Source organism: Cervus canadensis, chromosome 11 (genome assembly GCF_019320065.1).
Source record: "Cervus canadensis isolate Bull #8, Minnesota chromosome 11, ASM1932006v1, whole genome shotgun sequence".
NCBI lineage: Eukaryota > Metazoa > Chordata > Mammalia > Artiodactyla > Cervidae > Cervus > Cervus canadensis.
This window is the reverse complement of record NC_057396.1, coordinates 44,486,130-44,557,733: the sequence shown is the minus strand read 5'-3', so window position 1 is coordinate 44,557,733 and position 71,604 is coordinate 44,486,130. Positions and strand designations below refer to the sequence as shown.

The window sequence follows — 71,604 nt, the reverse complement described above, 5'->3', positions numbered from 1 at the left end:
CCAATATTCTTGCCTGGAGAATTCCATGGACAGAGGAACCTGGAGGGCTACAGTCCATGGGGTCGCAAAGTGTTGGACACGACTGAGTGACTAACACTTTTACTTTTCAAATATTCAACACATGAAATAAAAACAATTTAATATATTAGAAAAGAGGGACAGTTTCTTCCAGTTTTTAATATTTTCCAATGTCTTTTTTTAAACTTATCAGTTCACTCTTTGTCCACCTGCTATCCATGGACAATGGGGAGTGCTTTTCTGTATTTTGCAGGAGGGTCAGTGTCTCTTGTTGAAATCTGGGATCCAAGTTGAGAATATCACCAAAGCCATCAGGATATCACAAGCTGAGTGTGATGATGGTACTAGGGCTCAGGACCAGGGTTCTTTATCTGGGAACAAGTTTATACACACTAAAATTCTACTCACTTGTAACAGAGCCTCGTGTATTAAGATAGGAGTCAAAGATAGATTTCAGGATTGGCTCAAGTGTGGGTGTGGTGAGTCAGAATGAAGGCTTCCTCTCCTATTGAGCTAGCACTTTTTGTAAAGTATGACCACTTGAGTGATGGTAAATGTTTACCAATCAATTCTCTGAATAAAAATGACTTGACTTGTACCCATTGCCAACTTCTTTGAATACTCCCATGCTGAGCAGTTTCAAGCAACCAACTGATACCACTGAATGCAGAGCCGATAGGTGATATGTTTGTAACCAGCTTCCTCAAACTGGTACAAACCAGAACCAGGACGACATTGGGCTTAACTACAGCTGGTCCTACATACCAGGTACTTAACGCAGGTGGAACTGAGAGGAGGCACATGAATCCATGCATCCCTCTCCTGTGTTTCCTTCCCACTGGACTGTGGGTATAGTTGCTACCTCTCCTTATGTGTGCTTAATTGATTGGCAGAGGAGGCAAGATGAGTCAGGACTCTCCCAGGAGCAATTAACCAAGCATGACTATTCTCAGAAACATCAGATATGTATTTCAATATGTATTTAATTAGGCTTACATTACATTGAATTTATAGGTCATTTCGAAGAGAATTACTAACCTAATAATGAGCAATATACAATGAGCAAAGGGCCCTTCAAAAATTCCAGGACAACAGTTCAGAGATGAATTTAGGAGACAACCACAGACAACAATATCCTAATTTCTTCCAGCATCTACAAACACCCAAACCCTCAAGCTGAAAGTTTCTTTAATATTGAAATATTGATTCAAGTGTTTTCTTTTAAAATTCTTATCATATTTCATACATTATAGATGTGAAATTGGCATTTTCTTATTTCTCCATTGCTGTAATCATGTATAAAGAAGTCTTGTGTTTTAAGATTTATGCCACTTGAGTATTTTGTCATCATGCTGGCATCTGTTTATTCTCTTCCTGCCCTTCATTCCTTGAAGAGCTTTCCCCTGAATCGAAAGTGTCTTTGTTGCAACTCTTGTCAAGATTTTATTTAATGTTATTTTCTATGAAGTCATTTTGCTATAGATTATTGGCAGTAGGGCTAGACTCAGTTTGGTGAATTGGGTTTTTAGTGTCTATATTCAAAACAATCATTATCATTCTCCAAATTTAAAAATTAAATGCTATATCCCTTATATGGCATATTTATTTAATTATCAAACCAATAAGAAAAATTCCAAAATATCATCCCTAAAATATACTCCCTTGCTGAAGTAAAAGTGAATATATGTCAAATCATAATTCAGGACTTCAAAGGTCAAGGAAACATCCTTTCATTTCTTATGTTGACTGCTATATATAGGTGTGTTAGAGAAAAAAAAAACTGGAAAATTTGCAAATATTCAAAAGAATGCCTCAAAGCTTTTATTTATTTATTTAAGTGTGAAATTGAAAAAAAAAAAAAAATGTGAAAGTGTTAGTCGGTTAGTCATCTCTGACTCTTTTTGACCCCGTGGACTGTAGCCCACCAGGCTCCTCTGGCCATGGGCTTCTCCAGGCAAGAATACTGGAGTGAGTAGCCATTCCCTTCTCCAGGGGATCTTCCCTATCTAGGGGAGGAACCCAGGTCTCCTGCATTGCAGGCAGATTCTCTACTGTCTGAGCCACAAGGGAAGCCCCAAGTAATGTCAAATTTCACATTCTCATGACAGGATATTGGGCCTTGAAAAAGCAGAGACTATAAAAATGTTTAATGAAAATGAAAGAATTAGGTGAAATCTAGACATAGTCTATAGATAATTACATTTGGTGTGTTTAAAGCCTTTTTTATACAAGATTTTGGGTAAATATTCTAATCTTTAATTGCCTTTGATTTTTTTTTGCCCTGGGTATAAACCTTTCCAATCTTCTAGTCCCTCCATGAAATCTTCATTGATGATTTGGGTCTAAAATTCCCAATATGTAGAAAAAAAATTAACTGAAAATATACCATGTACCTATTTTTTATAGTAGACTTTATAGGATATTAGTGAATTAGAAAATATATGATTTCAGAACTCATGTTTTAACTTAAGAAATAGGTACAGACAAAAATAACTATAATATGGAGGCTTCATGCCACTCATCCAAGTATTTGCTAACTTAAGCAGGAATGCTTTGTATTTCAGCTGAATTTATTTTATCAGAATTTCAGCAGAATGTTTATAAAAAATGTATAGACTCTCACCACTCCTACTCCCCTGATCTATACAGGAAAATTCCGTTTCGGTTGAGTCCTAAAATATATTTCTCTTTTTCACTGTTATCTTTATGTGCCCTTAAGAATAAGTTAAAAGACATAATAATAGAATGTTTAGCTAGGAGAATTGAAAATGACATTAATTTAAAATATTCTTTTCTAAACTCTTTAAGAACTTTAGGAAAAATGCACTGGCGTTGGCATTTTTTGGCAGATCCTAACAGTTTTTGGTGTGTTTTAATATTTTTGTGATTTTCAATTTTTCCCATTCCCCACTGAAACAGACATTTAGGCAGTGAGTATTTTATTCAGAAATACCCAATATTTAGCCTTATTTTAACAACATATGCTGATGGGGGAGAAAAATAAAATCACTCGGTCCTGAATCTGTTTGGTTTTTACCCCATAGATAATGGGGTTTAGCATTGGGGGCACCACCACATAGAGGTTTGCTGCTAAGATATGGATGTGATGAGGAATGGTTTTACCCCCAAAGCGATGAGCAAAAAAGGAAAAGAATGCTGGAGCATAGAACATAAGTATGACACAGATGTGGGAACCACATGTGCTAAGGGCCTTAATTCTCGCAGTCCAGGAAGGTATCTGAAACACTGTGCAAAGGATCATTGTGTAGGACATAATGATGAGCATTATATCCAGTCCTGTAGACAGCAGGGCCACAGTCAAGCCATAAATGATGTTGATATTGATATTGTCACAAGCCAGTCTGGCAATGCCCATGTGCTCACAGTAGGAATGGGGAATGATGTTTCTCCCACAGTATATAAGTCGATGTACCAGAAAGATGAATGGAAAACATATGATAAAGCTCCTGACCACAGCTGCTATGCCAATCTTCCCAATGGCTGAGGAGTTTAAGATTGCAGTGTATCTCAGTGGATGACAGATGGCAACATAGCGGTCAAATGCCATGGCCAGGAGAATAGCAGATTCTGCCACAAAGATGAAATGTATGAAGAACATCTGGGATACACAGCTACCAAAGGATATATTCACGGAGTGGAACCAGAAGATGGCCAGCATCTTGGGGACTGTGGATGTGGCGAGCAGGACATCTGCTAAAGCCAGCATGGAAAGGAAGAGATACATGGGCTCATGGAGACGCTGCTCCATCACAATCAGGAAGATCAAGAAGAGGTTACCTACAATAGCAACAATGTACATAAAACAGATGGGGATGGAGATCCAGCTGTGCACATCTTCTAGTCCTGGGATTCCAATCAGGATGTACCACATATCCTGAGGCCTGGTGTAATTATAAGAGGAAGGAGCCATCTGTGACTGCTTATCCCAGACCCAGGACCTTCAGGGAAAGACCATGGGGCAGAGTTAAAGTTTAGGTGCCACCTTAGTCCATGTGATGTCTGATCAGATTTCTTTTCTGATCTGTTATTGTGAAAAGACAGCGAGATAGATTAACAAGCCTAAAATTGTACTGTTGATTCCCTCCATGGAATAATTGAATCGTGTATCCTGGAAAAGATATTAGTTAATATTTAGTAAAAGTGTAATATGTGTCATACTACTTCACATATATTAACTTGTTACACATATTAACTTGTTACATATATTAACCTGTTGAAAATACCTTTATGATAATCCATAACATGGCTACTGTTGTTATCCCTATAAGATGAAAAAGAAAAAAAAACAATTCCAAAGCTTTTAGACTCTTGCTCTAGGTCCCACTGGATTTAAAATCAGCCAGAGTGAATTTGAAAGCTTTGAACTAAACAACCATCTAACACAATCTATCAAAATTAGTTACAAAAGCATGTTATCAAAATTTTCACTGATTATATCCCTAAGTAAAACATGTAAAATTGAAGTATATAGCTTATGGAAGAGGGAAGGAATTAGAGTTTAACAAAATAGGTTTCACGGTATATGCCCTCTTCAACATTAATGAACCACCGACTTGATGCTAAGCCCTATGCCAGGCATGGAGGATACACAAGTGAATCAGATTGATCCTAATCCTTCAATACATTTCTTAAAACTGTAGGATGCACCCTGAAAACTTAAACTATGTACAATGCCAGACTGAGTTGGCTTCTTAGATGGATTTGCCTAGCATTTGGTAAAGGGAAAAAATATTCTATCTCACTTCTATCACTGATTGAAAATTAGACTATATATTTTGTATTTCTAAATATCACCACAGCAGCAAATCACAATGATTTCACATTATAAAGCAAGGGTCCACAGTCCTTCAGAAAAAGAGAAGGGTGTTATTTGTTGATCAAAATTGTCTTTAGTTCCAAAGGAACATGGATAGAAGCAAGGAAGATGCTGAGTAAAAAGGCAGGCTGGGAGATACAGTATGTGTGTGTGTGTGTGTGTGTGTGTATACACATAGACATATAGTTGCAAGTATAGTTATAGACATATGTACAAAATAAGTGGATTACATTCTCCCCTAGTCTCTATTCTCAAATAAAAGTTAGTTAAATTTCTTATTTTCTGAGAAGGCATGTGAGCTTTAGAAACAGATGCCTCTTCACCCCTTAATTCTACTACAGTTCAGAATATTAATCATTGTACAGTATACTTTACTATGTTTATTTTTTATTAAGTATTCAATATCTTGACCTATCATTTTATTCTATTGGAATGTTCCAATTTAAACTATTGGACTTCCCTGGTAGTTCAGATGGTAAAGAATCCGCCTGCAATGTGGGAGACCTCAGTTCAATCCCCGGGTTGGGAAGATCCCCTGGAGAAGGGAATGGCTACCCACTCCAGTATTCTTGCCTGGAGAATCCCATGGACAGAGGAGCCTAGCCGGCTACAATCCATGGGATCTCAAAGAGTTGGACATGACTGAGCAACTTTGTGACTGACTGATTAGAATGTTCCGACTTCTGTCTCTTGAGTTACAATTTAAAATATAAAATACTCAAATAGTCATCCCATTAGGCCTTTTCTTAACTGATATGTGATTCTTTAAAAATGCTGGAATAAAATTGAGATTCTTATGTCTATGGATCTACTTTTTAATTACATAAACCAATTATTCAATCGTTTAACATATAGCCAAAATTAACTGCTTGAAATTTCTTTTAAAATACATTTTTATATTTCAGAGCATTAGTAAAGGTTAATTTTGGAGTGTGTCTGGCACATATCTATGCCAGGGCCATGTACATGAGTGAAGTGTAGTTAATGCGGTGGAGGCTTAGAGCTGGGCTTCATCAGGACATTAGGGATGGGAGAGAGAAGAGTAATGTAATTGAAGGAAACATAGAAATGAAGATGGGAAGGAAGGAAAACAAATTTTCCTATCTTTCTTCTAATGCACTGGTGATCTTTGGGGACATCCATGATCTGCTTTAACTGTAGCCTTACAACCTGCAGTTATTAATTTGTAGGTCTGGTGGTTATGGTATTATTTTGTAATATTACTGATTGCATAATCTGACTGAGCCTGAACATGCGCACACAGGCAGCTTGTGATGAATAGAAACAGTGTAGTTCTAGGGCCACATAGAATTGTATTCAAGTGCTGGTGAAGTCATATTTTAACTACATGACTATTAAAAAGTTATTTAATTTGAAGTTTAGTAAGATATCTACAAATAAACATCAATTAAAATATGAGTCAATCACAGACAGAGAAAATTTATGATTACCTAAGGGGAATGAAGGGATAAATTAGTAGTTTGGGAATAACATACACAGAATACTATATATAAAATAGGTAAACCAAAAAGACCTACTGTGTAGGACAGGGAACTATATTCAATATCTTGTAATAACCTATGATGGAAAAGAATATGAAATGTATATGTTATGCATATAAAACTGAATCACTTCACAGTCCACTTAAAAATAAGCATTGTAAATTAACTATACTTCAATTTTAAAAATGTAAATTAATTCTGTAGTTAGTATTTTATGGTGGTTGATATATAACTCAGATATATTTTTATCCTCAAAATATGAAACTAGGGCACATGCAAAATTATCATCATTAAGACCAAGACAATTGTCACTTTGAAGAATCTTAATTTTCTAGACTTCAGTCTTATGATCCACTAAACAGCTACTGAACTGACTTAAGGTATCCAGAAAGTCCACGACATATTTTCTTTTACTAGACATGTGGTCTCAACTGGTAATTTTCACTCCAAATCTGGCATTTTACTTTTATAAGGTGAAGGTAGTTCAGCATAGTCATGAACACCTGGGCTTAGACATGGAGTCTTATAAAAAAAAAGAAAAAAAAAAAAAAGAGAAAGAAATGGAGTCTTATTCTTGTTCCATCGGTGATGCAACATCTTTGTTACATATAGAAGGCAGTTATAGTCTCTCAGTTTATTAATTTGCCTAGCCCAGAACCTGACATATATTACATATATTCACTAAATTCTATGGGAAAATCCATGCATATATTTACATGCACGTGCATATATACACATTATATTTAATTACTAAGCTTGTTTAACTACTGAACCTTGTTTTTAACTTTTAGAATATAAGCTTAAACTTCTAAACACAACATTCAAATCTTCATATCAAAGAAAGATGACATCAACAGATTTTAAAAGAAAAAAGAATTATTTCTGCTCTTTGCAGAGTGCCCATTTAATGAAAAAACACAAAGAAACTGCAATTGCAGGTCACATGCAATTAATGTCTAATACTTCATAGGTCAGAGTTGAAAGAAATGCAAGATATTTAAGTTCTGGAAAGAATGAGCTGTTTCTGCAGTTTCCTGACATTTTCTTCGCTGCTATCTTTTTCTACATGTTTTCACTGAACATTACTCAGTTTACTTACCTATGCTTTCTAAGCTTCTGAAGATATTTAACTAGTTGAGTTGCCCCAAACCTAATTAGGAAATCTGGAACTGTCTATTTATATCTCCTAAATATCTCTCAGACCCAAGATCACCCCCGGGGGACTGAATTTAACTCCTCTCACAGAGATAGTTTGGAGCTGGCTCTGGTACATAACCCTCAGGGAGAAACATGCTTATTTTCTCTCCCTTTACACTTTGTGTGGCTTTTGCTCTGGTGAGAACTCTTGGGCACCCTAGTTAAAACATACTGCTAAATATCCAAGTTTCCTTTATGTATCAGAGACTCAGACCACAGCAATGATATCTTGTCTCCACGGAGTCATCTGAAAATTTGAGTTGTCAATGCCACATATTGAAGAACTATACACTTTTGAGAAGGCATTTAAAATTGGATTTTGTCATCTTATTTACCTTGAAAATTGAAGGCTCTTTGGCTTCGCCCCTCTTTCATTGGTCACATGGTATGATTTGTCAGCGTCACAGGGAATCTGCCAGCATCACAGGTCGAGAAATACTATTCAGCTATTGCAGAGATCCCTTTCATCCTTTGAGGGATCCAGATGGAGGAGAGAAGAGGTGACAACAAATTCCTTGATAGATGGGAATCAAAACTGACTCCATGCATATGAAAGATATTTGTGGAGGAAGACGTTTTCTCATTACCTTCTTCAAGTGGATCTTTCCAAATAGCCATTATATACTGATACTTAGCAAGGACTCCCAGGAAACATTTTTTTACCTATATAAGTGTAACTTTCCTATAGATATGATGCCTGACCATTAGCTGACTTTGATTGGACAATCAATGCTAAGCTAGTACCTGAATCAGTTACCCAGACATTTTGTGCTCACTGGCTAAGAGAGGCTATATCAGTTTCAGTCATTCAGTTCAGTCACTCAGTTGTGTCCAGCTCTTTGAGACTCAATGGACTGCAGCAAGACAGGCTTCCCTGTCCAACACCAACTCCTAGGGCTTACTCGAACGCCTGTCCATTGAGTCGGTGATGCCATCCAACCATCTCATCTTCTGTCGTCTCCTTCTCCTCCCGCCTTCAACCTTTCCCAGCATCAGGGTCTTTTCCAATGAGTCAGTTCTCTGCATCAGGCGGCAAAAGTATTGGAGTTTTAGGTTCAGCATCCATCATTCCAATGAAAATTCAGGGCTGATTTCCTTTAGGATTGACTAGTTTGCATTCCTTGCAGTCCAAGGGTCTCTCAAGAGTCTTCTCTAACACCACAGTTCAAAAGCATCACTCAGATGGTGACTGCAGCCATGAAATCAAAAGATGCTTGTGCCTTGGAAGAAAAGCTATCACCAACCCAGACAGCATCCTAAAAAGCAGAGACATTACTTTGCCTACAAAGGTCCATTTAGTCAAAGCTATGGTTTTTCCAGTAGTCATGTATGGATGTGAGAGTTGGACTATAAAGAAAGCTGATGTTCTCCTCTAGGAGTTTTATAGTTTCTGGTCTTACATTTCGATCTTTAATCCATTTTGAGTTTACTTTTGTGTATGGTGTTAGAAAGTGTTCTAGTTTCATTCTTTTACAAGTGGTTGACCAGTTTTCCCAGCACCACTTGTTAAAGAGGTTGTCTTTTTTCCATTGTATATTCTTGCCTCCTTTGTTGAAGATAAGGTGTCCATAGGTTCGTGAATTTATCTCTGGGCTTTCTATTCTGTTCCATTGATCTATATTTCTGTCTTTGTGCCAGTACCATACTGTCTTGATGACTGTGGCTTTGTAGTAGAGTCTGAAGTCAGGCAGGTTGATTCCTCCAGTTCCATTCTTCTTTCTCAAGATTACTTTGGCTATTTGAGGTTTTTTGTATTTCCATACAAATTGTGAAATTATTTGTTCTAGTTCTGTGAAAAATATCATTGGTAGCTTGATAGGGATTGCATTGAATCTATAGATTGCTTTAGGTAGAATAGCCATTTTGACAATATTGATTCTTCCAATCCATGAACACGGTATATTTCTCCATCTGTTTGTGTCCTCTTTGATTTCTTTCATCAGTGTTTTATCGTTTTCTATGTATAGGTCTTTTGTTTCTTTAGGTAGATGTACTCCTAAGTATTTTATTCTTTTTGTTGCAATGGTGAATGGTATTGTTTCCTTAATTTCTCTTTCTGTTTTCTCATTGTTAGTGTATAGGAATGCAAGGGATTTCTGTGTGTTAATTTTATATCCTGCAACTTTACTATATTCGTTGATTAGCACTAGTAATTTTCTGGTAGAGTCTTTATGGTTTTCTATGTAGAGGATCATGTCATCTGCAAACAGCGAGAGTTCCACTTCTTCTTTTCCTATCTGGATTCCTTTTACTTCTTTTTCTGCTCTGAATGCTGTGGCCAAAACTTCCAACACTATGTTGAATAGTAGTGGTGAGAGTGGGCACTTGTTCCTGATTTTAGGGGAAATGCTTTCAATTTTTCACCATTGAAGGTAATGCTTGCTGTGGGTTTGTCATATATAGCTTTTATTATGTTGAGGTATGTTCCTTCTATTCCTGCTTTCTGGAGAGTTTTAATCATAAATGGATGTTGAATCTTGTCAAAGGCTTTTTCTGCATCTATTGAGATAATCATATAGTTTTTATCTTTCAATTTGTTAATGTGGTGTTTGACTGATTTGCGGATATTAAAGGATCCTCGCATTCCTGGGATAAAGCCCACTTGGTCATGATACATGATCTTTTTAATATTTTGTTGGATTCTGTTTGCTAGAATTTTGTTAAGGATTTTTGCATCTATGTTAACCAGTGATATTGGCCTGTAGTTTCCTTTTTTTGTGGCATCTTGGTCTGGTTTTGGAATTAGGGTGATGGTGGCTTCATAGAATGAGTTTGGAAGTTTACCTTCTTCTGCAATTTTCTGGAAGAGTTTGAGTAAGATAGGTGTTAGCTCTTCTCTCAATTTTTGGTAGAATTCAGCTGTGAAGCCATCTGGTCCTGGGCTTTTGTTTGTTGGAAGATTTCTGATTACAGTCAGGCAAAACACTCTCTGACATAAATCACAGCAAGATCCTCTATGACCCACCTCCCAGAATATTGGAAATAAAAGCAAAAATAAACAAACGGGACCTAATGAAACTTAAAAGCTTTTGCACAACAAAGGAAACTATAAGCAAGGTAAAAAGACAGCCCTCAGATTGGGAGAAAATAATAGCAAATGAAGCAACAGACAAAGGGTTAATCTCAAAAATATACAAGCAACTCCTGCAGCTCAATACCAGAAAGATAAACTACACAATCAAAAAATGGGCCAAAGAACTAAACAGACATTTCTCCAAAGAAGACATACAGATGACTAACAAACACATGAAAACATGCTCAACATCACTCATTATCAGAGAAATGCAAATCAAAACCACAATGAGGTACCATTACTCGCCAGTCAGGATGGCTGCTATCCAAAAGTCTACAAGCAATAAATGCTGGAGAGGGTGTGGAGAAAAGGGAACCCTCTTACACTGTTGGTGGGAATGCAAGCTAGTACAGCCACTATGGAAAACAGTGTGGAGATTTCTTAAAAAACTGGAAATAGAACTGCCATATGACCCAGCAATCCCACTTCTGGGCATACACACCGAGGAAACCAGATCTGAAAGAGACATGTGTACCCCAGTGTTCATCGCAGCACTGTTTATAATGGCCAGGATATGGAAGCAACCTAAATGGCCATCAGCAGAAGAATGCATAAGGAAGCTGTGGTACATATACACCATGGAATATTACTCAGCCATTAAAAAAAATTCATTTGAATCAGTTCTATTGAGATGGATGAAACTGGAGCCCATTATCCAGAGTGAAGTAAGCCAGGCCAATATCACTGGTTAACATAGATGCAAAAATCCTTAACAAAATTCTAGCAAACAGAATCCAACAAAATATTAAAAAGATCATGTATCATGACCAAGTGGGCTTTATCCCAGGAATGCGAGGATCCTTTAATATCCGCAAATCAGTCAAACACCACATTAACAAATTGAAAGATAAAAACTATATGATTATCTCAATAGATGCAGAAAAAGCCTTTGACAAGATTCAACATCCATTTATGATTAAAACTCTCCAGAAAGCAGGAATAGAAGGAACATACCTCAACATAATAAAAGCTATATATGACAAACCCACAGCAAGCATTACCTTCAATGGTGAAAAATTGAAAGCATTTCCCCTAAAATCAGGAACAAGTGCCCACTCTCACCACTACTATTCAACATAGTGTTGGAAGTTTTGGCCACAGCATTCAGAGCAGAAAAAGAAGTAAAAGGAATCCAGATAGGAAAAGAAGAAGTGAAACTCTCGCTGTTTGCAGATGACATGATCCTCTACATAGAAAACCATAAAGACTCTACCAGAAAATTACTAGTGCTAATCAACGAATATAGTAAAGTTGCAGGATATAAAATTAACACACAGAAATCCCTTGCATTCCTATACACTAACAATGAGAAAACAGAAAGAGAAATTAAGGAAACAATACCATTCACCATTGCAACAAAAAGAATAAAATACTTAGGAGTACATCTACCTAAAGAAACAAAAGACCTATACATAGAAAACGATAAAACACTGATGAAAGAAATCAAAGAGGACACAAACAGATGGAGAAATATACCGTGTTCATGGATTGGAAGAATCAATATTGTCAAAATGACTATACTACACAAAGCAATCTATAGATTCAATGCAATCCCTATCAAGCTACCAATGGTATTTTTCACAGAACTAGAACAAATAATTTCACAATTTGTATGGAAATACAAAAAACCTCAAATAGCCAAAGTAATCTTGAGAAAGAAGAATGGAACTGGAGGAATCAACCTGCCTGACTTCAGACTCTACTACAAAGCCACAGTCATCAAGACAGTATTGTACTGGCACAAAGACAGAAATATAGATCAACAGAACAGAATAGAAAGCCCAGAGATAAATTCATGAACCTATGGACACCTTATCTTCAACAAAGGAGGCAAGAATATACAATGGAAAAAAGACAACCTCTTTAACAAGTGGTGCTGGGAAAACTGGTCAACCACTTGTAAAAGAATGAAACTAGAACACTTTCTAACACCATACACAAAAGTAAACTCAAAATGGATTAAAGATCGAAATGTAAGACCAGAAAGTATAAAACTCCTAGAGGAGAACATCAGCTTTCTTTATAGTCCAACTCTCACATCCATACATGACTACTGGAAAAACCATAGCTTTGACTAAATGGACCTTTGTAGGCAAAGTAATGTCTCTGCTTTTTAGGATGCTGTCTGGGTTGGTAATAGCTTTACTTCCAAGGCACAAGCATCTTTTGATTTCATGGCTGCAGTCACCATCTGCAGTGATTTTGGAGCCCCCCAAAATAAAATCCCTCACTGTTTGCATTGTTTCCCCATCTATTTGTCATGGGATGATGGTACCATATGCCATGATCTTAGTTTTCTGAATGTTGAGTTTTAAGCCAGCTTTTTCACTCTCTTCATTCACTTTCATCAAGAGGCTCTGTAGTTCTTCACTTTCTGCCATAAGGGTGGTGTCATCTGCATATGTGAGATTATTGATATTTCTCCTAGAAATCTTGATTCCAGCTTGTACTTGAAAATAATATCTTATTACACAAGTGTAAATGCCGTTTGGAAGGACAGACACTCAATGTTCATTTCAAATGCATTTCAAATACTTTCCATCCAAAGGTTTTGAAACCATAAATGATGGTTAACAGAATAGTTCCTCCTTGAGGGTTTGGATGTAAAAAAATAACAGTATTTATCTGCCCACTTGCCCTTGGAAAACCAGTTAAGGGAACCAAAGCATGTTAAAGGAAAAGAGATTGAGGAAGAACAATGAGGAATTAGGTGACCATAGGAATTGGCCTCTGAATCTGAGTATCTGGTGGTGATCAGAAGAACAAAGAATATAATCCAGAGGAGGAGGCTATAGGCTCTACTAATAACTCATTTTAATATTTCCAAAATTTGGAAATGCATAGCTCTAGTTGTCCCATTTATCTGAAAAGTTATGCATTTTTGACCAAACGTTTTTGTTAAATAATGATTTCAGAGATATATAATCCCAAAATAGCAGTGAGCCTTTACTAGTTTAAAATCCATCTCCACTAATATCCTACACAGATGAATGAATCATTATTCATGACCCTCAGTGTGTTCAATCTCTCATAGATAGCTATGGGGCTTCCCTGGTGGTTCAGTGGTAAAGAATTCACCTGCAATGCAGGAGACGTGGAGAAACAGGTTTGATCCCTGGGTCAGGAAGATCCTCTGAAGAAGGAAATGGCAATTCAGTCCAATATTCTTGCCTAGAAAATCCCAAGGACAGAGGAACCTGGTGGGCTCGTGTCCATGGAGTCACAAAGAGTCAGACACAATGAGCAACTGAGCACTCACACACAGATATCTATAGTCTGTTACCTGAAATCTTGGGGACATGTGTTTTAGGAAAATAATTTTCCAGAGTTTAGAAAAGTCACAAGATCATATTCTTGATGTTGGGTAATTATATCATTGGGATCTTGATGATTTCTTCATAATTCAATAGATTGACATTATTTCAAAGAGCCTATGAATATTTAGCTATGCAGGGTAAATAAAGATGATAAATATCCTTACATCAGTTCACATCAGGTTTTGCCATCACTTTGGGTCAAGTCGTGCAGCCAAACTTCAGGTATCAAACTTCTGTGGATTTCAAGGGACGTATAAGATATCACGATTTTGTAACTAAGATAGTGATAGAAATTTGTTGAGCTTAAGCTTTCTATATGTTGATATTGAACTGATGGGGATTTTAGCTCTAAATCTGTTTTAGCATTTAAGAGTATCAAAACTGTCTCTGGGGAGCTGTTTGATAGGCAAGATAGAGTCCTGAATGCTAATTCCTCAGTTAGAAATTGAGAGAATTCTCATTAAGCTTTCAGTTTCCTATAGGACCTAAAAAGAGAACAGTTAGAAAGGAACCCCAGAGATTCCTTATTTGGGACCACTAATTTGGACATAACTGGATGTTTTCCTTCTTTTCATTCTTAAGACAATGCTGCTGGGAAATTGTATTAGACAAAAAAGCATAACTATTTCCTTTTCATTAGTAGGATGTATCATTTCTCAGTGATTGGGAGGAGTAATTCTGAAGTCTTAAACTTTTCTCAAAGTAATTTGTTCTGCCACATTGAAGAATATGTTAGTGACAGCAACTATTCTGTCCACTTGTTCTCTGTAAATCACTTTTGTGAGGATCTTTATCTGGGAAGAATCACTAATGTAGTATCTCTTAGATTTGCTACCATAAGGAACTTAAGGTTATTAGGTAACTTGTTCTAAGGAAAAATATACAAGGACTATCTGTAAGGCTTAAAGAGGTTTGTGCTTTTTCTAATATATTGTAAAGTTTGGGCTTTACATAGACAAACTAGCATAGGGGCCAGTGCAACTGCTTATATTAAAAAGAACAAATTTCAATCCTTTATTTTGCCTTTTTTTAATTCAGTATGTTTTATTAGATTTTGTTTAATTAAAAGAGTGATACATGCTCATTATAACAAATCGAATGTAAGATACTTAAAGCAAATGTTAGTCATCTTTTTTTCCTCCTTCCGATGATATCCAATGTGATCAGGATGGAGTCATTTTATCCCTTTGTCTGTGCTTAGAGACATGAAAACTTTATGTAAGTATGTTATCCCAGTTGGGAGATACTACATGTCTTATTTAGCACCTTATTTTTTCACAAAAGAAATCATAGATTTCAATTAAGAAATCATTGAATCCCTAAATCAATGAATATTGATCTATATCCTTGTTTGTAACAGTTATATTATAATAAGTAGATGGATGTATGAATAATTTATGCCATACATAAATTATTTACTATTTGTCTTTCCTTGAATGCAAGTTTTCCTGACTCTGCTCCTAGATGCTAACTAACCATGTCCCGTTCCAAGCAACTCAGGGCTCTAAGACACTCGGGCCTGCTTGTATTTCCAAGTGGCCTCACATCCAAAATGGTAGGGTTCAATATGGTGATATCCACCTCTGTATGAGAGTGTTCCTTTCCATTTTTCCCCTTTGCTTAAGCAAAGGAAGCAGATAGAGGAGAGTCTGAGCCTTTGATCCTCCATAACTGCTCACTTTTAAGCAAAATGAGGGCATCCCTGGTGGCTCAGTTGGTAAAGAATCTGCCTGCAATGCAGAACTGGGTTTGATCCCTGGGTTGGAAAGATCCCCTGGAGAGGGAACAGCTACCCATTCCAGTATTCTGGCCTGAAGAATTCCATGGACTATATAGTCCATGTGGTCACAAGTAGTCAGACATGACTGAGTGACTTTCACTTCACTTGTCTTTCCTTGAGTATTCATATTTGAATGAGGCAAAGTTATCAGGGGAGAAAGATGTAATGAAATACATTGGTGGCTGTTTTTCAGTAGCAAGATAAGATAGACTGACATGGTAATAGGTGGAGAATGAAGATTACAGCTAAAAAAAATGCATCCATTAAGTAATGCAGCATATATCTATGGCTGATTCATATCAATGTATGACAAAACCCACTGAAAAAATAAATAAATAAAAAAATTTAAAAAATAAAAAAAAAAGTAATGCAGCATATAAAATGTATTTGATTAGTAGTTTTTCAAATTTATAGCAGTGTGTTCATATAACATGGAAAATAATTGTTATGGTATTTGGTAGAAATAAATACATAAAACTTAAAGACTGAACAAAACATGACTTGATATGACATATGAAGATGCATAAACACCAGAAACAAACTGTAATCTGACATAATGAGGTTTATTGACTCACTGCAAAGAGGAAGACAGCATATCAGAAGAACCAGAGGGCATTTCCCTAAGAAAATAATAAAGTCATTATAGATTCTGGGTAAAGTTGAGACATAACTAAAATTTAAATAAATCCATTTTTTACAGTTTTATCAAGGTACAGTTGCTATACAAAGACTGCACATATTTAATGTTTACAGTTTTACAACATCGTGTTTTATGCCTAAGAAGGTAAATCTCATGTTGTATTCTTATAACAAAATGAACAAATAAACATACACAAAAGACACAAAGAAACTTTTGGAGGTGACAGGCATGTCTATTACCCTGACTGTGGTGATAGTGTCACTGGTGTATGATATATATCCAAACTCATCAAATAAAGTCATATTTTAATAGGCAAAAGCAAGTACTCATACAGATTCTGATTCAGTAGGAAGACTAGAGCCCAAGATTCCACATTTCTTATGAGTTCCCCAATGGTGCTGAGGTTACAGGATTAGAAACCGCACTTTTGGTAGAAAAGTTTTTAAGATATAAATTTCCACTGTAAAAGAGCTCTTGGCTGAATTGGTAGTATTTTTAAAGTGTTTATCAGAAACATTCTAGAAAATGATGCAATTTCATTTTCCTCCTCTGGAAGTCTCTATTTATTACTCTATCAGATTCTTCCTTTTTCAAATAATTGTCACAAAAATCCCAGGGAACAGAAACATAGCCTCCTGTAGAAAATCCTTTGTATATTTAACAAGATCATTTTAGGAAAATTAGGAGGTATAGTATACAGTGAGTATCTGATTATGAATTTGTTATAGCAGATTATTTTTTTACTAAAATCACAGTTCTAATCCATGGCCATGTTCTGTCATTTGTAAGAATCACTGATCTCTCCCATTCTGGACCTTAACTTTTTGATATGAGAGCTAAATGAATACCAGCTGAGCCAAGACTTTCTAATTTCCTGCACCCTACTTCTGCCACCACACCCCAGCTCTTTTAGTTTTCTCATTATTTGTTATGATTTCATTTTAGGGAGCAGTGTGCAATGACATCGGAGAAGGCAATGGCACCCCACTCCAGTACTCTTGCCTGGAAAATCCCATGGATGGAGGAGCCTTGTAGGTTGCAGTCCATGGGGTCACGAAGAGTCAGACATGGCTGAGCGACTTAACTTTCACTTTTCACTTTTATGCATTAGCGAAGAAAATGGCAACCCACTCCAGTGTTCTTGCCTGGAGAATCCCAGGCATGGGGTCTCACAGAGTCGGACACGACTGAAGTGACTTAACAGCAGCAATAGCAGTGCAATGACATGGCAGTCTACCTATAACAAAAGGAAAAAATAGGAGAACCTATGTTTTTATAAACTTACTGTGACTGTTTTAGAAGTATTTCTTACCCAAGCTGGATTATGCCTTTTAGGCTTTATAATAAAGTCAGGTCAACTCCTAAAAGGTCATTATTTCTCATTGTTTCTTCAGGCCACCAGACTGACAACAGCCCCATGGACTGCTTAATTCATAGATGACAGGTTTTTTAGTCCTTGGAAGCTGGATTTCTAGATTCTATGGAATAATGGCTCTATTGATCCCTCCTAAGAGATTATAGAATTATTTAACTGATTGTCCTCTTTGTCCCTGCACAGATATCTAAGTGACTCTTGTGTTCCTTCTTTTGAAAACATAACTAAATTCTTTAGAAGGGAATCTGTGTTAATTTACATTTGAACTCAGAATCAGTGGTAAACAGACAGTTTCACATTCACCTCTTTAGATTTAAAAGATTCAAAATAAATTGGCTTCTAGCCCAAAGGCAGTGAAGTCTACATATAAAATGTAACAACTAAGTCTGCATATAAAAATAACAAGTGTTATATAAAATATAGCAATTTAAATTAGATTCTGTAAAAGTTAAATCCAAAGTCATATTTTGTTATATGCCCTCTTTACATTCTAGATCTACACTGTTTAATGCAGTAGCCACTGCATTGTCCAATGTAATGGCCTTTTAACATTTACATGTATATAAAACACAATAAAATGGGGCTTCTCCAATGGCTCAGCAGGTAAAGACCCACCTGCAACCCAGGAGACACAAGAAACATGAATTCAATCCGTGGGTCAGGAAGATTTCCTGGAGCAGGGAATGGCAACACAATTCCAGTATTCTTGACTGGAGAATTCCATGGACTGAGGAGCCCAGTGGGCTACAGTCCTAAGGGTTGCACAGTCAGACACAACTAAGCGATTAAGCACATTAACCACAATAAAACAGAGTTGAAAATGTAGTTGCACAGTTGTACTACCTACATTTCAAGTGTTCAGTAGCCATATGCAGCAAGCAATCTACGTTGGTACTTACTACTCTATTTTAGAGAACATCTTTATCATTTTAGAAAAATTATTGTTGTTGTTCAGTCACTAAGTCATGTCTGGCCCTTCACTGCCCTATAAACTGTAGTATGCCAGACTTCCCTGTCCTTTGCCATCTCCCAGAGTTGGCCCAAGTTCATGTCCATTGTATCGGTGATGTCATCCAACCATCTCATCCTCTGTTGCCCTCTTCTCCTCCTGCCTTCAGTCTTTTCCAGCATCAGGGTATTTTCCAATGAGTCAACAGCTTGAAGCAGGTAGTCAAATTATTGGAGCTTCAGCATCAGTCCTTCCAAAGAGTATTCAGGGTTGATTTCCTTCAAGGTTGATTGGTTTGATCCCCTTGCATGCCAAGGGTCTCTCAAGAGTCTTCTCCAGCATCACAGTCTGAAAGTATCAATTCTTTGGCACTCTGCCTTCTTTATGGTCCAGTTCTCACAACCGTACATGGCTACCGGAAAGACCATAGCCTTGACTATACGGATCTTTGTTGGCAAAGTGATGTCCTTGCTTTTCAACACACTGTCTACATTTGTCATAGCTTTCCTGCCAAGAAGCAATCATCTTCTAATTTCATGGTGTCTAATTTCATGGTGTCTTCTAATTACTGCTGTCACCATCTGCAGTAATTTTAGACCCCAAGAAAAGAAAATCTGTCACTGCTTCCATCTCCTCCCCCTCTATTCACTATGAAAAACACTAGTGGACAAATCTGGCCCAGACAATCATCACAAAATTTCTGTCAGTTGGGTATCTTCCCCATTTTAAAGATTAAGTAACTGAATCTCAGATAATCGAAAATGCTTCAAGTTACCCACTTTTGAAACTAAAAGACCAAGTATTTAAATCTTACTTTGTTTCTGTGCAAAAAAACTGCTCAAAAAGCTATTCTGGGCATGTTAAATAGGTTTATACATTTTTTAATACGGTCACAATTATGGCATTACCTATGTCTGTCTTGTTTACACAAATTTAGAAGGAATCCATGGAATGCTTCAGATAGAATCTCCCACCTCCATCCCTAAAAACAGCTGACTTCCAAGACATGGGCTAGAATGGGACTTGTTTGAGATGATTCTCTACATTTAAAGTGTGTTTTAAAATCAAGGATCATGGGTTCAGGGCTAAAGTCTTAATTCCAACAAAGTGTATTTTTGTATTGATATTAGCTTGTTTATTTTTATCACTGCTATTTTGTTTTTTGAACACTGGAATATCTCAGCATATTTTTAGAGAAAAGAGTCTGAGGATTCTGCTACGAATCTGTTGGATCTTGACACTGTAGATGATAGGGTTCATCAAAGGTGGAAAAAGGATGTAGATGTTGCCCATAAGGACGTGGACTACTGGGGAGAGATGCTTGCCAAATCGGTGCACCATTGTAAGGCTAATGATAGGAATGTAGAATACCAGGACAGCACAAATGTGGGAGATGCATGTCTGAAATGACTTACGCTGTTCCTCCCGAGAAGCGATTGCCAGCACTGACTTAAGAATCAGGACATAGGAGAAGAGGATAAGTACAGCATCCAACAATAGTGTGCAAATAACCAGCATCAGGGCATAGTAGCTGTTGAATCGAACGTCTGAGCAGGCTAGGCGGAGAAGGTCTTGGTGCAGGCAGAATGAGTGAGAGAGGATGTGGGGACGGCAGTAGTAGAAGTATTTCAAACGGATGATAGGGGGTGTAATAAAGAAGAAACTCCTACCTAAAATGGTGAGCCCGATTTTGGTAATTCTGGAATTAGTTAGGATGGAGGAATAATGCAATGGATTGCAAATTGCAATGTACCGGTCAAATGCCATAGTCAGGAGAACAGAGGATTCCATGAAGGACAGACCGTGGATGAAATAGGCCTGGGTAATGCAGGAATCCAGGCTGATCTCTTGAATCAACCCCAACAGGATCCCCTGCACTGTGTTCACTGTGGACAGTCCCATGCACAAATCAGTGATGGCCAGCATGGCCAGGAAGTAGAACATGGGTTGGTGCAGGCTAGGTTCTGTCCAGATTACATAGAGCACCAGGCAGTTACCCAAAAGAACAACAGCATAAATGGTGGAGAAGGGAACAGAGATCCAAGGATATTGCTGCTCCAGACCAGAAAATCCAGTAAGAAGGAAGGAGGAGGAGTTCATGTTAGGGCTTACTAAAGCTATCATTCTGGATCTGAGATAATTTTTTTAGGCAGCAAGAAAGTATTTTTCAAAGAGAATGCTCTGATTTCAGATGAGGTAGAATTTCTAAGTCAACAAAATTATGCTAAAAGTTAACTAACTTTACATAATGTAGTCAAGCAACTCTGTCCTTTAGAGGCATATTATCTGTTGGCTGGAAGAGAATGGTGCTCTCCTAATGTCATTTAAGTGTCATTATCCATCCACTGGCAGAGATACCTTAGAAGACACCTGTAATGATGAACAGACTGGAGCAGGAAACTAATTTTTGGGAAGGATATGTTGCCTGGGACATTTTCCCAGGGATGCTGGTGAGATGGTGTACCTATAAAATTGAGAGAGAAGATTCTCAAAAGAATGCTTAGTTTCCTCCTTCCAACTCATAAAGCATTTAGAATGAAGAGCACTATTTGACCTTTAAGTTTCCAAAATCCATTTAAGTAGTCACTCTGCACCCATACTTTTCCATCTGTGTTGTTTCCAAGCATATTTTCCTCCAAACAGTACTTAGTGAAAATGTTCCTGTTTTCTCCCACTGACATAGCCAGCAATTAGTTTTTCAACCTTAGTGATAAGCCAAGAGGAATATTTATGCATGAGACCTGTGGCAAGTGATTTCCCATGAGAGCTCTTACCCTCTGGGATGTTCAACCCATGAGTGCTCCTGTGACTTGGAGACTCAGGTTGAAGACACTTTGCCTCTGACATCAACCGAGAGTTCTGCACCCACTTATTCATTCATGTCATCCATTGGCTAATGATTCATTTAATAGGCACTTATTGAAAGGATGAGCAATTATTTTCCCTTCCTTAGAAACTGCCATTCTAAAGATCAGAAGGTCAATGTTGAATAACTAAGACTAAAGGCCTCTTTGCAGCAGAATTGATTGGCTTGTTTTTCACATTATTATCCTGATTTGAATTCTGGCCCTGGAAGTCATTACAAAGATTTAATGGCTCATATCATGTAGGCAGGTGTTTAAAACTTTATACTGACTTTCATATTTGATTATGAAACATGTTGATTAGTCCAACGTGTTAAAGTGGCTTCGGATTCTGGCTTCCATCTGTAGCCTATCCTTCATCTTTATCATACCAGTCTCATCAGGCAGCTTCTTCTAGGAGCCTATCCATTTTTATTTCTTGCTCTGAGCTTCCTCCATGGCTCAATGGGTAAAGAATCCACCTGCAGTGCAGGAGATACAGGAGATGTGGGTTCAGTCCCTGGACTGGGAAGATCCTCTGGAGAAAGAAACGGCAACCCACTCCAGTATTCCTGCCCAAAAATCCCATGGACGCAGGAGCCTGGTGGGCTACAGTCCAAAGGGTTGTAGAGTTATACACGACTGAGCAACTATGCACAGGCACAAGCAAGCCCCTCTCAACATTAGATAACTTAGTTCACTATTTTTAGCACATTTTCTTCATTGAGTGCCTGGACTTTCTTCGGACACATTTATTTTTCAAAACCACCACTGCTCTTTTTTCACAAGATTTTTCTCCTGATGTTCTCTCTGCCAAGATGTGTTTCTCCATCTTCTACCCAACCTCTTTATTCTCTTTTTCAAACAATACTGCATTTTTCCTCTTCATCTGAAACATCACTTTTCAGGAAGCCCCTTAACTTGGACAGATTTTCTCCAGGTACCTATTATTTTGGTAACATACATTCATCTTTATATAACTCATTCAATTTATAATTTGATAGTCATTAGATGACTTATTTCACTAAGGTTTCTGTTACACAGTAAACTGTTAAGTTTCCTGAAGGTGAAGAGAGTGTCAGTTTTTACTCACTATAGCACCCTGAAATTTACAAGGCTAAGTTTTCACCCCTTCTGTGACTTTAGACTCATGGATATAATTGTCTCCTTGATAGCTCCACTTTGGTATTTAATCTAAAAATTATAATTATGGAAATTAAGTACTTCATTCTCCCCCCCAAATAATTCTCTCCTTATTTCCTCCGAATATCACAAAATAACTCCCTCAACCCACTGCATATAAAACTCTAGAACCGTTCTTGCTATTCCTCCCCTCTCCATCAAATCCTTTATCAGTTTCCATCATTTCTACCCTAAAACATACCCTGAACCTGCTCACTTTTCACCCATAGACCTGTATATTCCCAGTATCTTGGTTCATAACATCATCATCTTTTCCGTGGTTATTGCAATAATTTGCTATCCAGTTTAATTTTTTTTGCACTTGTCTCTAAAAATGCAGAGGAGCCAGACTGCTTTCCTACAAATCTCTACTAAATAGCATAAGCCTTTCTTTAAAAAAAAAAATTCTGATGGATTCTTATGCTCTTAAAATAAAATGCAAATTATTTATCATGGTATCATGATCAGAAAACTTTACATGACCTGACCCATCCACATCTACGTCTACATCATAGACCATTGTAGGCTTCACTTCCTAATCTCTAGGCATCTTTCTCTTTCTCAAAGCAAATTAAGAGTATTCATCTTTCAGTATCTTTGACCTTGAGCTTTTATCTGCTTAGAATTATTTATTTCAACTTCATTGCACAAAATCTCCTTTAATCATTCAGGCTTTAGTTCAATGTTGCTTCTTTAGGGTGGCTTTTGTAACCCTGCCATTATTGGTTCCATTTTCTCAAAGAAGTCACTCTCATTGCTATATCCTGCTTGGTATTTATACGATTTGTTATATGCTGATTGTCCATTAGATCTACTGGAAGTTCTAGAAGACCAGGAGTTATGCGGGATTTTTTGTTTGTTTGTTTTTTTGTCACTGATATATAAAATGAGATTTAGAATAGAGTGAGCATTTATCAAACAAATATTGTATTAATGAATTTTGTTACCTTCAGTTCAGTTCAATCACTCAGTCCTGTCCGACTCTTTCCAACTCGATGAATCACAGCATGCCAGACCTCCATGTCCATCACCAACTCTGGAGTTTCTCAAACTCATGTCCATCGAGTCGATGATGCCATCCAGCCATCTCATCCTCTGTCATCCCCTTCTCCTTCTGCCCCCAATCCCTCCCAGCATCAGGGTCTTTTCCAATGAGTCAAATCTTCTCATGAGGTGGCCAGAGTATTGGAGTTTCAGCTTCAGCATCAGTCCTTCCAATGAACAGCCAGGACTGATTTCCTTTAGGATGGACTGGTTGGATCTCCTTGCAGTCCAAGGGACTCTCAAGAGTCTTCTTCAACACCACAGTTCAAAAGCATCACTTTCTCGGTGCTCAGCTTTCTTCACAGTCCAACTCTCACATCTATACATGACCACTGGAAAAACCATAGCCTTGACTAGATAGACCTTTGTTGGCAAAGTAATGTCTCTGCTTTTTAATATGCTATCTAGGTTGGTCATAACTTTCCTTCCAAAGAGTGTCTTTTAATTTCATGGCTACAGTCACCATCTGCACTGATTTTGGAGCCCAAAAAAATAAAGTCTGACACTGCTTCCACTATTTCCCCATCTATTTCCCACGAAGTGATGGGACTGGATGCCATGATCTTAGTTTTCTGAATGCTGAGCTTTAAGCCAACTTTTTCACTCTCCTCTTTCACTTTCATCAAGAGGCTTTTTAGTTTCTCTTCACTTTCTGCCATAAGGGTGGTGTCATCTGCATATCTGAGGTTATTAATATTTCTCCCAGCAATCATGATTCCAGTTTGTGCTTCATCCAGCCCAGCGTTTCTCATGATGTACTCTGCATATAAGTTAAATAAGCAGGGTGACAATATGCAGCCTTGACGTACTCCTTTTCATATTTGGAACCAGTCTGTTGTTTCATGTCCAGTTTTAACTGTTGCTTCCTGATCTGCATATTACAGAATTATAAAAACAAGACAAGTTTGCAAATAGTTGCCATGTGGCCTAAGCACTCATATCTTAAGGTACTCATATCTGATCCCTGTTGGCCACACATTTTCAATCTTGGGTCATCATATGTAAAATTTATATTATATGTAAAACAGATGCCATCCTAGAAATTCTTGCTGATCTTGGTCATAAAATACAAAATTTGACTATGATTCCTATCATGCCCATCGTGATCCAGACATATAGGCTCGACCCTGGGATTGATGCCAAAAGATGCAACAATTCTATGAATGTAGGCCTGCACTGAAAGAACATACTTTCCTTCAACTTCCTCAGACAAGCCGTGAATGTTAATGGTACTGCCAAAGAGAAAATCAACATTACAGCAACAGGAGAGTAATAAATATTGGAATCTTTTTTTTAATTCTGTTTTGAGATGTAGGATGTGAGTAAGGAAAATACAGTGTTGATGAGAACAATGAATGAAAATTTCACGGGGAAAGTATTCAGAGATGTCAGATGCTTCACCTGTACCAAGAAGGAAAAAAGAGACCCATTATTTCCCCAAACATCATGCTGTGTTATGTGACCACCACAGTCAGGGTACAGAATACTTCTTTCTGAATTTTGGGCAACCAGAATAATGTCTGACATAAAATAAACAACTGGAGAGGGCAAGCATAGGTGAGTTTCCATCCAATGCAATGATAGGGTCATGGTCTTCCTCTGTGCACTTTGTCTGGAATGCTGATTTGGAAGCATATCTGGGACCAATTAAACAGAAAACTTTTTTCAGGACAGTCTTTTCTTATATTCTACAGTTTAAACTGACTTATGTGTTCAGACACCTATGGTATTTTTTTTTTCTGTCCTTTGGAAATGATTCTCTATGTGACTACTTCATGACTTTTTTTGGAATAGGTAATGACCAACAATCCTTGCTTAACCTAAAGGCACAAGAAGTGTTAGTTGCTCAGTCATATCTGACTTTTTGCAACCCCATGGACTGTAGCCTGCCAGGCTCCTCTGTCGATGGGATTTTCCAGGCAAGAATATTTGAGTGGGTTGCCATTTGCTACCCCAGGGGATCTTCCCAACCCAGAGATGGAACCCAGGTCTCTTGTGTCTCCTGCATTGGCAGACAGATTCTTTACCACCTGGAAAGCCAAAGGCACAGAGGGAGAGTAGAGTGTTAAGTCTAAAAGTCAGTATCTTTATAATTACATTGAATAAAAAAAAACTATGTATTCCAGGACAATCCAGATTTTTGCTTGTACTTCAGCATAATTATTTAATGGCACCCACACTGGACCTGCCTTGAAAAATTCATGATAGTGTCACCCTTAAATAGATGATTCTTCTCATGATGCTATATGGGAACCAGCAGGGGGCAGGAACAGGCTGTGAAATGTTCCCTTTCTTCAAAGACGCTTAATGTGCTTAGTAGCTCAGCCCTGTCAAACTCTTTGCGACCCCCATGGACTGTAGCCTGCCAGGCTCCTCTGTCCATGGGGATTCTCCAGGCAAGAATATTGTACTGGATTGCCATGCCCCACTCCAGGGCATCTTCCCAGGTCTTTTCCAATGATCGAACTCAGGTCTCCCACATTGCAGGCAGATTCTTTGCCATCTGAGCCACCAGGGAAGCCCAAAAGAGGAATAAGATGCATAAGGCAGATTTGTTCCGAATTGAGTGGATACAGGTGAGGTCAAGTATTTAAGAGTTTTGGAATGATTGAAAAGATAAGAACCCTTTATAAGCCTAGTCTAGAGAACTAGATGTTCGAGGGTTGTAAATACATTTGCATCAGAGACAGCTTATTTGCCACAAACCTAGAATAGTCTTAAAATCACAGTTTACGTGAATGGCTATAACTATTCATTTCTTGAATGTTATCCTTTATTATGTACTATCTTTATGTATGTTTACATATCTATACATATGTATGTTTACATATATTTATGGTAGCTCAGCTGGTAAAGAACCCACCTGTAATGCAGGAGACTCAGTTCCATTCCTGGGTTGGGAAGATCCCCTGCAGAAGGACACGACAACCCACTCCAGTATTCTGGCCTGGAGAATCGCCATGGGCAGAGGTGTCTGGTGGGCCACAGTCCATGGGGTCAAAGAGTCGGACATGACTGAGTGACTAAGCACAGCACACTATTTTACTTACTACGTATTGCATAAGACATCTATAAATAATATTCTTATAATGAATGAGTATTGAAAAATGACTATCCATTACTTAGAAGCATGATAAAAAATTATGTTGCAGGGTGCATCTAACTGCGGTCATCTGGGTGTTTGAGAAGTACCCATCAGGATTTGTATGATTTGATTAGACTGTAGCATAAATGAACATCCATGCTCTTATAAACCATCCTTGAAAATACTCAGCAACAGCAAAATAGAAAAGAGGGCATTTGATGATCTATGCATCAGCCAACTGATTGACATTTTTATATTATTTGATACCTTTGTCTCTTTTTTGTGCTCTGTCTTATTTCAACTGGACTGTTCTCAAACTGCTTCCTACCATCAAACATTTTCATTTCTGATTTGAACCCCTAAAACCTTTGACCTAAAAATGAGAGACTTTTCTTTAACTTGCTGATTCCAGACATTCATAGTAATTCAGCTTTCTTATAGACATGGATGCTGCTAGCATGGATGCCTTGTTGTTAAGGTCCATTAAGAAAAAGGCCCCCAAGTCCCCTACTCTTCAATATTGCCATCCCAGCCTGAGATCTTTTGCACTTAGGAAGAGATGTAAAATGAGTCAGCCTACTCTTTGTAAATTCTCACCTGACATTAACTTTTGTTAAAAGTCAAAGTAGGGAATTGTGTTGAGACTTTTTTTTTTTTTTCCATTTTCCTGCAAAATGTAAAGACGACATGTTTATATACACATTGACAGCTGATTTTTCACAAGGTCAGAGATAATAAGCAGTATTTTTTTTTTTCAGTCCTGGATGTATGATTTCAAAATGATGTTCTAAAGTGTTAAACTATCTTACTTTACTTGTCAATTGGCAGTGCAAACATCTCATGAATAATGGCTGAAATGTGTCCTCTTGTTTATGAATTTTTGACTTTAAGAATACCCTCCACCGTGTTCATCAAAATTTATAATCTATTCTATTTTATCTCAGACAGTTTTGCTTCAGTTGTCCTTCCTGTTTACCTGAAATTTTCAGAATACACACATTATTCATCAGTGATTTGGCCTATGCTAGCCTTCTTTTCTTTTCTGACTTTTGTCTTTTTGTCTTTTGGACAATTGTCTATACTACTTATCTTTACCACCCATTTCATACCAAGGGCTTCATCCTCAGATCTCATAAAAGCTTTGTATACTCATTTACAGTCACTTGTTAGGTGCATTACTTTCAGAAACTCCCCAACTAGATTCAGAATAGGGAAAGGAGTAGGTCAAGGCTGTGTATTGTCACCCTGTTTATTTAACTTCTATGCTAAGTACATTATGCAAAATGCGGGGCTGGATGTAGCACAAGCTGGAATCAAGATTGCTGTGAGAAATATCAATAACCTCAGATATGCAGATGACATCATCCTTATGGAAGAAAGCAAAGAGAAGCTAAAGAGCCTCTTGATGAACGTGAAAGAGGAGAGTGAAAGAGCTGGCTTAAAAGTCAGCATTCAAAAAACTAAGACCATGTCATCTTGTCCTATCACTTGATGGCAAGTATATGGGGAAGAAATGGAAACAGTGAAAGACTTTATTTGGGGAGGCTCCAAAGTCACTGAAGATGGTGACTCTGGCCTTGAAATTAAAAGACGCTTGCTCCTTGGAAGACAAGCTATGACAAATCTAGAAGCATATTAAAAAGCAGAGACATTACTTTGCCAACAAATGTCCATCTAGTCAAAGCTACGGTTTTTCCAGTAGTCATGTGTGGATGTGAGAGTTGGACAATAAAGAAAACTGACCACTGAAGAATTGATGGTTTTGAACTGTGATATTGAAGAAACTCTCGAGAGTCCCTTGGACTGCAAGGAGATCAAACCAGTCAAGCCTGAAGGATATCAGTCCTGAATATTCAATGGAAGGACTGATGCTGAAGCTGAAGCTTCAATACTTTGGCCACCTGATGTGAAGAACTGACTCTTTGGAAAAGAACCTGATGCTGGGAAAGATTGAAGGCAAGAGAAGGGGACAACAGAGGATGAGAGGGTTGGATGGCATCACCAACTCAATGGACATGGATTTGAGCAAGCTCCAGGAGTTGGTGATGGACAGGAAAGCTTGGCATGCTGCAGTCCATGGGGTCATAGGGAATCGTACACAACTGAGTCACTGAACTGAACTGAACAGAGATTCAGAATTAGGATGCAAGAGGGAGCAAGGATTACTAAAAATTCACATATCATTTCCAGAATCAAGTGTCCGGGTAAGTGATTATTGAAGGAGAGGATTAAATTGGCATATGTTGCTTCTGGTAACACCATGCTAATGACTGCAAAGGCAGAGAAGCCATCAGAGACTGGATAAAAAAGAGGGCAGACCTCTAGTCACTTCCGTGATGTAGATGATAAAGCATCCTGAGGAGAATGGAATTCTATTTAGTGGAATCCCATGAAAGGATTGCAAGACAGCAGTGACTATCAAGTCACAAAAGTCCCTTTTTACATTCTTGTCAATCCAATATTTATCACAATATTATAATACAAGCAAAGAGAGACCAAAACTACCTCCCCCTGCAGTCCTTGGGATCACAAAGAATCATACACAACTGAGCCACTGAACTGAAGTGAACTGAGATTCAGAATTAGGATGCAAGAGGGAACAAAAATTACTCAAAATTCATATGTTGTTTCCAGAATCCAGGCCAGAAGGTTCTGTTCTTCTTGTAGTTCTTTATAAGATGACAGAGAAAACTAAGATAAAAAGAGGTCAGGGGAGAAAGAGCAATGGGGACAGTAAAATGCCTAAAAAACATTTTAAACAGTGGTGTCCATAGGCAGAAGAACTTAATGGACTTAAGTGAAGTTCTTTACAATTAAAGAGAGAGGCGACATTTACAAGAAATGTGAAATAACATAATTGATTTAAATAAAACATACCAATGATCTAACTCCCAAATCAAGCTTCAACTTGAATTCATTAAGGAAAAGTAAGACTAAGGAGCAGAGTCTGTTTTCCACTAACATCAGCTATTTACAACCATTCCTGTCATGGAGTCCAAGATACTGATATATTCCCTCAAGGTCTCAACTTAGCCCTTCGTTTCTTTATGTCTTCAGTGCTTTGCCCTCCCATGTGCCATCTGAGTAAGAGACAGTGAAATAATTTAAATACACCAGTGCAATGAAAATAAAAGTTTTTATTAGGCAGAGGTCAGATGCTCAAAACACTCCATAATTTTTCCATATTCAGTTTTTGGGCTCTTAGGATGAAAAGACCTTTCCTGGAAATCAGGAAGGGGAACTTAATGATATCTGTGGGCCAGAGCATTGGCAACACCGGTCACCACCTTCTGAAAGCTAGCCTGCAACTCCGGGGTGAATTCACCACCGAAGCGGCGAGCCAGCACAACCACCAGCACATTGCCCAGGAGCTGTGTGGAAAACACATTAAGCAAGGGCAGGATTAGTGCAGGTACCCAGGTTAGATTCAGAGTATTTCAGACTCATCCCAAGCTGTATCCCTAAGATATTAGCACAAAGATGACTAAAGTATAGATGCTACTACTGATGTGAAGGTACCTATATCCAGCCTGAATTTATATTTAGAAATGTTTCTCTCTTTCTACCTTAATACAGAACTTGTTATCATTTTTATTATTTTGAATCATTTCAAAAAGCAATACAACATTTTATCCCTTGATCAGAGGAAAATATTAGATATCATTTTTAAAGTAGATAAAAGAAGAAATCTTTTTTCAAATTGAACATTCAAAGAGCATAACTAAAAAGAAAAGACATTGCAGACCACAGAGAACAAGAATGAATCAGAGGAAATGATGGTTGTGAGCAAAGAGGTTAAAAGAATCTAAATGGTTCTGAGCACTAGTTAGCACTCAAACCAGAATACATCTTCTCCATTCTAAACTGCGTCCTGCCATTCAGACTTCTCCCCATGACATGAGCTTCACCATAAAAAGAAGAAGGAGAGCACTGAGGATTCCACAAACTCACCCTGAAGTTCTCAGGATCCACGTGCAGCTTATCACAGTGCAGCTCACTCAGCTTAGCAAAGGCACCCTTGAGGTCGTCAAGATGCTTCAGGCCATCACTAAAGGACTCAAGTACCTTCTTGCCATGGGCCTTCACCTGAGCGTTGCTCAAAACAGCATCAGCAGTGGACAAGTCCCCAAAGTGCTCAAAGAACCTCTGAGTCCAGGGGTAGACAACCAGCAGCCTAAGGGGTGAAAAGGTCACAAGGTCAGAGAAACTCAGTAGCTTTCAGAATCTCAGGAGACGGCTTTGTCCTCACACGCCCAGGTGCCATTCACTCTCCTTAAACCTGACTTGGAAGCGGGATACCTACCTGCCCAGGGCCTCTCCACCAACTTCATCCACTTTCACCTTGCCAAATAGGGCGGTTACAGAAGACTTCTCCTCAGCAGTCAGCATGGTGTCTGTCTGTGTAGTTGCTAGTGAACACGGTTGTGTCAGAAGCAAGTGTAAGCAGCAGCTGGCCCAGCTCTTCCTTTTATGCCCAGCCCTGCCTCTGACCTCTCTGCTTCTGTGAGCAGATTGGCTCAGGCCAAGGTGTGGTTCCACAGGGTGAGGCTTGAATGATGATAGTCATACCTCTCCTTAGTCTTCCTGACACTGACTTCAGACCTTCAGCCCTCTTTCTGGGCATCTCAAGGTCTCAATCATTCCAGCAATACAAATTGCTACTGAAATCATCTTCCTTAGCAAGTTTGCTTGTAGAGATTTTAGAATCACAAGGTAACCTCTTGGAAACCACCTCTTCAATTTTGTTATTACACAAATGAAGAATCCCGGGTCCAGAGAGTGGAAAGAATTTGTCCACTATGATTCAACTTAAGACTATGTGGATGGATCATCTCCTGTGCCTTCAGAATATGCAAAAGAATTACAAGGACAGCATGGATAAAACCTCTGCCGCTCTTCTAAATATGCATCTCTTTTGTTCGCTTGTTTGGGATTAAATCGTTCTGGTATGAAAACAAATACTCATTTTCTTATCTACTCATTCAATTTTTTATTAATTTAATTTGTGACCAAATAAATAATGATAGAAAAATAGAATAAGTATGGATCAAGAGGTCCTGTGAAATGCTTACTCCATTAATCTGTATGTGAAAACATAGAGACCTCTCCATGTAGTAAGAAATACAAAGAAGTAAAAAATCAATCAAACCCCCAAAGTTTCAATAACCCTGAGAGGCAATGTGTTCAAAGACTAGACTGAGGCTTATAAACTGTTTCCTCATGGACTGACCTGAGAAAGTGTCTTGAAGAACTGAGAAGCTTCTCCATGATTTAAAAGGAGGGATAAAATTGTGGAAGACATTCCAGTTTGAATCAGATTATTTGTTTTTCTCCTCTAAACCTCTAAGAGTACTGTGTGCTTAAGAATTTCTTCTATTTCAATTCATCTTTAATTCTGTTTTCTTTATATACTTTGTTTATATCTTCTTCTACTAAAATTTATCCTTCTTTATCTACAGCTTTTCATATATTTCTTCTCTCTCTGACCCTCCTCCCACCCATGTAATAAATCCTGTTACCTTCTTAGGGAAGAAAATCTTCTGAAGTATAGAGGTCTGCTACTTACTACTAGAAGATTCAATAAAAAAGCAAAACCAGCAAGCATTTCTGAGCTCAGCATAAGATCTCAGAGTTTCATGAGGATCCCCAACTTTCTATCATCTCTACTTTCTGCATCTTCCTTTCTTCTTGAATTTCCACTTCCTTTCAGTAAGGATAGGAGCATATATATTTACTTCCCTTCTCTCACCTTAGAACCTTACCCTTATTCAGGCACCTTAATGTCTAGAATCACCTCTCTCTCACTTTTGCCATCACTGACAAAACATGTTTTTAAAAATCTCTCATTCTTTCAGCTCTATGTCTCTGTAACTCCAACTAATATATTTTTAGCTGAACTAAAAGGAAAGGGCTTCTGCATTTCTAGTTGTTACAAAGAAATTCATAAATGTCCAGCTTTCGTTACTCCATGCTCAAAAATATTTTTTCCATCATTCCTAGGTAAATGAAGATTCCTCACCCCTTTGACCTGGCCCATTCCCCGTCAAGTACTTGTGAACAAATTCATTCTGATATTTTCAGACATGTAGAAAAGTCTTGGCTCTTGCCTGGCTCTCTGGAAGTTAGGGTAGGATTATATGCCCACAAGATTATAGGGGAAAAAATATAGAGTTTAAACATTTTCAATTTATATTCACTCTTTTCTGCAACCTTCAAAGAAAGAGGCTCTAACTATTGGTCTAAACTTAGAAAAAAAAATTCCACATGTTGACTTCTGGGAAAAGAGATCTTTCAAATGTTTTAAATGTTAAAAACAAAAAACAACAAAAAACTACATTTGGTTTGACCTTTAGTTTTGTTTCAATTGATTAAATTGAAATCTCCATTAGCTTTATCATTGTTTTATATTTGTACTCTTTAAAAGACCCTATTTTACACCTCTGATATCAGAGGTCAGGCATATGTGAGTTAAAGGACTTCTTCTGGAAAACTTTGGACATGTCTTCTCAGGAAGTCTGTGTTATGGAAAATTCACAAAACTTACTAAATAATAGTATATTCTAGTCTTATATTTTCTTGTGCAGAAACCAAATAATCAGGGCTACAATTTTGCTGCCTGGACTGACAGAAATTAGCATGTACTTAAAGACTTCCCCCATCATTTTATGTTTTCAGAGATGATTTTCATAATTCACTTTATTTGAATTAATTATTTTTGAATATTTGATCTATAATATTATATTAGTTTCAGGTATACAACATAGTGATTCAGTATTTCTAAGGACTATGCACCTTTTAAAGTTGCAATAAATTATTGACTATGTTTTCTATTCTGTACAATATATCCTTGTTGCTAATCTATTTTGTACATGGTAATTTGTATCTTTTAATCCCCTACCCCTATCCTGACCCTCCCCTCTCCCCTCTCCCCATGGATAACCACTAGTTTGTTCTCTGTATCTGTGAGTTTGTTTCTGCTTTGTTATATTAATTTGTTTGTTTTGCTTTCAATGTTCCACATAAAAGTCACAATAAACAGGATTTTGTGTTTCTTTGTCTGACATTTCACCAAGCATAATATCCTACAGGTTCATCCAAGTTGTTGCAACTGGCAAATTGTCATTCTTTTTTATATATTCTCATTTATATTTATACCAGTATATATGTGTGTGTGTGTGTGTGTGTGTGTACACATGCATATACATATATATATATACACACAAATAATTCTACTGTGTCTTCTTTTTTAAATCTTCCTTTGCCATGAATGGTCTATGAGCCCCTCCTTTGTACTGACTACTGCAGCCACCATCATGCAAGTCTCAGAGCAAGAGTTGTTGTCTCCACCATTGCTACTTGGTATGATTAAAGAGTGAAACATGTTTTTCTTTCTATTACCATAACTCTGCAGGGACAAGGCTATAAGTTGTTATAAGACAATCAAAAGTTCAGGCAAAAATAAGGAAAAGTGAATAGTTATATAGGTAGGGTTATATTCAGAGCCTAAAGTGCAAATCCAGGTTGCCACTAAAAAGGTTTTGGTATGCTTCTTAGACCTACTACCATCTTCACCATCATGAGCTTTCTTGTACTCTGTGAAGGGATCCACAGCATGTCTGCTCTACTTTGATTCCAGCCCCATTGAGCACTGAACATACACACACAAGAACACACTCATACAAGTCCACAGAGAGAGAAACAGACAGTTATTTTGTTGTTGTTTTCTTCCCCTTTATTCCATTCTGGCAAGGTCACCTAATTATCAGTGTTCTATACCAGGATGGGTCTAATCTGAGTATAATTATGTGGGTGAATATTGACTTTCTTCAAGAGAATCATGACATTCATCCAGAGATGTGTGGTTTCATCATTTGGTTCAAAAATTTCACTCAAATAGAATTCTTTTGTACATGCTTTGATGTTCAATTTTTAATTACCCAAGTAGAATATTTCACCAAACTCATCTGTATTTTTCTGGATAAAGTAGCTATTTATTTGATTATTTTCCTTTAAAGTTTATTACAAGATAAAGCAACTATTATTTACTCCTCTCCCCTAGATATACAATATCTTAGTTACCTCAGTTTTAGCATTGTTTCAAAAATAAAGTAAAATAAAATAAAACAAAAAAAAACAAAATGAAGTAAATTCTTCTTGAAGAGCAGAACTCATAGAAACAGAGGTCATAAACAGAACAGTTTAGAAATGGTACAATTTAACTAATGTTTTTAAAGGTCATATTTTTTTTCTAAAAATAGTAAAATCAATATAGCAATAATATTGATAAAATATATCCTAAATATTACAGGACAGTTAATGTCTCAGTTTATCAATTTCGTATTAATATTTCCTCCACTGGGCTCAGGTTTTAATTCATTCAGAATTAGCTTTCATTTACCTCAAAAGTGGGCTATGGTACTGATTTATCAAGAACAAAGGGGCAGTCTTTCTCAAGTGAAATTTGAAGCTGTATGTCTGGAAAGGCAGAATCATGGCTTTAGACTGGGCACCCTTGACAAATATATAAGGCATTAATTCCCAAAGCCAACTTTTAGGGCACTTCTCTGAGGCTTAAGAGATGGAAAATCTAGAATAGCATCCTAAATTCCCATGACATTCAATTGACTGATTTTAAAATGATTATGGAAATCAATGCACAACATTACTTACTTCTCGCTCTCTCTCCTCTCCTTTCTCTGTGCCCCCCCTTCCTTCTTCCCTCCCTTTCTCTCTCTCTGACTCTCTGTGTCTCCCTCTCTCTCGCTGTCCTTCTCTCCTTGCCTCAGGTCTCTTTCCATCTTTCTTTCTTCCACACATACCCCATCTGAATTAACACACACTGAACATGATCTATAAAGCAACATGATAGGGAGGAACTAGAAGTAACTATTGGGTAAATTATCAAGTAAAATCAAATATTAAGGAATTAATTTTACTCTTAGACTTTTACAGAAGCTCTGCTTTAACAAAGAATTAAAACAGATAACAAGCTGCAAAGTCTTTTTCCATCCTTTGACATCCTCACTCCCAACGTGAAGACACCAACACCAACAATACAGCAAATGTTGGAACTTTATCCAAGTCCCACCCCAGTGATGTTCTCTTGAATTCTCCAGTATTGGGACTTTCAGTCCCAACTTCTTGTCTAGATTCATTGGCCAGTTCCAAAGGTGAAGGAACAAAAGACAGTACAGTAATTTCTTCAGATATTCTTTAGTTTTTTATGAACATTTAGAAGGAAGAAGGATACTTTGCTTTCTCATTCCAAATTGTGAAACACAGTCTCTCTTATCCTCTTTAAAATCTTTTGAAAATGTCTAATTCTTATGATGACTTTTCTGTGCTCAGGAGTGTTAAAGTAAACTTCCTAAGATTTTCCTGAGATGTCTCTGATCCTGGGATGTGACCCCGTGGTTATTAAACATAGTGTTGGGGTGTAAAGGATTCTCAGTGCCTACTACATATTAAAAGATGAAAAGAAACAAATAAATATTTAAAAGCTCATTTGCCTTCAGACAGTTCAAAATACAGTGATGAAATAGTAAACTTTAATGCATTGTCTATAATCTGGTAATAAGATAAAATTATTCTGACTATACATTTTATAGAAGGAAGCAAAATGTTCTGTTTCAGGTAGTCAAGTCTAAATTTAATCAACAAGAGCATGATATAGATTTAAAGAAATGCATGCAAGTTAGAAGGTTCTAGAAGTCCTTCCAATTTTACATGTGACAAAAATAATTTCACAAGAGATAGCTAGTGAGGGAGTTTGGGATGGACAAGTATGCACTGCTATCTTTAAAATGGATAACCAACAAGGTCTTGCTGTATAGCACAGGAAAGTCTGATCAATGATATGTGCCAGCCTGGATGGGAGGGAGTTTGGGGAAGATTGGAAACATGCATATAAATGGTTTAGTAATTTTGCTGTGCACCCGAAACTATCACAACAGTTTTAATTGGATGTACTCCATAGTAAATAAAGAGTTAAAACATTTTTAAAAGCACTACCTATAATCAGAAAGCAAATATCTAATCAGTGATTTCCTTTCCCGTGTGCTTCTTCATTGTATATTGTAGGACTAACACCAAAGAAACACTATGCAATAGCGTATTTTTCAGATTGTCCTCTACTCCCAAGAGTTTGGGGACAAGAAATAATTGTTCTTTCATTGATTACTTCACTTAATAAACATACATTTACTGTCTATGGAGGATCTGCTATATAAGACATGGTAATCATGTAGGATAGTACAAAAGGCAGAGACCCTTATACAGCACACAGGGTGTGCTAGACAGGAAGAATGCTAGACAGGAAGAAATGTGAAAAGTTTGTAGTGGGAGAGTTTAGAAGAATTTCCTTAGGCAATACTGGAAATATCACTGATGCCAGGTCAAAAGATTCAAGCAAGTGTTATGTGAGCACTGATCTTTACCTGAAATGGAAGGTTGAAGTTAATTTCAGAGGTGTTTTGGGGCTAGTGGGAGAGAGAGATTATACATTAGAATGGGAACACCTGATGTAACATGGCCTTGTTGCCTAAAATGTGCAGGCAAGGGAAGTATGAAAAAAGGAAACGTTAATAACAGTCTCTTGAGCAATCATTATGTCTCTGATTGAGCACATAATTTCTTGAGTAGTTAGTGGATATGGATCAGAGTGTTAGCCTGACGTTTCTGTTTAGATTTGAAGTTTCCCATGAGCCCCTGTAATGCTAGTATCCTCACTATATTTTAAACCTTCTTATAGTTCTTACGCTTTGAGACAAGAATGTCATCTATTGTTGACTGTGTGTGGTCCCCTTACTTTTCTCATTTCCCTTGTTCTCTCTGTATAAAATACAAAGGCTCTCTACCTGTAGACCCTCAGGGACTTTCCCATATCCTTAGCGGAAAGGAAAAAAAAATGAGCAAAATGAATCAGGAAATTGAGCTGAAAGTTTTTTATTAGGAAGAAGTCATATCATTGAGGGTGGACATTATTTCTCCAAGTTCAGAAGATAAAATCTAGGGAAATACTGGGACTTCCATGACAGCCTAGTGTTTAAGGCTTGTTCTAATGCAGGGGGTGAGAGTTCTATTTCTGTTCAGGGAGCTAAGATCAGACATGCCTTGTGGCCTAAAACCTGGAACATAAAAAACAACAGAAACAATATTGTAACTCAAAAATGACTTTAAAAAATTTGAATTATTAAAAAATAGAAGAACGTAGGGAAATAGGATCTTCCAGTTGAGAGAGTGAATGCTTAGGTAGATTGATAAGGAGTCTGGGGCCTTCAAGGGGTCTGGAGCTCTTGAGGAGGAGAAAAGGACAAACTTTTTTTTTCTACATTACATTGTTTTAGTCACAAAAGAAATTTTTTCATAAACTTTGAGTTGTTTTGACAACAATCTTGAAGATTAACTTTCTTCAAGCCCAGAGCTAATGATTAAACAACAAAACAATTCATTTTGCTCAAGGGTATGTTTTTCTTTAAACTTTGTACTAATGATCATATAAAAACAATGGATGTTGCTTGAGGACATGGTTCTCCGCTTTAAGAACCTTCTGACTAATCCTTTTAGTTTATGATTTAGGGAGAGGGTTTGATAAGACCTTTCTATTGTTAGTAACCAATTGAAAAATTACATAAGGTCTTAATAAGACTAGCTAGTGGGGCACTCTCCTGTTCCCCTTCTGATGTCTATGTCAGAAGGTTTCTCTGTCCTTTTTGCATTGTAATAAAACTTCTGCACAAAAGCTCTGAGTGGTCAAGTTTTGTCTCTGACCCCGGATGGAAACTGTCTCCTCTGGAAGACAAAAATCTGACACCCTTCAACATAAGCTATCACAATGGTTATCAACTCAAAATTGGAGCTCTGTAATAACCTAGAGGGGTGGGAATGGGCCAGAGGTGCGAGGGGAGATTCAGGTGGGAGGGGAAATATATACACCTATGGTTAATTCATATTAATGTATGATAGTAATCAAACCCATATTGTAAACCAATTGTCAATCAATTAAAAATAAATATTCCTTTGGGGGAAAAAAAATAGGACAGGATCTCAATGGTATTTGTAGGTGAGGGCATTAGCCACATCAGCCACCACCTTCTGACAGGCAGCCTGCAACTCTGGGGTGAAATCCTTGCCAAACTTTCAAGCCAGTGTCCTCACCAGTATGTTCCCCAGGAGCTGTGTGGTAGAGATAAAAAAAAACAAGGACACTGTTAGCAGAGGCACCCAATTTGGACTTAGTATTTCAGCCTCATCCCAAGCTGTGCCCCTAGAATATAAGCAGAAAGATGGCTGAAGTGTAGATGTTACTACTGATGTGAAGCCACCCATATCAGCCTGAATTTGTATTTACAGATGTTTCTCTCTTTCTGTCTTAATTCAGAACTTGCTATCATTTTTTAATTTTTTTGAATTCTTTCAAGAAGCAATACATCATTTTGTCTTCCTTGAAAGGAAGAGATAAGGGGAAATCATGAGACAAAATTTTTAAGTGACTTAAAAGAAGAAAGCTTTATTACTCAAACACTTAAACACTCAAAATATTTAAATATAAAGAAGATACTGCAGAGAACAAACAGAGAAAAGCAAGAATGAATAAGAGGAAACGATGCCTGGAAACACGGCAAAGCATTGCCCATAAATCAGCAGAGGACAAATCCCCAAACAGGCAAAGAACCTCTGAGTCCAGGGGTTGACAACCAGCAGCCTAGCAGGTGAAAACAGCATGAGGACAGAGGGAGTCAGTGCCTGCCAGAATCTCAGGCCACGGCTCTGTCCCCACTCGCCCAGCTGACACTCACTCTCCTTCAGCCTGCCTTGTAAGCTGAGTACCTGCCTGCCTAGGGTCTCAGCACCACCTTCATCCACCCTCATCTTGCTCCATAGGGCAGTGACAAGGAGCCTTCTCCTCAAGAGTCAGATACACCATGATGTGTGCTTATGCAGCTGCAAGTTGTATCAGAAGCAGGTGTAGGCAGCAGGGGCCCTGGTCTTCCTTGTGAGCCCCACCCAGCCTCCTGCCCTCTCTGCTTCTGAGAGCAGATTAGCCCAGGGCACAACACAAGTTCATTGGTTTGGGGGAACGTAAGATGCACTCTTATTCCTCAGTGCCCTTCATCTGTGATTGGCTGATCCAGTGTGTCTGGACTCAGAAGCTCTACTCTCCCTGTCCTTATCTCTTAGCTTCATTTCCTTCATCCATCCATTGCCTCTACAAATACATTCCCAGTCTCATTTACGCATAAATATTTTAGTCTGATATTGTGTAACGTATCTTACAGTTTAAACCTACGAATTACATTTTATCTATGAATTTAAAAAGTTAAATTCATAGATAAGAAAACAGACTTAGAAAACAAAAGTTTTATTAAACTGACTTTATATGAAGCTTCACCCTGTTTCTGGAAATATTTGTAGGTGGTTGAAATGGATAAATATTTTGTCTTAGATTTAACTTGCTTTCTTTCTCCTTGTATAAATACTTTGGGTCAAAAAATTTTGTTTTCACCCATCCTGTCATTGAAATAAAGCTCTATCAAGTTAATGAAAAATAATAAATATTGTCTTTCTAGCAGCTACTGAACAAGGTTTATGGAGCATGGATGATAATGGGAACAATTTAATAAGAAATAAAGAAAAATATCTGATACTTATGGTATGACTGTAGAGAAAATGCAGAGGAATTGCAAGCAAGATTTATCTTATTCAGCTTGATAAAGTCTGACAGGACTTCTGGGAAAACACCAAGTACAGAAATTTCCACATCTGCGTTCTCAGGAAAAAAGTGAAAATGAACCCAGGAATGAACATTCAAATCAAATTTCATTCTTCTCAATTCAGATAATATTACAATGATATACAAATATATACCCACCAGCATACCTGGAAAGAAGGAAGGAAGGAAGAAAAGAAGAAGAAAGAGAGGAAGGAAGGAAGAATGGATGGAAGAAGGGCCTAGGAGAAGGGAAAATAATGTAATGAAAGGGAAGGAAGAGGAAAAGAATATAAGGAACAGGAGAGCTTGATAGTTCCAAATTTCTACAAACCTGTAGATACAGAAAAATGTTCATACTTTGCTAGTGATAACAGAAAACAGTATAATTGATTTTGAAAATATTTTATGGTGTCTACTGAAGCAGAGGGACTTCCCTGTTAGCTCAGCTGGTAAAGAATCCTCCTGCAATGCAGGAGACCCCAGTTCAATTAATGGTGGGAAGATCCCCTAGAGAAGGGAAAGGCTATCCACTCCAGTATTCTGGCCTGGAGAATTCCATGGACTGTATAGCCCTTGGGATCACAAAAAGTCAGACACAGCTGAGTGACCTTCACTCATAAAGGATTGCAAGACAGCAGTGACTTGTGGCAAGCAGCCACAAAAGTCCCTTTTTGCGTTCTCGTCAGTCCTATATTTATCACAATATTATAATACAAGCAAAGAGGGAGCAAAGCTACCTCCCCCTGGTTTCTTTCCTTCATGTAGATCTTTATAAGATGGCAGAGGTAACTAGGATAAAAAGACATTAGGGGAGGAGGAGCAAGGGACAGTAAAATGCATAATCTTAGAACAGTGGTGTCCTTAGGCAGAAGAACTTAATGGATTTAAGGGAGGTTCTGGACAATTAAAGAGAGAGAAGACATTTACAAGAAAGGCTAAATAACATAATTTATTTAAATAAAACATACCAATGATCTAACTCCCAAATCAAGCTGCAACTTGAATTCTTTAAGAGAAAGTAAGACTAAGGAGCAGTCTGTTTTCCACTAACATCAACTGTTTACAGCCATTCCTGTCATGGGGTCCAAGATACTGATATATTTTCTCAAGGTCTCAAGTAGCCCTTCATTTATTTTTGTCTTCAATACTTTGCCCTCCCATGTTCCCATCAGAGTGAGAGACAGAGAAATAACTTAAATACACCAATGCAATGAAAATAAATCTTTGTATTATGCAGAGGCCAAATGCTCAAAATTCTTCATAATTTTTCCATATTTGGTTTTTGGGCTCTGAGGATGAAAGGACCTTTCCTGGAAATCAATTAGGGGTGCTTAGTGGTATCTGTGGGCCAAGGCATTTGCCACACCAGCCATCACCTTGTGAAAGGCAGCCTGAATTTCTGGGATGAATATCTTGCCAAAGTAATAAGCCAGCACAGTTATCAGTAGGCAGCCCAAGAGCTATGTGGAAAAGATGAGAAGCAAGGGCACAGTTAGTGCAGGTACCCAGGTTAGATTCAGAGTATTTCAGTCTCATCTCAAGCTGTGCCCCTAGGATGTTAGCACAAAGATGGTTGAAGTGTAGATGTTACCACTGATGTAAAGCCACCCATATCAGCCTGACTTTATATTTAAAAATGTTACTCTCTTTCTACCTTAATCCAGAATTTGTTATCATTTTTACTCTTTTGGATTATTTCAAGAAGTGATACAGCATTTTTTCGTTTGAAAGGAACAGATAAGGGGAAAATATTAGACAACAACTTTTAAAGTGAATAGGAAAAGTTTTTTTTTTTTTTTTTTGCACACTCAAAAAGAATAATTTTAAAAAAGAAAGAGAAGACATTGCAGAGAACAAACAGAGGAGAACAATAATGAATAAGAGGAAATGACAGTTGTGAGCAAAGAGATTAAAAGAAATTAATGATCCTGAAGAGTCAGTCCCTAGTACTGTAATCAGAATACCTCTTTTCCATTCTAAACTGTGTTGTGCCATTTATCTCTCTCGCCATGAGAAGAATCTGGCCAAAAAAGAGAAGAATATTGAGGGTCCGATAAACTTATCCTGAAGTACTCAGAATCCACACGCAACTTATCACAGTGCATCTCGCTCAGCACAGCAAAGGTGCCCTTGAGGTTGTTGAGATGTCTTATGCCCTCACCAAAGGAGTCTAGCATCTTCTTGCCATGGGCCTTCATCTTAACGTTGCCCATAATATCGTCAGCAGAGACAAGTCCCCAAAGGACTCAAAGAGCTTCTGAGTCCAGGGGTAGGCAACTAGCAGCCTAAGGGGTGAAAACAGCATAAGGTCAGAGGGAGTCACCACCTCCTAGAATCTCAGGGGACGGCGCTGTCCCCACACTCCCAGCTGCCATTCACTCTCTTTAAACCAAGGTAGGTAAGCTGAATACCTGCCTGCCTAGGGTTTCAACACCAACTTCATCCACCCTCATCTTGCTCCACAAGTACATGAAAGAAAACTTCTCCTTAAAAGTCAGTTTAACCATAATGCCTGTTTGTGTAGTTGCAAGCTGTGTCAGAAGCAAGTATAAGCAGCAGGGACCTGCTCTTTCTTTGAACCCTGCCCAGCTTCCTGTCCTCCCTACTTCTGAAAGCAGATTAGCCCAGGACATAATGCAAGGTCATTAGTTTGGGGGAAAGTAAGACGCATTCTTGTTCCTCAGTGACCTTCATCTGTGATTGGCTGATCCAATGTGTCTAGACTCAGAAACTCTGCTCTCCCTGTTCTTATCTCCCAAATTGATTTCCTTCATCAATTGCTTCTACAAATTTATTCCCAGTCTTATTTATGTGTCAATATTTTAGTATGATATTGTACAATGTGTCTCTTACAGTTTAAATCTATGAATTACAGTTTAAACCTATGAACTGCAGAATTACTTACAGAAAGTAAGACTCAGAAAGCAAAAAATTTATCAAACTGTTTCTACAGGGAGCTACACTTTGTTTCTAAAAATATTCATAAGAGGTTGGAATGAATAACTATTTTGTCATAGATTTAACTTGCTTTCTTTCTCCTTGTATAAATACTTTCGGTCACAAAATTATATTTCTCCCCATCCTTTCTTTGAAATAAATGCCCATTAAGTAAGTGAAAAAGAAGAAACGATGTCTTCTACCAACTACTGAAATAGACTTAATGAACATGGATTTTATAGGGAAAAATTAAATGAGAAATAAAGAAAAATATAGCTATGATATGACTATAGAGAGAATGCAGAGGAATTACAAACAAGATTTACTTATTCAGCCTGATGAAATCTGACAGGGTTTCTGGGAAAACAAAAAGTGCAGAAATTTTCATAGCTGAGATCCTCAGGGGGAAAAAAACAAAAAAGTGGAATTGGACCCAGGAATGAAGATTCAAAGTAATTTTCACTGTCCTCAACTCAAAATAATACTACAATTATATACAAATATATTCCAGGATAGCTGGAAGGGAAGAGATGGAGGGAGGACAGAAAGATGGAAGAAGAGAAGGAGGGTCTAAGAGAAGAGAAAATAATTGAATGAAAGGGAAGGAGAAAGGAAATAACATAAAGAAGAGATTGACAATTTCAAAATATTGCAAGGCTGTAGATAAACAAAAATTTTTATACTTTGCTTGGAAGAGAGTTCCGGAAAGACATCTATTTCTGCTTTATTGACTACACCAAAGCCTTTAACTGTGTGGATCGCAATAAACTGTGGAAAATTCTGAAAGAGATGGGAATACCAGACCACTTGACCCACCTCTCGAGAAACCTATATGCAGATCAGGAAGCAACAGTTAGAACTGGACATGGAACAACAGACTGGTTCCAAATAGGAAAAGGAGTACGTCAAGGCTGTAAATTGTCACCCTGCTTATTTAACTTATGTGCAGAGTACATCATGAGAAACGCTGGGCTGGATGAAGCACAAACTGGAATCAAGATTGCTGGGAGAAATATCAATAACCTCAGATATGCAGATGACACCACCCTTATGGCAGAAAGTGAAGAGGAACTAAAAAGTCTCTTGATGAAAGTGAAAGAGGAGAGTGAAAAAGTTGGCTTAAAGCTCAGCATTCAGAAAACTAAGATCATGGCATCTGGTCCTATGACTTCGTGGGAAATAGATGGGGAGACCGTGGAAACAATGTCAGACTTTATTTTCGGGGGCTCCAAAATCAGTGCAGATGGTGACTGCAGCCATGAAATTAAAAGACACTTACTCCTTGGAAGGAAAGTTATGACCAAACTAGATAGCACATTAAAAAGCAGAGACATTACTTTGCCAACAAATGTCCTTCTGGTCAAGGCTATGGTTTTTCCAGTGGTCATGCATGGATGTGAGAGTTGGACTGTGAAGAAAGCTGAGTGCCAAAAAAGTGATGCTTTTGAACTGTTGTGTTGGAGAAGACTCTTGAGAGTCCCTTGGACTGCAAGGAGATCCAACCAGTCCATCCTAAAGGAGATCAGTCCTGGGTGTTCATTGGAAGGACTGATGCTGAAGCTGAAACTCCACTACTTTGGCCACCTCATGCGAAGAGTTGACTCATTGGGAAAGACCCTGATGCTGGGAGGGATTGGGGGCAGGAGGAGAGGGAACGACAGAGGATGAGATGGCTGGATGGCATCACCGACTGCATGGGCATGAGTTTGAGTAAACTCTGGGAGTTGGTGATGGACAGGGAGGCCTGGTGTGCTGTGATTCATGGGGTCGCAAAGAGTCAGACACAACTGAGCGACTGAACTGACTAACTTAGTGAGTGATAAAGTGCGGCAGCTGCGCAGCTCTTGAGCTTTGGCAGCGTGGCACTGGAGCGACAGTGAGGAGATACCCCACATCCAAGAGCAAAGGAGAAGCCCCCAGCAAGACTGTAGGAAGGGTGAAATCACATTTAGAATCAACCCCATACCCGTCAGAGATGCTCAGAGGGCTCACACATACCTTGTGCGTGCCAGGACCCAGAGACCCCACAGAGACTGAGACAGAACTGTGTTTGAGCATCTCCTGTGGAGGTATGGGTCAGCAGTGGACTGATCAGGGGCAGGGACTCTGGGTGCTGTAGATCTGGGTATGGCATAAGCCCTCTTGGAGGAGGTCACCTTTAACCCCACCATAGAGCCACCAGAACGTACACAGAAAGACCCTTGGAGGGCACAAACAAAACCTTGTGCATGCCAGGACCCAGGAGAAAGGAGCAGTGACCCTACAAGAGATTACCCCAGACTTGCCCGTGAGTGTCCAAAAGTCGCCGGTGGAGGTGTGGGTCAGTGGGGGCCTGCTGCAGGATTGGCAGCACTGAGTGTAGTAGTGCGTTCAGGGGACATTTTGAAGGAAGTCGCCATTATATTCATTACCTTCACCATAGTTTGGCCTCAGGTCAAATAACAGGAAGGGAACGCTGCAGATCCAACAGAAAATTGGATTAAAGATTTACTGAACGTGGCCCTGCCATTAGAACAAGACCCAGTTTTCCCCTCAGTCAGTCTTTCAAATCAGGAAGCTTCCATAAGCCTCTTGTCCTTCTCCATCAGAAGGCAGACAGACTGAAAACCACAATCATAGAAAACTAATCAATCTGATCACATGGACCACAGCCTTGCCTAACTCAATTAAACTATGAGCCATGCCATGTAGAAGGCATGATCCAAAATGGATGGGTCATGGTGGAGATTTCTGACAAAAAGTGGTCCACTGGAGAAGGGAATGGCAAACCACTTCAGTATTCTTGCCTTGAGAGCCCTATGAACAGTATGAAAAGGAGAAAAGGTATAAAAATGAAAGATGAACTCCCCAGGTCGGTAGGTGCCCAATATGCTACTGGAGAAGAGTGGAGAATAATTCCAGAAAGAATGAAGAGATGGAGACACAGCAAAAACAACACCCAGCTGTGGATGTGACTGGTGATGGAAGTAAAGCCCAATGCTGTAAAGAGCAATATAACATGGGAAACTGGAATGTTAGGTCCATGAATCAGAGGCAAATTGGAAGTGGACAAACAGGAGATGGCAAGCATGAACACCGGTATTTTAGGAATCAATGAACTAAAATGGACTGGAGAGGGTGAATTTAACTCAGAGAATCCCTTAGAAGAAATGCAGTAGCCATCATACTCCACCAGTAATGCTGAAGAAGCTAAAGTTGAATAGTTCTATGAAGACCTACAAAACCTTCTAGAAATAATACCCCAAAAAGATGTCCTTTTCATTATAGGGGACTGGAATGCAAAAGTAGGAAGTCAAGAAACAGCAAGAGTAACAGGCAAATTTGGCCTTGGAGTACAGAAAGAAGCAGGGCAAAGGCTAATAGAGTCCTGCAAAGAGAATGCACTGGTCATGGCAAACACCCTCTTCCAACAACATAAGAGAAGACTCTACACATGGACATCACCAGATGGTCAACACCAAAATCAGATTGATTATATTCTTTGCAGTCAAAGATGGGGAAGCCCTATACAGTCATCAAAAACAAGACAGGGAGTTGACTGTGGCTCAGATCATGAATGCCTTATTGGCAAATTCAGACTTAAATTGAAGAAAGCAGGGAAAACCACTAGACCATTCAGACATGACCTACATCAAATCCTTTACGATTATACAGTGGAAGTGAGAAATAGATTCAAGGGATTAGATCTGAGAGACAGAGTGCCTGAAGAACTATGGGCAGAGTATCGTGACATTGTACAGAAGGCAGTGATCAAACCATTCCCAAGAAAAATAAATGCAAAAAGGCAAAATGATTGTCTAAGAGGCCTTACAAATAGCTGTGAAAAGAAGAGAAGCAAAAGGCAGAGGAGAAAAGGAAAGATATACCCCTTTGAATGCAGTGTTCCAAAGACTATCAAAGAGAGATAAGAAAGCCTTACTCAGTGATCAATGCAAAGAAATAGAGGAAAACAATAGAATGGGAAAAACTAGAGATTTCTTCAAGAAAATTAGAGATACCAAGGGAACATTTCATGAAAATATGGGCACAATAAAGGACAGAAATGGTATGGATCTAACAGAGGCAGAAGATATTAAGAAGAGGTGGCAAGAATACACAGAAGAACTAGGCAAAAAAAGATCTTCATGACCCAGATAACCACCATGCTGTGACCCCTCACCTAGAGCCAGACATCCTGAATGCGAAGTCAAGTGGACCTTAGGAAGTATCACTACAAACAAAGCTAGTGGAGGTGATGGAATTCCAGTTGAGCTATTTCAAATCCTAAAAGATGATGCTGTGAAAGTGCTGCACTCAATATGCCAGCAAATTTGGAAGCTCAGCAGTGGCCACGGGACTGGAAAAGGTCAGTTTTCATTCCAATCCCAAAGAAAGACAATGCCAAAGAGTGTTAAAAATGACCGCAAAATTGCACTCATCTCACACCCTAGTAAAGTAATGCTCAAAATTCTCGAAGCCAGTCTTCGACAGCATATGAACGGTGAACTTCCAGGTGTTCAAGCTGGATTTAGAAAAGGCAGAGAAACCAGAGATCAAATTGCCAACATCTATTTGATCATCCAAAAGAGCGAGAGAGTTCAAGAGAAGCATCTATTTCTGCTTTATTGACTGTGTCAAAGCCTTTGTCTGTGTGGATCACAACAAACTGTGGAAAATTCTTAAGAAGATGAGAATTCCATACCACCTGACCTGTCTCCTGAGAAATCTGTATGCAGGTGAAGAAGCAACAGTTAGAACTCAACACGGAACAATAGACTGGTTCCAAATCAGGAAAGGAGTACTTCAAGGCTGTATATTGTCACCCTGCTTATTTAAATTCTATGCAGAGTAGTACACCATGAGAAATCCTGGACTGGAAGAAGCACAAGCTGGAATGGGGATTGCCAGGAGAAATATCAATAGCCTCAGATATGCAGATGACATCACCCTTACGGCAGAAAATGATGATGAACTAAAGAGCCTCTTGATGAAAGTGAAAGAGGAGAGTGAAAAAGTTGGTTTAAAACTCAGTATTCAGAAAACTAAGATCATGGCATCTGGTCCCATCATTTCATGGCAAATAGATGGAGAAACAGTGGAAACAGTGAGAGACTTTATTTTGGGGGGCTCCAAAATCACTGTCGATGGTGACTGCAGCCATGAAATTAAAAGACCCTTACTCCTTAGGAGAAAAGTTATGACCAACCTAGACAGCGTATTAGAAAGCAGTGACATTACTTTGCCAACAAAGGTCTGTCTCATCAAAGTTATGGTTTTTATGACTCTTTGCAACCCCATGGACTGCAGCCTGCCAGGCTCCTCTGTCCATGGGATTCTCCAGGCAAGAGGACTTGAGTGGGTTGCCATTTCCTTCTCTTCTGGACTCTGGCAGATTCTATAATTTTATATTACCCCACTGTTCTTAAAGAGCCAATTTATCTTCCTTGAATTGGACCTGACAGGATGGATCTTGAATTTGTCATATTTCCTCATAAATGGCCTTTACCTCTGTCAAAGGCTTGATAGAATTAAAAATGTGTTCCAGGTCACAGAGCTCACATGTAATATAGCATTAGTACCATGGTATGGCAGCCCACGCCAGTATCATTGTCCAGAGAATCCCATGGACAGGTACTGTAACCTGGCAGGTTATAGTCCATGGGGTGGCAGAGTCAGACATGACTGAAGCGACTAAGCATGCACCATCGAAGATGCAAGGAAAAAGTTAAGAGCAGAGCCCTTGACTGGGTGTCTAAAAATACCATCTTCATTGCACTTATAGCTACTAAAAATATGACTCATATTAAATAAAAGTGGTCCAGAAAGAGCTCTATCCAGTATTTATACAAATAACAGACTATACAGGTCCCTTACTTTGTGTCCTAACAGCTCACTATTAACAATCATTTTGCATCTCTCAGGAGTAACTTCATTTCTTTCCTTTTTCTAAAGACCTTCTCCATTTCAGGAGTCTAATTTCCCCTTCTAGATTAACTACCCACTGAAATCACTTTTACAGAATCTTGTTAGGGTTCCTTCTATAACCTTCCCAAACTCTCAATCTCCAGTATTCCCAGGTCCAATAGGAATGCTTTTTTTTTTTTTTTTTTTTTTTTTCCGAATCAACTTATAAAAGATAAAAACAAAGAGAAAATACAGAGTCATTCATTATAGACCCTGACTTTTATTTCATTTGTATTATATTGGAGTTGCGTCTGGAATCAGAGCTCTCTCCGTCTTCAGGAGATGAACTGCTGGGACACTGGGCCCTCAGATAGGCACCAACATGGTTGGCCAGGCAACTAGTGGTACTTGCGGGCCAGAGCATTAGCCACAGCATTTGTCAGCTTCTGCCAGGCAGCCTGCATCTGCGGGGTAAATTCCTTGCTGAAGTGGGTTGCCAAAACAATCAATATCATGTCGCCTAGGAGCTGGGAATAAAAAGAAGATAGTACATAATGAAGAGAAGGTCTCAGGCTGCCCTTCCAGCAAATAGATGCAACATCCATTTCCTTCTTCATAAGAGGTTGAGCAGCTTTCAAGGCCATGTTCCCACAAAAGTGCATCATTACAGACCTGACATTGGCTTCAGTGACTCCCAGTCTGAACCCCCACTGTGTTATATCCTCCTCCCATTTTCTCTGTCAACTTCCAACCCCAGAGCATTGCTATGGATTACTTCTCTCCTTTATTTTAAAAGTTAACTTATAGTGCTGAAAGGGGACTTGATATGCATATTGTGTCTTCATATATTACACACATTCAGATTGTTTGGACATCCATTGAACAAAGAATCCAGAACCTTGTATACAAAAACATATCATCTTTGCTAGAGATGAGTGGAGGAGGCACAAATCATGAAAAGTTGCTCTTATTTTGCCCTGTTTAGTGTTGATTCAAAACTCAAAAATCATAAAGAAATGTATTCATCAATTTTCATAGAAAATTTCAGTTATCAAAGGCAAGATATTCTTTTGCTTGGCTCAGTTTGTATTCTCCAAGCCAAAACACATAGCTCAAGTTAGGTTAGTGTTCTTCACAGCATTTTTTTCTTTTTTCAGAATTATCAGATGACCACTGACCTCCACTAGTCATAGAGTAATTACTTGGTCTTACCTTTGACCTATGGAACAATCTATCAAAATCAAGCCTTTCTCTGAAATATTACCTCCAGAAAATACTTCTATAGCACAAGACTTAAGTCAGTGTTCACTATTATAAGGGCAGCACAGACACCTGGATGAAAGAACAAAGAACAGACATGCCCAGAACTCACCCGGAAGTTCTCAGGATCCACATGCAACTTGTCACAGTGCAGCTCGCTTAGATCTGCAAAGGTGCCCTTGACGTCATCCATGTGCTTAATGGCATCTCCAAAGGAGTTCAGCACCTTCCTGCCATGGGCCTTGACCTTGGGGTTGCCCATTATTGCAGACTCAGAGTATAAGTTACCAAAACTGTCAAAGAACCTCTGGGTCCATGGGTAGACAATCAGGAGCCTATGGGATGATCATAGTCACAGAACAGATGAGAAGTCAGAGTATGTAAGAAAACTAACCAGCCCCTCTTTTCTGGAACACTTTCTGCCTTTCTACATCCTGTCCAACCTGTGTCCAGTGCTTACCTTGCCAGGCTCTCACCGCCGACCACCTCCACATTCACCTTGGCCCACAGGCTAGCAACAGCAGCCTTCTCCTCGGTAGTAAAATGCACCATGGTGTCTGGGAGCTTACTGGTGAGCCTAATGGGCCAGAAGCAAGTCCGTGCTGCTTCTTCACTGCGTGGCCTTTTATTCCTCATCTCCTGTCCCCAGGCCCTTCCTTCCCCCAATAAAATGAGACTATTGGTCAAAGGTGGGGGGCTACCACCAGGGGTGGGACTTGGGCAAGGGAGGGTCAGCAAGATGGACATTTGTGTCTCTGATAGTGTTGGTGGCTCTATCAGGGATACTCTGCTGTTTTCCCCCCACCCTCTACTGTGCAATTCATATCTCAAGCTCCCCACCACCCTTCCTGAAGTGACCAGTAGGCTGACCATGAAGCATAGCTAGAGTTAGGAAGAGCAACATTTAGAACTCTTGTGAGCACTGTGTCAGGTGTTTACAAGACACGGTTTTGCTGTTCAGCCAGGGTATATTAATAGAAGAAGCCACAGCTCTTCTTGGGTTACCAATGCTCCTAAAGCTTATATGGGGCTCATATTTTGTATTTCTTGTAACCAAGTAAAAATGATCCTAATCCAGCATCAATTTAGAAACAAGATAGGTAAGAACTGGGTAATTTAGAGAAGAACTGAACATCACCCCTTTGTTACTGAGTTCTATCAGTAATAGGTGAACTTGTCTGAATAATTTTTTTCACTCTGATTATATGGAAAGTGTCTCTGGCCAGGACATGTATCTATGCATTCCTATCAGAGAACACACTATTGAATGCTGGGGAATAGGTGCTTCTGTGTTTAATGAAGAGAGTATTAGAATTCTCCTTGGCAGTGGCTCCGGATGAACCGAGTTGTCTCATGTGCTGGGTCCGCACTCCTGGCCGAGTGTGGCTTTTCTTTGTATCTAATCAGTCAGAGGCAACCCTCACTGACAGTACTCCACACACCACTGCCACTGTGATCTAAGGTACTTTGTTCTCATGCATCCAAATAAGCATTTACAAGACTGGAAAAGACACATTTATAGTGGGAGAGGGAATGATTCATTTTATCAAAGAATTTGTTGCTCCCACATTTTGACCTCCAGAAAGCTGGTTTGTTTCTCTCTGAGATCACTCTTACAAATATATGTACATATAATAAAAATAGTTTTCATGTGTATTTATAGAGGGACTCTAAAATTTAGAGTTCAACCCAATGTACTGTATTAATAGCCAAATTTCTACTATTAGAAAATAAATCCTTTCTGTCTATTTGATATAGTGAGACACTTATCTATTCAGCCTGGAAAAGACTTCAATGTAAAATGTGGATAAAAAAATTCTGTTTCTGGAAGCTGGTTTACCATGACAGAGTGGATAATCTGTGAGCACTGATTTATGTGAGCACTTTGGTACAGAGAATAAAGTAGTTTGGATTAATGTCAAAAGGATTTGCTTCAAGAAAAGAGGTCAGAGAAATAAAAGAAAGAAGAGGAAACTATGACCACAGCCAGGAAAATCACTCATACTCAGCTGGGGCCTGGCCTGCAGGGTTGGTTCTGGGTACTGTCTATCTCTAGCCCTGATGCCCATCTTCAGCAGAGTATGTGCCCCCTGTAAGGCCCCAGACTCAGGGGTTTCTGCAGCTCTGAATGTTGGGGAATAACTGCCCATCTTTTCAGCAAAGCAGGCAATGATTCTGGAAGTTGCCTCTAACTCCTGATTTTCTCTCACACTTTTTAGACAGTCCCTCACTCTGAGCAGTTTACAACGGTCTCTCTTCCTTGAAATGCTATAGCCAGCCTGCTCACATGTGTCTCCTCATAGCAACAATCAATTTAACATTCCCTCCCTGGTGGTCTAGTGGCTAAGATTCCCGACAACCAATGCAGGGGCCCCAGGTTCCAACCCTGGTCAGGGAACTAGATCCTATATGCCACATTTAAAGTTCCTGCATGGTGCAAAGTCAAAGATCCTGTCTGCCACAGCTAAGACCTGGCACAGCCAAATAAATAAATAAAAATAAATATTTAATTAAAAAAAAAAAAGAGTCCTGGGGGGATGGGGGGTAATTAGCCTTCCTCAAGCAGCTCTCTTCACTTTAACCAGACAGTTCTTTAGTAAAACCCATGTGCAGTTCTTTGAAGTTGACTTTGAAAAGAGGTATTCCCCTGCTCTGACCTCCAACCCCTCCCATCCGAATCTCTCTTCACAAGGACTGAGACAAGCCAGCTGCTTTCAGAAAATGTGTTCTTAGAATGGACATCCTTTCCTGGACATCGCCATCTTAAGACCTGGGCTAATTTTCCTGTAAAAAATCTCCACTTTGGTACTCTACCTCCATGCAGAATCTTTGCCTTCACTGAAGTCTTTTTTCAGACCCACTTAACCATATGATCCTGAGGAGTTCTTGTCTCCTGATACCCTTCCCCTACCACCTGAATGCTCCTATATCTTTAACTAGAAAAACTCACGAGTATATATTTCTCCCAAGTGTATGTCCCAACCACATCCCTTCGGTGCTCTGTTTAATTTTCCTGCAGAAATTTCTACTTCATGCAAAAACTGAATGGTGAACCTCCCCAATCCCCCCCCACCCCAAATACAGTTCAACATAGAATCCCTAAGGTTTTCACATATTTAAAAGCACATGAGAAAAGCAGACCTGAGGACAATTACTCTGAGAAGAACTCTTAGCAGGGCATTACTGCTACTGCTTCTCTTGTTGCTGTTATTATTATTATTATTAATTCAATAAAGCTTTTCCTTGGTGACACTGTACTACTCGGCAGGGCCCGCAGTGATATTTGTGGGCCAGGGTGTTCACCAGTCAAGTCACTGTTGTCTTCCAGGCAGCCTGCACAAGGGGGGTTAATTCTGTATCAAAGTGATTTGCCAGACAATCGCTAGCACAATTTCCAGGAGCTGTGGAGGTGGCGAGAGATAACAGATGTGCACAGTGAGCAGAGAGTTCCAGGCTGGCCTTTCCACTCCCATTTTGAACTGAGTGATATCAACTTCCCACAAAGCCTGGGGCCTTGCCTTGTCCCTAAGCACAGCTAGTTTGATCCCCTTGCTAGACTAGGACTTGATCATGATTTCCCTCCTATATGCCTAGCACCAGAAACTTCATATTTTGTGGGCATAAAACTAAACACTCATAGCTTTATTATTGTACTCACTCCAGCCCAAGTGTTCCAGCTGTTTTCCTCCCTCAGAGACACTTATCCCACTTCTGGACTTATAGGATGCAAACTTGAAATGACTGCCTAGAAACAATTCTGTACAAATGCTCAGCCAGTGTATGAATGTGCTGTATGCTTAGTCACTCAGTCATGTCTGACCCCAGGGACTGCAGCCCACAAGGCTCCTCCCTCCATGGGGATTCTCCAGGCAAGAATACTGAAGTGGGTTGCCACGCCGTCCTTCAGGAGATCTTCCCAACCCAGGGATGGAACCCAGGTCTCCCACATTGAGGGCAGATTTTTTACCATCTGAGCCACCAGGGAAGCCCTTATGTATGAATAGCCTTAGCAATATATTTGTGAACTCTAGGTACTTTCCTTATACAGAGCCAGTATATGCTGCATACACATTTCTCCTTGGCATTTTTTTTTTTTTTTCTGCTTCCAGGAGTTGAAAAGTGAAAAATAACAAAGGCACATTTCCTTTCATACAGTTATACTTTCCAGTAGACACGTTCCTCATTCCTATATAAGTTTCTTCTAAAAGTAAACAAAGTCCAAACAAACCCCTCTAGACTTCTGAAAGCAGTCTCTAGTCCCTGATGCGTTACCTCTTGGTCTTAGTTCAGTCTTCTGGAGTTTCTTTCCTTTCAACCTCAGTATTTCCAAATGTTTCACCTCTCACAGCTATCCTTGCTTCCTTACCATCCCTCTGTTTTTGGACTCATCTCTTTTCTTTCCTCTAGACCTGTCTTGCTGTTTTCTCAAATTCAGGCTTTGAATTTTCCATTTCCTTACCAAATAATCTTTTATTTCCACCAAAGCTCATTCAGTTTCAATAATGATAACTATCCTTATAGCTTTTTTTAAAAAAAACATTATTATTAGAAACAAAAGATCACATATATTTAGGAATACATACACATATATAATGCATATAGATAGAATTTATAGATAACATAAATACTACTGCTAAAAGTTAGAAGTTATAGATACAGTCAATTATTTTTAGAGAAAGAGATAAAGAAAGCTTATGTTCCAAGTAGTGAACTAAAGATATGGGATATATTAATGCATTTAATTCTCTAAAAAATGAACTTAGATAAACATGATCAGTGAATGAGAGCTTAAGGTATTAAGTGATGCATCTCAAATTGTAGAGCTAGCAGGATACTCAAGTTCAAAACAAAGCAGCAGGTTCTAAGGTCTTAGGGCTGGCTCCCCATTAGTACAAATGACAACACTGGGGAAAGGCCAAAGGCCCTTGATTGTACTCTGAGAAACACATTCCATCTCAGGACAGCTGATCAAACACTATGTTTCTTACATCAAATAAAATTAGCTATAACATTTTTTTCAAACTTTCATTCCCTTGGGTCCTCAAATGTACATTCAATAACTCTTTGTTGAATGACTTTGTGTTATAATTTTTCTATGTACTGGAGATTTAAGATAGACAAAGAAGAATCTAATTTTGGGGTGGAAGATACAGAAAGTGAATAAGTAAACCCATCAACAAATAATCTGAGCTATTATCATTTGTAATTAAGGAAATTAATATCTGGACATAATGAGAGAGGGACACAATTCCATCAGAAATAAATCTCTCTAAGAAGGCCATAGTTGAGGCAGCCCAGAATGAAAAGAAGGAATCTGTCAGTGGAGAGTATTGGGATAGATGTCCTAAAAGTTGGGACAGTGGATCCAAACCTCTAAGGAAGGTAAAACAAACAAACGTCTAGTATGCTAGAGATATGAGTGATGGGTTGTTTGATATGTAAATAGTAAAAGTGAGAATGGCAGAAAATACTGTTGTAGAGAAAGCATAAACCTAATAACTTAGAACTCCTCCTCAGTGATAGGGAATAAGAAATCATTATAGGATTTTAAACCTAATAATGACAATCTCTAAACCCTCTGACCCTTACTTAGACTAATATTCCCAGATAATTGTGTTATCACATTAATTTTCTCAGCTGACTTTTATGGTCTATCAACAATTAGACATCTTTTCATATATTAAAGATTTGAGCCCTCTAGACCTGAATGTGTGCATATGTGTGTGTGTGTAAATTATATGCTTTTGTTTTCAGTTCAATTATCCTGAACTGGCAAAATCCAGGTCTAAACCTAGATCACTAATGGTTGAAGAATATATCTTCTGTTTGCTCCTTCACCATCACCATCCCTGACCCCCTGATATTCAGAGTCGGAGTGATAGTTGAGAGGCAAGAAGGATGAAAAAGAGATCGATTGATTTAAAAAAAGCACATTGCTCTCAATCATTGACTGACTGGATGAGAGATTTTCATGTCACAGAGAGCCTTTCTTTACTCTATTTAGGGGCAATTAAGAGGCAATGGGGAACTTTCTTGGTGGTCCCTTGGATAGGAATTCATCTTACAATGCAGGGGACATGGATTCAATCTCCAGTTGGGCAACTAGGATGCCACATGCTGTGGGGCAACTAAACCCAGAGATGCAACTGCTGAGCTCAAATGATGGAACAAAGATCTCCCATCCATTACTAAGATCCAATGCAGTCAAATAAATAAATAGGCAAGGGAGCACAGACAGACCAGTGTGTTGACAGTCTGCAACAATGTAACCACTGGTCTTTTACCCCCATTGTGAAGACAAAGGGCCAAATTTGAAGGTAATTCACAAGACATATTGACTCATTTGAAAAGACCCTGATGCTGGGAAAGCTTGAAGGCAGAAGGAGAAGAGACCGACAGAGGATGAGATGGTTGGATGGCATCACCCATTCAATGGACATGAGTTTGAGTAAACTCCAAGAGTTGGTAATGGACAGGAAGGCCTGGCCTGCTGCAGTCCATGGGGTCACAAAGAGTTGGACACGACTGAGCTACTGAACTGAACTGAACTGATTGTAATTAATGTATGGAAGTAATGAAATGAATGCCTCCCAGAGTTAAATTTGCCAATCCTCAAGAGGACAGTTTGACTCAAAGCCTGGAGCTCATGATTCCCTAAGCAATCTGGCAGTGACACCCTCAAGAATAATTCAGTTAATGCTTCTCTTACATGAAGTCCCCAGGACATTGCAGGCCTCTTCTTTTAGAGCCAGGCTGTGAGTTTTCTCATCTGCTGCCACCCCCTTCCTTCTCATCCACCCCAGTCAATCAGAAAATATGTCCTCTTCACTCTCCATTTCTTCATCCTTCACTTTTTGCAGACCTCCTTGATCTTCTTTCAGAGCTTCCCCGGAGGTCAGTGGTAAAGAATCTGCCTGCCAAGCAGGAGATGCAAGTTCCATCACTGGGTCAGGAAGAACCCCTGGAGAGGAAATGGCAACCAGCTCCAGCATTCTTGACAGGAAAATCCCACGGATAGAAGAGGCTGGTGGGCTACAGTCCATACAGTCACAAAACTTCAGACACAAATAAACACACTGCTTTTCTTGGATTGAGTCCATTATGTCTATTCTCCTCAACTAGCATCCATGTCTAGTCTCTGCAATTTTCAATTCATTTTGTGTGAATTAAGCAGATTACTTGCCCCCTCCAAATCCTACTCTTTGAGTCATTTAAAGTTCTAAGAATACTTATTGCTTACCCTTACTACTATCAAAGTAATAACTTTTATTTTTATGTTCAAAGACTTATATTATCTAGTCTTTCCTAATCCTCTACCTATGTCTTACTCTCTTTTCCACTTTCAGAGAGACATTTTCATGCACGTTGCCAACCTCTGGCTGGTTAATTTTAGACCATGAGACTTAGTTAGTGTCTTATCTCCTAAATGAAGTCTTGGTCATCCCCCTGTTCATCCAAATTCATATACTATCCTAAGTCTAATTTTACTTTAGTACATATTACATTCAATCAGAATATGATGCAGAATGATTTCAACTGTATTAGACTTGGCTTTGTAAGGAAACAGTGGAGTCCTTTAGAAAAGGGTAAGCTATTGTTGGTTCATGGAGATTTTTTGAAAATTCTCAACCATCCTTCAACTGATCTTCTTATCTCCAATTCAGTCTCTTAAGATATATGATAACTTAGTTGACTCAAAATGTACATTGGCACAAACTGAAATAGTAACCTGAGTCTAGATGATGAATCCCTACAAAACTTTTATTTTTTTCTGCAAACTCTCTGACATGTACCATAAATCTACCTTGTTTTCTCTCAGACACCACTCACTACGTCTGCCTTCCTGCTACAGTAAATTTTTGCCACACTGCCCTGTGGCAGTCAGTCCCCATCCACTAAAATAAGCATTTCCAACCCCAGAAAACTTCTTTCTCCACCTTAACTTTCTCTCAATAATCCTAAATCCTACCAGAATGTCTGTCTTCCACTGAAGAATTTCCCAATGCTTCTCAAAGGACTGTTACTTCTTCCTATGTCTCTCCCCATCCTTCAGGTAATGAACCATTTCTCCTTCAGCACAAGATGAGATGATAGAGAAGATACAATGTTAATTTTTGATCCCTGAATAGAATGTACTTTATTAAACAGAAGCTGGGCTCTCAAGGCCAAATCCCGGTCCCCACGGGCAGAAGGAAGGCACTGGGGACACAAAATGGTGAATTGAAAGAGGATTCAGTGGTATTTGTGGGCCAGAGCAGCAGCAACACCAGACACCAGCTTCTGCCAGGCAGCCTGGATGTCAGGGGTGAATTCTCTGTGAAAGTGAGTAGCCAGAACAATGACAATCACATTACCCAGGAGCTATTGGGTGAGAGACAGAATGACAATTAAGTATCCCAAGTAGAAGTTTCCTAAAAGAGTTGCAGAAAATAATGGCTTAGTACCTACACCCACTCCCAAGTCCTCATCTTAAACTGCTCCATGGGTTGGACCTATACAATAAACCTAGATGAGCTTGTCCTTCTATTTAATTTAAATTCTATGAGCCCTCTATTCAACATTTGTCTACCTATATCCCCTGCCTCTCTCCTACTTCACTATTTTTATTTGCCTCTCTCCCTCCCTCTAATTTTTATATTCATAGGATTTCAGGGCTGCATGGGTTCCTAGAATGAGTTTAGTAAAGCCTCCAACCAATGCAGCAATAAGCCTCCACTTAGTCACAATACTGAAGGGCAATTTAATAGAGAATTGATCTATTTTTCTTTGGGTGAATGGTCTAAAAGTTATTCTCCCAAATATTTTCCTAACTTCAGTCATTAGGAATCACATAAGATATTTCTCCTTCCTTGAGATTGGACTTCATTTATCAAAAGTCAGATTTTATTTCTCCTTGAATAAATATGCTATTCTTTGATATTCTCTGGAATAAATACATCCAGTTCTGACGGAAGTTCCAGAAAATTTTTAAGAAAACTTAAGGGTATTCACTGGGACACTAATAATAAAAAACCTGCCTGCCAATGCAGGAGATGTAAGAGATACAGATTTGATCCCTGGGTCAGAAAGATCCACTGGAAAAAGAAATGGCAGCACATTCCTGTATTCTTGCCTGGAGAATCCCATGGACAGAGGAGCCTGGGAGGCTACAGGCATGGGGTCACAAAGAATCTGATGCATAAAGAGACTTAGCATGCACGCACTGTAAGCCTGCTTGAAGATTTTTATGTCACTAGTCCTGAATTAAAGTTGTCTCGGTATGCCCAGTGGAAGTTTGTCCTCCTAACACCTAGTTTGATCTATGATTTCTGAGATCTTTGCTAGTCTTTCCAATAAAACACTCAACTTCCATTATTATTCTAAAGTAAAAAGCCAAAGGGAACACATGAACACTTCCTGAACTCACCCTGAAGTTCTCAGGATCCACATGCAACTTGTCACAGTGCAACTCACTCAACTTAGCAAAGGCACCTTTGAGGTTGTCCAAATTCTTAATAGCTTCTGTGAAGGAGGTCAGCACCTTCTTGCCATGGGCCTTGACCTTGGGGTTTCCCATTATGGCAGAGGCAGAGGACAGGTTGCCAAAGCTGTCAAAAAACCTCTGGGTCCAGGGGTAGACGACCAGGAGTCTAGGAGATGGAAACACAGCAAATGGAAAATCAGCAACTCGAAAATCTTTGAAGAATTTGCTGATCAATTTTCCAGGCTCATATTCACCATCCTCCCCCATGAAGTCCACTTCCTACCTGCCCAGAGCCTTGCCTCCAGCCTCTTCCACATTGACTTTGCCCCACAGGCCAGTGATAGCAGCCTTCTCCTCGGCAGTAAAATGCACCATGATGTCAAGTCGTGGAGCTTACAGGTGATCACAGAAGCATCAGAAGCAAGTCTGTGCTGCTGCGGGATGCTGTGGCCTTTTATTCTTTACTGCTGAACTTCTGCCCCCTTGCTCCCCCTTGTCCTTTGAAGTCATTGGTCAAGGTTAGGCTGTGTCCCTCAGGGGTGGAGTCAGGTCAGCTGATGGTCAGAAAGGAAGATGTATATTGAGTGTGTGATAACATGTTGGTTCCTGAGACATCCTTCCTTTGTTAGGGTCTCCTCCAGCCTCAACACTATTTTCCACTCATTCCCTATTTTCCCCCTCAGCTCTTCCCATGTCCTCCTCCATAACGGCATCCATCTCTCTCATTCTCCTTCTCCCAGAATGATCCATAGAGTGTAGCTAAGTGCCAGAGAAAGAAGGAGTTATATTCAAACCATTGGTTAAGGATGATGAGACGATGACAAGGACAAAAACATGCACAAGATAAAAAATACGATTGGACACAAGAAACTCAATCAGCTCTAGTTCTCTCAAGGAGTGGATTATAGCCAAGCTCTGGATTTTAGTTTTCCAAGGGAGAAGAACCAAACAAAACAGACACTTACGGTTACTTCATGAAGCTGAATGGAAATGCTAGGGATCTAAAATAGAACTAAGAGCTCAATCCCGAATTAAAATATCCAAAGGTTATTTCATAGAAAGAACAGGCAGAATAAGCTTGCATCATGTGCTTCCAGGGAACTCTGTCCATTTCTCTGTGAAAACAAGGGAAACATCCTACTCTGGCGATATTGCCCTGAGTGTTCTTATTGATTTTCTCTTCTTATTTATACCAGTGAGGCAGCTAAGAAGTTTGTAATTATTTAAAACCAGGACTTGTGATCACACTGAGCAATAAATGAATTAATATGAGAGGTTAAGGGTTGGAGTATGTTTAATTTTTGTTGAAGCCATCAGTGATGGAGACTTTAAAATTCTCTAGTGTCCTTGTTTCATTTTGTATTTTAATGTCACTGTTGTCTGTAGGCTTCGCTAAGAACACAACATCATCATGAAATAGAGTCTGCACCTTACAACTTTTTCAGCTGCAATCCACTATTATTTTACTTGAGTCCTATTGATATGATGGTAAGAAATTGGGGAGGAGAAGCAGCCTATAATTGTATAATTAAAAATCAACCATTAGTGGATCAGTTTTCCTGGGCTGTGACCTTTACAAGTATTTCTAAGCTTCCCCCTCCCTTCAGAAAAATAAAAAAGACACCCTGGGATAGACTACCTAACCTCAGTCAGTTAGCTCAGTTGCTCAGGCGTGTCCGACTCTTTGCGACCCCATGGACTGCACGATGCCAGGCTTCCCTGCCCATCACCAACTCCCGGAGCTTACTCAAACTCATGTCCATCATGTGGGTGATGCCATCCAACCATCTCATCCTCTGTTGTCCCCTTTTCCTCCTGCCTTCAATCTTTCCCAGCATCAGGGTCTTTTCCAATGAGTTGACTCTTCACATCAGGTAGTCAAAGTATTGGAATTTCAGCTTCAACATCAGTCCTTCCAATGAATATTTAGGACTGACTTTCTTTATGATTGACTGGTTGCATCTCCTTGCAGCCCAAGGGACATTCAAACATCTTCTCCAATACCACCGTTCAAAACATCAATTCTTCGGCACTCAGCTTTCTTTATAGACCAACTCTCACATCCATACATGACTACTAGAAAAGCCATAGCTTTGACTAGATGGATCCTTGTTGGTAAAGTAATGTCTCTACTTTTTAATATGCTCTCTAGGTTCATCATAGCTTTTCTTCCAAGGAGTGAGCATCTTTTAATTTCATGGCTGCAGTCACCATCAGCACTGATTTTGGAGCCCACAAAAATGAAGTCTCACACTGTTTCCACTGTTTCCCCATCTATTTGCCATGAAATGATGGGACTGGATGCCATGATCTTAGTTTTCTGAATATTGAATTTCAAGCCAACTTTTTCACTCTCCTGTTTCACTTTCATCAAGAAGCTCCATTTTCATCAGAAGCTCCACTTTTCATCAAAAGCTTTGCTTTCTGCCATAAGGGTGTATCATCTGCATATCTGAGGTTATTGATATTTCTTCCAGCAACCTTGATTTCAGCTTGTGCTTCATCCAGCCTGGCATTTCACGTGATGTACTCTGCATACGTTAAATAAGCAGAGAGAGTATACAGCCTTGATGTACTCCTTTCCTGATTTGGAACCAGTCAGCTGTTCCATGTCCAGTCCTAACTGTTGCTTCCTGATCTGCATACAGATTTCTCAGGAGGCAGGTCTGGTGGCCTGGTGTTCCCATCTCTTGAATAATTTTCCACAGTATCTTATGATCCACACAGTCAAAGGCTTGGTGTAGTCAATAAAGCAAAAGTAGATGTTTTTCTGGAACTTTCTTGCTTTTTCAATGATCCAGCAGATGTTGGCAATTTGATCTCTGGTTCCTCTGACTTTTCTAAATCAACTTAAATATCTGGAAGCTCACAGTTCATGTACTGTTGAAGCCTGGCTTGGAGAATTTTGGTTTGCTAGCATGTGAGATGAGTGCAATTATGCAGTAGTTTGAACATTGTTTGGCATTGTCTATCTTTGGAATTGGAATGAAAACTGACCTTTTCCAGTCCTGTGGCCACTGCTGACTTTTCCAAATTTGCTGGCATATTGAGGGCAACACTGTCACAACATCAACTTTTAGGATTTGAAATAACTCAAACCTAGATGGTACAATTCTAGGTCAAGAGAGCAGATATTGTATCACTGAAATAGAAGACCAATGAAAGGACAAGAAATGTCTGGCTACACTATAAAGAATAGCCCTTGTGTGAATAAGAGTATTTTTTCCCGTATATTTGTTTGCAATGTTATGTTAGTTTCAGATGTTCAGCAAAGTGATTCAGTTATACAGTAAGCCCCTATGTATGAACTTTCAAGTTGCAAACTTTCAAAGATGTGAATTTGTGTTCCATCAGCTTCAGGTGTGAGTGGAATTGCAGCTTGTTCTCCATCTCCTATTGCTGATGATCCTTCAGCTCTACCATCTCCCACCTCTTCTCCCTCCTCCAGGCAGTAACTCTTCTTGCCTGTTCACTCACTGCCAGCCCTTGTTTGCCAGCTGCTGTGCTGGACTACTGTAGTTTTCAAGACAGTATACTTTAATATAAAAAATGTTTTCTTTATTTTTTGTATTGGTTTGTTTTTTTATATTATTTGTGTAAAAAGTATTATAACACATTGCATACAGTACTATATGTCAGCTTATATTAGCTGATTATATCAGTTGACTGAGGGCATGCTCAGTCATGTCCAACTCCTTGCAACCCTATGGACTGTAACCTGCCAGGTTCCTCTGTCCACGAGATTTTCCAGGCAAGAACACTGGAGTCGGTTGCCATTTCCTTTTCCAGGGGATCTTTCTAACCCAGGGATTGAACCCGTGTCTCTAGCATCCCCTGGATTGCATGTGGATTCTTTACAGCTTGAGCCACCAGGAATGCCTTGTTAGTTCGGTACCTAGGCTAACTTTGTTGGGCCTAGGATTGGACCTTCAGAATTGAACTCATTCATATAGAGGGGATTTAATGTTTATATATATATATTTTTTCAGATTATTTTCCCTTTTAGTCTATTACAAAATATTGCATATAGTTCCCTGTGCTATGCAGTAAGTTCATCTATTTAATATATAATAGTGTATTTTTGTTAATCCCGACCTTTAATTTATCCCTTGCTCACCTTTCCCCTTTGGTAATCATAAGTTTTTGTTTGCATGTCTATTACTCTTTTCTATATAAGTTCATTTGTATCATCTTTTGGGGAGCTTACCTGGTGGCTCAGTGGTAAAGAATCCACCTGCCAGTGCAGGAGATTAAGTTTGACCCCTGGGTCAGGAAGAGCTCCTGGAGGAGGAAATGACAACCCACGCTTGCCTGGGGAATCCCAAGGACAGAAGAGTCTGGCAGGCTACAGTCCATAGGGTTGCTAAAGAATCAGACAGAACTTAGTGAGTAAAGAACAACAATACTACCAACACACACACACACACACACACACACACACACACACACACAGGGATTCCCTGGTGACTCAGATGGTAAAGAATCCGCCTGCAATGCAGGAGACCTGGGTTTGATCCCTGTGTTGGGAGGATCCCCTGGAGAAGGGCATGGCAATCCACTCCAGTATTCTTCCCTGGAGAATCCCCATGAACAGAGGAGCCTGGTGGGCTACAGTCCATGGGGTCGCAAGAGACAGACACAACTAAGCAGCTAAGCATAGCACACAACACACATACACACACACACACATCTTCTTTATCCTTTCATCTCTTGACAGACATTTAGGTTGCTTACTTGTCTATTGTAAATAATGTTACTTCAAACATAGTGGTGCATGTATCTTTTTGAATTACACTTGATATATTAATTAGTAGAATTAGGGCTCTAGGATTCCAAGGCAAATTTCTACAGATCCACAGTATGAGGACAGTGACTCTTTCCTTAGATCTTGGATATGAGGATCAGACATTGTCAAAGCCCAGGGAATAAGAACCAGATTCTATAAAACAAAGAGTTGGGAAAAGAAACCCTATCTGAAGCAGACAGTTTGCGTACATCCCATTCTCTTTCCAGAGTGTGGACACCAGTCTTCTCTTAAATTCAGGATGTGAGGCTGGTCCCTCTCCTTCTCCCTCATACCCACTTCAGGGCTCAATATCCTTCTCTAGAAACTGCCTTTGGGAACAGAACTGGCTTGCCTCCAGGGATCTGATCCATCTCTCACTTTCTTATTACCAAAGGTTATAGTGTTCAAAGGCAGCATGTCCATAGCTTGGTAAAAGCTTATGAATTCTGATTCTGAAGTCACATAGCCTGAATAGAGTTTCATTTCTACTTAGGTGCTTGCTGATTCAAGCTATTATCTCAGCTGCCCATTTTGAAAATTTTACTTATGTCTCCTATGAAATACCACGATTATTGTCTCTTTTTCCCAGATGAAAAACCCAAAATTTAGAGAGATAAGTGATATGATTATCCATGATACATCAGAAAGATTAAATGGTCAGAAAAAACTAAGATTATTCATTTATTGCCTAGGAGTTAAAATTAATAAAAAATATCATATCTAAAGATATTTAAATAAAAAGGACTTTTTAAAAGAAATATCAATAACCTCAGGTATGCAGATGACACCACCTTTATGGCAGAAAGTGAAGAAGAAGTAAAGCGCCTCTTGATGAAAGTGAAAGAGGAGAGTGAAAAAGTTGGCTTAAAGCTCAACATTCAGAAAACTAAGATCATGGCATCCGGTCCCATCACTTCATGGCAAATAGATGGGGAAACAGTGGACGCAGTGTCAGACTTTATTTTTCTGGGCTCCAAAATCACTGAGGATGGTGATTGCAGCCATGAAGTTAAAATTGCTTGCTCTTTGAAAGGAAAGTTATGACCAACCTAGACAGCATATTAAAAAACAGAGACATTACTTTAACAACAAAGGTCCATCTAGTCAAGGCTATGGTTTTTCCAGTGGTCATGTATGGATGTGAGAGTTGGGTTATAAAGAAAGCTGAGCACCGAAGAGTTGATGCTTTTGAACTGTGGTGTTGGAGAAGACTCCTGAGAATCCCTTGGACTGCAAGGCGATCCAACCAGTCCATCTTAAAGAAGATCAGTCCTGGGTATTCATTGGAGGGACTGATGTTGAAGCTGAAACTCCAGTACTTTGTCCACCTGATGCAGAGAGCTGACTCATTTGAAAAGACCCTGACGCTGGGAAAGATTGAGGGCAGGAGGATAAAGGGACGACAGAGGATGAGATTGTTGGATGGCATCACCGACTCGACGGACATGGCTTTGGGTGGACTCTGGGAGTTGGTGATGGACAGGGAGGCCTGGCATGCTGCGGTTCATGAGGTCACAAGGAGTTGGACATGACTGAGTGACTGAACTGAACTGAACTGCCTATAAGTTAAAATTAATAAAATAAAAATATTATATCTAAAGATACTTAAATAAAAATGACTTTTTAAAAGAAATGTTAAAATTTGACAAAGATTGTTCTCACTTCTTTTGTATTTTGTAGCATTTGTACTTTGGTAAACTCTCTTCAGGATTCTAAGAAATATAAAGTGCCTCTTTTTAGCAAGGAAAAGTGAAATATTTTAATAAACCTTGCTAGCTAAATATGACATATATACTAATCCTTTAAGTCAAATAATATGTTATGCTTAGGTGCTATTAGCATGGAGAATTATATAAATTATAAATTGTTAAGAGATAAAAATAGGTCTTTGATTTTACTACATTTTGTCATACTATTAGCTGAGAAAAAAAGTACTTCAGAAGTTACTTTTCATCACAAATGTGTTTTTTTATTTTTAATTTTAAAATTGAAAAATTATGAACAGAGTTTATAAACCACTGAAGATACAAAAAAGGCAGCTTAGTATTCTTGATTAGAGAGGCTATAAATTAGTCTGCTTTCATTATAATCTGAATTTATCTTTTTAATTGTAGAAATAGATAAGATAAAAATTCCTATTAAGTGTTAGCCTAGAATAAACTGGATACCACTGTGCTTAATCACTCAGTCCTGTTCGACTGTTTGCAATCCCATGGACTGCAGCCTGCCAGGGTCCTCTGTCCATGGGGATTCTCCAGGCAAGAATACTGGTGTGGATTGCCATTTCCTTCTCCAGAGGATCTCCCCAACCCAGGGATTGAACCCAGGTCTCCTGCATTCTAGGCGGATTCTTCACTGTTTGAGCCAACAGGGAAGCCCCTGGGTACAATGCTGCTGCTGCTGCTACGTCACTTCAGTCGTGACCGACTCTGTGCGACCCCATAGACGGCAGCCCACCAGGCTCCTCCGTCCCTGGGACTCTCCAGGCAAGAATACTGGAGTGGGTTGCCATTTCCTTCTCCTGGGTACACAAGTAGCTGGAAATTGTAATGCCTGCCAAGCAGGAAGCCAATGAATATCTTTTGTTATATTAATAATTGCGATGAACTAGAGAATAGGCACAACTACTAGCCAGGCAACAATCCTGCTTTGTAAACATAGGGCCTCTGCATCAGTTCTCACAAAGATTGAAGGTGACTCTGAACCCCAGCTGGGTCCATTCCTAGAGGGATGTCTTTATGTTGTTGGCTGACAATACGGACATAGATGGTTTGAAGGACCTCTGGGGCCACTGTGACTTAGGCATAGTCTGAGAATGTTAATTAAGCAAGAGGAATATTTACTAGGAAGAGGGAATGGAAAATCAAAACCAGCCAGTTCTGGGATGATCTGAGAGAATAGCTTTGAAACATGTATATTATCAATTGTGAAACAATCGCCAGTCCAGGTTTGATGCATGAGACAAGTGCTCAGGGCTGGTGCACTGGGAAGACCCAGAGGGATGGGATGGGGAGGGAGAATGGGAGGGGGGATCAGGATGGGGAACACATGTAAATCCATGGCTGATTCATATCAATGTATGGCAAAAACCACTACAATATTGTAAAGTAATTAGTCTCCAACTAATATAAATAAATGAAAAATAATAAAAATAATAATTAAAAAAACCCAGCCAGTTATTGCACACGTCTACATAATGAACTTTGAAGGTTAAAGCTGGAATCTGGCAACTTAGAAAAGTCATTACCTTCTCATTTTCCCATTTTATAACTTTACTTTCTTGGCTTCATTGATTTTTTTTTTTTTTACCTTAGGCAAAAGTGAAAGAAAGTGAAACTAGCTCAGTTGTGTCTGACTCTTTGCGTCCCCATGGACTACAGAGTCCATGGATTTCTCCAGGCCAGAATACTGGAGTGGGAAGCCTTTCCCTTCTCCAGGGGATCTTCCCAACCCAGGGATTGAACCCAGGTCTCCTGCACTGCAGGCAGAATCTTTACCAACTGAGCTATGAGGGAAGCCTGTTGCTTTAATTTATTTTTACGATTAAATTTTTGAGAAATTCCAGGGGTTTTATGTCCAGTTTAAATACTATTACCTAATGTAGTCTATGAACTAAGACATAGAATGGCACTTGAAAAAGAAATCTACACTATCTGAAACAGGATAGATTTGAAGTTTAGTAACTAAGCAGGGCTTAAATGGAAGCAGTGATGCCTATATTTAGATCCTACCCATTATAAGAAGATCATCTACTATGAGAAATTATGAGAAGCTAGGATCCTTTGTATTGTATGGTCTAGTGAGGGCAGTTAGCAATTGCTCCTCTCCCAAGCCCTTTTCCGCGCCGTGACATGCTGTCACTCTAGTCATGTCTGATTCTGTGCGACGCTATGGACTGCAGCCTGCCAGGCTCCTCTGTCCATGGGATTCTCCAAGCAAGAATACTGGAGTGAGTGCCATGCCCTCCTTCAGGGGATCTTCTGACCCAGGGATCAAACCTGTACCTCTTAAGTCTCCTGCATTGGGAGGTGGGTTCTTTACCACTAGCACCACAGGGGAAGCCCCAAACCCCTTTCAAACTCTGCTAATTCTAGCACCAGAAAGACTTTCTGAAACCAAATTTTCACAGCCCCTATCTTACTGAGTCTGAGGTGTCTCTGAGGGAAAGGAAAGCTTCTTAGGTTCCTAAACCAGCAAGCTACTGTAGCCCTGCTTTCTATTCTAGCCCATTCAGGCATTAGTGCCACCAATTATTTCCTGCTCCTATTTTCTTTAGTTTTTTTCTTTCCCGTTCCTTTATTCTTCCTTCTTTTTCCTCCTCCTACCCCTCTCCTTCTTCTTCTTTTCTGTCTTATTCTTCTCTTCCATCTATTTCTTCTATGTGTTCACATGTTTTCTGTGGCTTGGAAGGGGGCGGGGCACTTATTTTATTTTGCTTTGTTTTCAATTAACAGAGATAGACAGATCCAGTGATTTTCTTCTTCTGCGGACCAGGGCTGGAGATAGCTCAGTGGGTCAGAAAGTGTGAACATAGATAAGGGTTCAGGAGTACACAGAGCTGTGGCAAAGGAGAGGACCAGCTAAAGACAATAAAAGCCAGGGTGCTTCTCTTACTGCTTTCAAAGACTCTGTCCTTAGTTCCATACAAGTAGATAAGTGAAAGAGATTATAGGTTTGTGCTTGGGGGTCTTGCATGGTTAACTGTTCAGAAATGCCTGCTCAATATGCCCTGTGTAAAATATGTGTGTGTGTGTGTTTATAAATATGTGAGTACTGTCAAAACTTGAAGGCTACAGTGGCTAGATAACATGCAAGACCTTGAAAGCCAGAGGAACAAATTTCACTCTAATTTTAATTGCAATTAAAAATAAACTCAGTTTAAAAAGTTATGAAAACTAATTTAAATACAAAAAACAGACACAACATCACCCGAAAGAAAAAGAAAGCTTCCCAGACCAGAAACTCCTAATTATAATCTTTGGAATGTTCCAATGTGTAAAAGGTGTGTTACTCATTAGAGAATTGAACAACAAGGGAAGTATAGGAAAAAGAAGGTTGCTCTGTTGGCTTAGAATCTAAAGATGTTGAACATCACATAATATTTGTGTTAGGCCATATCTATCTTTCCCATGAAGAGGATGAATAAGCCATATCTGAACTTACTATCAAGATGTTTCCTTGGCATAATTGAATCCAGCTACCTGCCTTGTAAGTTTGCTTCCTCTACTTTCACTTGATTGATATAAGGAAAGTATGTATTACTCACAAAGGCATGAAAATTCAAGTTATAAATCCCAATGCAAATTAATAAATAAGTACATTGATTTCTATTTTTAGGCTTGTGTGCCTTTTATTTTGACCAAAATAAATCTTCAAGAGTCAATCTCAGCCTATAAATAAATGGGCCACATTCTGAAACTAACTAATTCAATCAAGGCCCTGTCTGCTGAGGTCTAAATAGAGCTGATTGGCATTACCTCTTTTGGCATTGCTCCACTGATGTTTTTGTATGTATGTAGTGATGGGTGCTTATGTATGTGTTCATGCATGCTAAGTTCCTTCAGTCCTGTCTGATTCTTTGCAATGTGGACTATAGCCTGCCAAGCTCCTCTGTCCATGGAATTCTCCAGACAAGAATACTGGAGTTGGTTGCCATGCCCTCCTCCGGGGGATCTTCCCAACCCAGGGACTGAACCTGTGTCTCCCCTATTGGCAGGTGTGTTCTTTACCACTAGTGCCATCAGGGAAGTCCTTTAAAATGTATAGGTGTGAACAAGCATGCATGCGTGCATGCTAAGTCACTTCAGTCTCATCCTACTCTATGACCCCATGGACTGTAGCTTGCCAGGCTCCTCTGTCCATGGGATTCTCCAGGCAAGAATCCTGGAGTGAGTAGTCATGCCCTCCTCCAGGGGATCTTCCTGACCCAGGGATTGAACCTGACTCTCCTGTGACTTCTGCATTACAGGTGAATCCTTTACCACTGAGCCACAGAGAAAGTCCGTAGGTGCCAATATAAATATTAGCAATTATTATTGTATGAAATTTGGCTTTATTATGAGTGATGCAGGAAAATACCAGAGAACTTTGGACAAAGAGATTACCATACATGAGATTACCATACAAAGAGATTCCCAGTGTGCTTTGACTGCCATATTGGGAAGACATTGTCAGGAGCAGCGGTAGAAAGATCAGTTAGGCGTCTGCAGTAAGCATCCAGGTGGAGATTACATTGCCTTACACCAGGGAGCTGGTAGCTAGGGGTCAACCTGTAAATAAAGCTTTAACATGAAGTGGATTTTCTAACAGGATGTGAAATTAGTGAGCTGTTGGTGTGTGTATGAGCGTGCATGCATGCACATGCTCTTGTACGTGCTAATTTCTGAAAACGAGTATCTGTGTGGAAGGATGTGAAAGCCGGACAAGGAGAGTCTTTATGTTGAGTTTTGTCAATTCCTTTGTTCATCGCACTAACCGCCTCAGGTTTCTTGTTTTTAAATGAGGATAGTGGTACTTCCCTGGTGGTCCTGTGGTTAAGAAAGCACCTGCTAATGTAGGGGATACAGGTTTAATCCCTGATAAGTTTTATCCCTGATAAGATTCCATGAACAATTAAGCCCGTGGGCCACAACTGCTGAGCCTATGCACCGCAGCTGCTGAAGTCAATGTACCCCATAGTCCATGCTCCACAGCAAGAGAAATCAAGTGAGAAGTCTAAGCAC

At 39.1% G+C, this 71,604-nt stretch overlaps 5 protein-coding genes and 1 pseudogene across 5 annotated transcripts; all 6 read right to left on the bottom strand.

Moving 5' to 3' along the window:
- Nucleotides 1-2,989: 2,989 nt before the first annotated feature.
- On the bottom strand, nt 2,990-3,949 carry LOC122450192 (olfactory receptor 52Z1-like). Its single transcript, XM_043482411.1, has one exon. It carries the CDS (start codon nt 3,947-3,949, stop codon nt 2,990-2,992), a length of 960 nt encoding a protein of 319 aa, XP_043338346.1.
- A 15,918-nt stretch (nt 3,950-19,867) lies between these two features.
- On the bottom strand, nt 19,868-20,821 carry LOC122450630 (olfactory receptor 51V1). The gene has a single exon (XM_043483005.1). The coding sequence runs from the start codon at nt 20,810-20,812 to the stop codon at nt 19,868-19,870; it is 945 nt and encodes a 314-aa protein (XP_043338940.1). The 5' UTR covers nt 20,813-20,821.
- Nucleotides 20,822-29,959: 9,138 nt separating this feature from the next.
- Nucleotides 29,960-31,304, bottom strand: LOC122450618 (hemoglobin subunit beta). Its single transcript, XM_043482995.1, has 3 exons — nt 31,146-31,304; nt 30,794-31,016; nt 29,960-30,213 (listed from the first exon to the last, which is right to left on the bottom strand). The coding sequence occupies exons 1-3, from the start codon at nt 31,229-31,231 to the stop codon at nt 30,085-30,087; spliced, it is 438 nt and encodes a 145-aa protein (XP_043338930.1). The 5' UTR covers nt 31,232-31,304; the 3' UTR covers nt 29,960-30,084.
- A 10,580-nt stretch (nt 31,305-41,884) lies between these two features.
- On the bottom strand, nt 41,885-43,060 carry LOC122450621 (annotated as a pseudogene).
- Nucleotides 43,061-49,637: 6,577 nt separating this feature from the next.
- Nucleotides 49,638-51,229, bottom strand: LOC122450615 (hemoglobin subunit epsilon-4-like). Its single transcript, XM_043482992.1, has 3 exons — nt 51,094-51,229; nt 50,746-50,968; nt 49,638-49,900 (listed from the first exon to the last, which is right to left on the bottom strand). Exons 1-3 carry the CDS (start codon nt 51,183-51,185, stop codon nt 49,772-49,774), a joined length of 444 nt encoding a protein of 147 aa, XP_043338927.1. The 5' UTR covers nt 51,186-51,229; the 3' UTR covers nt 49,638-49,771.
- Nucleotides 51,230-58,865: 7,636 nt separating this feature from the next.
- On the bottom strand, nt 58,866-60,640 carry LOC122450620 (hemoglobin subunit epsilon-1-like). The gene is made up of 3 exons (XM_043482997.1): nt 60,380-60,640; nt 60,040-60,262; nt 58,866-58,994 (listed from the first exon to the last, which is right to left on the bottom strand). The coding sequence occupies exons 1-3, from the start codon at nt 60,469-60,471 to the stop codon at nt 58,866-58,868; spliced, it is 444 nt and encodes a 147-aa protein (XP_043338932.1). The 5' UTR covers nt 60,472-60,640.
- Nucleotides 60,641-71,604: the final 10,964 nt, after the last annotated feature.

What these genes read in the sequence shown, in the direction of transcription:
- LOC122450192 (XM_043482411.1), bottom strand. Translation starts at nt 3,949, where the DNA reads ATGGCTCCTTCCTCTTATAATTACACCAGGCCTCAGGATATGTGGTAC.
- LOC122450630 (XM_043483005.1), bottom strand. Translation starts at nt 20,812, where the DNA reads ATGATAGCTTTAGTAAGCCCTAACATGAACTCCTCCTCCTTCCTTCTT.
- LOC122450618 (XM_043482995.1), bottom strand. Translation starts at nt 31,231, where the DNA reads ATGCTGACTGCTGAGGAGAAGTCTTCTGTAACCGCCCTATTTGGCAAG. An exon ending in GGTGGAGAGGCCCTGGGCAG is followed by an intron (nt 31,017 to 31,145) that starts GTAGGTATCCCG and finishes TTCACCCCTTAG; the next exon opens with GCTGCTGGTTGTCTACCCCT. An exon ending in TGGATCCTGAGAACTTCAGG is followed by an intron (nt 30,214 to 30,793) that starts GTGAGTTTGTGG and finishes TTTTCCACACAG; the next exon opens with CTCCTGGGCAATGTGCTGGT.
- LOC122450615 (XM_043482992.1), bottom strand. Translation starts at nt 51,185, where the DNA reads ATGGTGCATTTTACTACCGAGGAGAAGGCTGCTGTTGCTAGCCTGTGG. An exon ending in GGCGGTGAGAGCCTGGCAAG is followed by an intron (nt 50,969 to 51,093) that starts GTAAGCACTGGA and finishes ATCATCCCATAG; the next exon opens with GCTCCTGATTGTCTACCCAT. An exon ending in TGGATCCTGAGAACTTCCGG is followed by an intron (nt 49,901 to 50,745) that starts GTGAGTTCTGGG and finishes TTTTATTCCCAG; the next exon opens with CTCCTAGGCGACATGATATT.
- LOC122450620 (XM_043482997.1), bottom strand. Translation starts at nt 60,471, where the DNA reads ATGGTGCATTTTACTGCCGAGGAGAAGGCTGCTATCACTGGCCTGTGG. An exon ending in GGAGGCAAGGCTCTGGGCAG is followed by an intron (nt 60,263 to 60,379) that starts GTAGGAAGTGGA and finishes TCCATCTCCTAG; the next exon opens with ACTCCTGGTCGTCTACCCCT. An exon ending in TGGATCCTGAGAACTTCAGG is followed by an intron (nt 58,995 to 60,039) that starts GTGAGTTCAGGA and finishes CTCACCCAATAG; the next exon opens with CTCCTGGGTAATGTGATTGT.